Raw genomic sequence first — 72089 nt, 5'->3', positions numbered from 1 at the left:
TGAACATATAAAGATGGGCGGTTAGATTGCATAAATAAAAATATCCGATCTATCTATTTTTTTAGTATGAGATACAGATTTCTTTTTCAAATAAGTAGTAATATATACAAATTAAACCCCAATCATTGACCGGAATCTGTTACTTGCATTATGTTGATTTGTCTTTTGGTCTTTATCGCAGAGACACCAATGTCTTGTTTACCTGCCCTGAGTAAATGCCTTCCCCTGAAAGCCTGTTCTGCACAAATAATCAAATCCAAAATTGGTCAGGATAAACTTTCATATTATATAATTGTGATAGGCATGCATGGAATGAAACGCATGAACACACCAACAGATAAAGTCAGATAAAAGGCGAAGGGAGAGATATGGCCCTTCACCTAACAAATAAATCCAGTGTGTCAGAGAAAGAGAAGGACAGACCAATCTCCATGATTGGAAATGAATTGAATTTGGTTGGTTCAATCCCAGAGATCCAGGGCCTTGTAAATTTCATACAGAGGGGGATGGGCTAGTAGTACAGATAGGCCGTACAACAACCTAGAGACACAATTGACATATCTGGAAGCTTGAAGAATTGTGTGTGCCACTGCCATGTGAATAGAATGAGACATCTTACCCTCCTCCTCTCTCATGGCTCATCTCTTTCTAATTGTATTGCAACCCTTCGCACTTGACAATGAAACCAACTGGTTAGCCAAATTATTTGGGACTCGGTTTCAACATGGTCCTACTTTAGTTATCCATACACATATGGCCATATGAAAAAGAAAGAACAATAATCAAATTATTCAGACCCCATCTATTTTTGTCATGAATGTATAAGGTACAAGTCTAGTCTATAGGGTATACCCTAGAACATTTTCTCTATTATTTTAGCTAGCCCAACAGGTCAATTTCGTACATCGGTTCATATTTACCATAAGGTGGGAGTAGCGTGATAAATTGCTACAAAGACTTTGTGAAAAACTCATAGTCTATCTTTTCTAATATGTACAACTATAAACTGTTCGCACCATTTTTGATGGTCAGAGGAAAGGAAGCGTTCTGACATGATCTTCCGGTACAGGTCAATCTCTAAGCCTAGAAAGCATTTGAGGAACCGTATGATCTCTATTAAAAAAAAAAGTTTACTTTTAGATTGGTGGTTACCCGTCTAGAAGTGAGTAGTTAGTTTATGAAAATAAAAACTTTTCTGATTAATTATTTATTTAAGTTTTGATTTTTTATTTCAATTAGAAAGATTTATAAAATTATTTAATATTTTAGAGATATAAAAACAAAAAATTCAATTATGGTAAGCAAGAACCCTCTTCTTTTAAATATAATATTGATGATCTGCAGGTGATTATAGGTGTTTGATTCTGTAACTTCTAATCTTTGTTATCAATGAAGTTCATTTCGATAAAAAAAAAAAAAAAAAAAAGAACTAGAGAGGGGGTTCCAGAGATATTTCTATTAAGAGCAATAGGAGAAATCACCCTTACTAAACATAATTTTTCCCCAATTAATTTGCCTCGTCAACCTAAACCCTAAGGCCATGTTTGTTTCCCGGAAAATTGGCATTGGAAAGGAAACACTTTCCTTTCCTGTGTTTGGGATAGCCATTGGAAGGGAAAGTGTTTCCCAAATGAAGGGAAAAAGTGGAGGAAATTCATTCCCTCCCCACCCCCCCCTCCGGATTCACTTTCCCATGGGAAAGGAAATTGATTCCTTTCCTTTCCACCAACCAAACATAGCCTAAATTCATAATTTCTTGTAGTGAGGGATGAAATCAATCCACGATAAAACAGGTTGGCCTCGTATCGATGAGCGAATGAGTGGGCAAGAATGTTCCTTAGTACTCAAAGATCGATGAGCTATGCGATTATATTGATCCCGATGTTACAATCCCAATCGACATGACTAGTCACTTGCTGTAGCAACATGTACGCATTACTAAATCAACACTTAGATCAGTTGATAGCAAAACCAGTTCCCAAGACAAATTGGTTGATGGGGCTTTTCAATCAACTAAGAAAAACACATTCATTGACAGCAAAAAAATAATGGCCTGCCTATCACTTACGAAGTCTACCATCCCTATCCAGTATCCCAACTACCAGATCTCAGCAAGAGAGATAATGTTCTTCAAGTCTTTCAACTCAAATCTATAGACTGTCATGTACCAAATAGAAACAATGAACCTTAGAGCCTAGGTTGAGCAACTATCAATGAACTGGACCATCTATTATTTGGTTAAAGAAAAAGAAAAAACTTTTATACATGCATTATTAATTTGTTCATGTGGAAAATTCTTAGTTCCATATACATTGATAGAATTCGGTACATTATTAGTAGTATGAGTGCACATCATTCATTCATTCAATAAGAATTATTCATCGATATTAATTATTACTCATATTTCTAGCTATGCAATTAAAAAAGGGCTAGCATGTCTTAGTTGAAACTTGAAACCAACCCTGGTCGAATAACTGCTACAGCGTGTTTGTTATTCATTTCAGAACCCTTGATTTATTTAGTTTTTTTTTCATTACATCAATACGAGCAAGAATTACATTATGAGCAGGACCCAATTGACCCTCAATTTCTTCTTCTTTTTTGACCTTAAGACCCTACCCTTCTCAATTCAATTTGGACCTAGCTGTATGATTGGGGTTTGATACCCTTGTGTTACATCACCTTGACTACTGACTTGGAATGTGTATAAACTCCTTTTTTCCAAACTTCCCCCAACTGCCTAGAAATGGTGAAAGCTAAGTTTTGATCTCATAACATGTGAAAAGGCTATGACCAAAAACATGTGAAAAGGCTAACATTGGTTTAGAAGACAAACTATATATGGATGATGTATGCTGTGATGCATATTGGAGTTGCGTTAGGAATTGTATACATCGAAGAAAACCATAATTATATAAGATACTTTGAATGGTCAAATTACACGCATAATGTGAAGTATTAGCATAAGATTGAATCTGAGAGAGACATGCAGGCCAATGAAGATACGTCCAGGAAGCCAAAAGCAGTAGGGTTTTGAAATCAAACTGATCGATTTGTTTCTGTGCTTAAACATATGCTGTTCAAGGTCAACAAGGAATCTGTATAATCAACTAATAATGTGTATTGTAGGGAAGGTAGTATCTGTGGAGGAAGATTAATTATTTTGTTTTATATATATATATATATATATATATATATATATATATATATAAAGTGGTTTATTGGCTTTCAATAAGGTTATGACAAGAAAAATAGACTGGCAAACTGAAACACGTACTAGCTAAGCAGCTAGTATGGAGAGTCTCTGAAAGCGATTCGGAAAAGTATTGAGAATTCAAATCTTTATAGTATCTTTCTTTTTCCTCTATTAAGAACAATAGCATATTTTCTTGACCATCTTGTGCAAGTGTGATAATTAAGTTCGATGCATGGTCCAGTACTCTTGTGGCTTCTGCTGATCTTAAATTTGTACCACTAGGTTGAGACTTTCAATGGCTTCAGTAAGATGTGAAAATGTACACATTCATAACTCATCTCTCGCATGCTATGACTAAACCCGGCCCTAACCTTATAAACAAGCAAAGATGCTTTCTAAGACATTTTCCAGGTGGAAAGTGGAAATTGTAATATTGTATATATTTTATCATCATGCATTCAGCAAAAATTATTCGATAAAATATCTCGAAAAGTATTTTATTCTACTAACAAATATACATTTCGAACTCATCACTATCTATATTCATGCTGCTAAGAAAAAGGGATATTGTGATTATTGTCTAATTGCTAACGCAGGATTCCACTGACCTCTATAAAAGTTAAGGTGACCTCTCAACCAAGGAATGGATCACACTGTTGACTATTAAAACTTTACTAAATATTATTTATCAAAATGGACTATAGGGATCAATGACTGACTTAATTAAATATCCAATCATCGAAAAAAAAAAACTTAAACTAAATATCCTGGTGGTTATTCAAGTAGGTAAAGTACTCGTTAAAGTAGAAGGAAAAAGTCATTTTCGAAAGACGAAGACTACTTATTAGATACAATTAGAATCAAATAATGGATTTGATGCTTCATCCAAGAGTGGTATCAATCCTAAAGAAATGTCATATGTCATGTGTTGTAATAATGGTATGCGACGTACTGTGTTTCTGGATTTAAATTTTAGGTTAACATTACATCAGATTGACCGCTGAGACTAATGGAAAGCTCCTGTTTTGGATTCAACTATATAAACTAGAACATATAGGGTATCATCTGAGGCCAATGCCATTGAGAAATAATTAGGACTGCTTCCCCTATAATTCATTTTCTAAAGTTTTACTGATATCTAGAGTTTGACGGCCGGCAAGTCGGCAACATCAATGACTAGCTCCCTCAGTTAGCACTCAGCAGTCTTGGATTTATATAGTTGTATATTTAGTTTCCCATTTGGAATAAATGTTATTGTAACTCCTTGAGTTGACAACTGAGCTTGTATTTGAGATGGAATAATGTTCTCATTGATATGGAAAAATTATATACAAATTAGTTTCTCATACAACAAATAAATCTCTACAAATTAGAGATACAAGAAAGATACAAAATATTACAATATTAATTACAAAATGTTTTGAACACTCCCTCTCAAGTTGGAGAGTGAATGTCAAGTACTCCCAACTTGTACAACAAGGCTTTGAATTCGTCTTAATTTGCCTAAAGCCCTTGTGAATATGTATGCTAATTGCTGTAAAGAACCAACATATCGGGTACCATTCAATATCTTGTCTCGCATAACAATGTGAAGTGTTTTCTCATGAAAAAGTGGGTTTGCGGCTATGTGTAGAGCTGCTTGATTGTCATAATGTAAAATGGTAGGTATGGTAATGGGCATATGCGAATTAGCAAACAAATATGCAACCAAGTGAGTTCACAATATGTATCAGCCATTGCTCTACCCTTGGCTTCGGCACTAGACAATGAGATCGTCTTATTGTCTTTTGGTACGCGATCGATGAGATCAAAAAATCTCATAAGAAAACACGATATCTAGTGGTAGACCGATGAGTAATAGGACAACCCGCCCAATCTGGAACGTAAAAGCAAACCTTGGCCAGGAGAGGATATCAAGTATCTGACAACTCGAAGTGCATCAGTCATGTGAGGTTGACACGGCTCATGCATGAATATACTAAGAACATGAACAGAATAGATAATCTGGTGATTATAAGGTATATGAGCCGTCTAACCAAACGTTTATATGCAACCGGATCCTTAAGTAGTAGCTCACCTTTATTTGATAAGCTAGGTTTCTTTCATGAGAAAATCAACTGGCTTTGCACCTAAAAAACCAGTGTCCTTGATAATCTCTACACAATACTTGTGTTGAAATATATAAATGCCTTTTTTTTAACGAGCAATCTCAATTCCAAGGAAGTATTTAAGGTCACCCAGATCTTTGATGCGAAAACAAGTATGAAGAAATTGTTTGAGAGCTTTGATGAAGTTCAGGTTGTTCCAAATAATGAGGACATCATTAATATAAATTAATGATGTTGTAAGAGAATTACCAACCTTGGATAAAAGAGAGTAGTCAGCCTTTGATTGAGTGAATTCAATGGCAAGAATTGCTTCTATAAACTTGGCAAACCATTGACGAGAAGCTTGCTTCAAACCATATAGGGGTTTGTTAAGGTGACACATAATTCCCTCTTGTCACCAAATACCTGGAGGAGGAGACATGTACAATTCTTCATGCAAAACACCATTAAGAAAAACATTATTAACGTCAAGCTTGTGAAGAGACCAGCCTTAACAGATATCGACAGCAAGGAGGTAGCGAACAGTAATCATCTTTGTTGTGGGTAAAAAAGTATCATGGTAATCAATCCTAATAGCTTGAGTAAAGCCCTTGGAAACAAGGAGAGCTTTATAGCTCTCAATGGAACCATCAACATTATATTGAATTTGATATACTCACTTGTAAGCAATAAGACGTTTGCCAAGAGGAAGAGGGACGAGTGTCCAAGTGTTGGTGGCAGTGGGAGCGGCAAGTTCATCTTCCATTACTTATTGCCATTTAGGATCAAAGGCTACATCTGCATAAGAAAAGGGCTCCTCAACCCTATTAATGTAAGTAACAGAAGAAAGATGGGAAGATGAGTACCGTTGATAAGAGATGAAGTTACAAAAAGGGTAACTTGTACTTGGTGGAGGACTTGACTGAGGAGATGATAGATGGTATGATGGTAGAATCGCCTGCTAACAGATATAATCACGGAGATGAACATTGGGTTCATGAAAGTGCTGGGATGGGCAGAGAGCGAGATCATGGATAGGAATGGGAATAGGATTAGGGTTTGGAGAGAGATTGGGGTTAGGATTTGGTGCAGGTGTAGGCTAAGGAGGTGGTAGGTTAGGTTGGGTTGGTATACGCGCTAGTGCATTGAGTCATGCAGGGGCAGGCCTGGAGGCGCGTACAGGTTCGTCGATTTACGCAAGGTTAGGTGATAGGAGGATTTTTATGCGACGTTTTAATAATTATTTCCTCATATTTTTCTTAGTTATTTCCTTTACTTAATCATTTTTAATTTAGTTTCTATTTTCTAGGTACATTAGAATAAATGACAAGGAAATGAGCTGAAATGAAGAAATTAAGTTTTCCTAGTCCGACTAGGAATCCCAGTCAACACAGGAATCCTAATGAGGCTAGGAAACTTGAAGGCATTAGGAGACCACATGGCTTGAAGATGACGTGGGAGATATTATGGGAGGTTAAATCTGATTTTTGCATGGGAAATGATGGAGATAATGTGAAAATCAAAGAGAGAATCAAGGAGATTACGTTGAGAAAATCTTGGGAGAGTTTCATGGGATTGTGCAACAAGAAAAGGCTCAAAACAAGTCCAGATTCATCCCTCAATTTCCTCAAGATATGTTGGCCGAAATTAAGGAATTAAAATCTGCAGTTTTAATGTGAAAATCAAGAGAAAATCAAGGGGAGGATGTTAAGGATAAAGCCATGGAAAGGTTTAAGGGAGAAAAGGTTCAAAATGCGTCCAGATCCATTGTCTAGGTTCATGCCTAGATATTTGGCCGAAAATTGTGAATAAAATCAGATTAAATCATGGGAAAATCAGCAACAAAATATTAGGGATTGATTTTGGAGCTTTTTGATTGGTTGAGTGACATGGCAGAGCTGACGTGGCATTAATTCATTGGTTGGAGCTATGTGGTGCAACCAAAAAATTCCTTAGAAATTAAATTCATAAGCCTTGCCTTCCCCTATATATACCCTCCTCTCTAGACGTTTTACAAGAACATGACACACTTTCATTCAGAAAAATCCTCCATAACGTCATAAGCTCTCTCTCTCTCTCCATTCTCTAGTTGCAAAGTTCTGCATTTTCAAGCAAGGAGAGGAAGAAGAGGAAGGAGCCGTGAAGATCATATCCTCCATCATCCACCTTGAAGGCTTGCTTCCAAGATTCAAGATCCAACCATCAAGCTCTCCATCTCCATCTCCACTCACGGTGTAATTCATTCTTTTTCCTTGTAATCTTTTGATTTCCTTGTTTGATTTCGTATGGATTTGTTTCTAGTTAACAATAACGTTTAGGGCAAAGTTTAAGCCTAATTTCTATGCTTAAATAAAGTTTTCAAATTCCATAATTGTGATTCTAAGTTGCTTATGTGAGTTTGTTCGATTGAATTTGCTTGACAGAAAACTTTTATATGTTTATCTTATTTGGGTCGACACTTATAGGATTTGCATGTAATTGGTGCTAGATTTAGGTAAATGATTCACCTAATAGTTTTGTGAACCTAAATCACAAGTAGTAAAGGCTTTGCACAAAGGTCGAATTCAATTGAAGATGATTGCAAATAGGTGAACTTATTCATAACTAGGTTGTGTACTTAAGTTGATAACCTTTCTCTATGCTTCTTGCGTTGAACATGTTTTGATTAGCTAGCTTTCTAGACTATGATTGCATGTTTAATAGGATTGTTCTAGGTGTCACTTTGGTTAATTAGTAAAGGAAAGTAAAATATGGGAAATCATTTGCGTCGAATGTTTCACATGATCAAGTTTTTTCTCATAACTTAGATGATCAATTATAGGGTTTGAATTGAGTTTAATCATATGGAATTGGTTTTGATCTTTGTTTCTTACGTTTCATTCTTGTACATGTGTTTTTACATTTTCTTCATTTTGTTTAGTTTAATTTTCGAAACCATAATTCTTGAACCCCCCTTTTATTTTGTTATTTGTATATATTATTTTTGTAAATTTTTACTTTATACTTTAATTCTTTACTTGTTTTTGCAATTACAGGTGTACTCTCAATCCCCGGATTAGAACGATCTCTACTTATTCTATACTGACAACTACATTTTGCAGGGTTAAATTGCGCGCTTGCCTTTAGCGTATCATTAGGCATCGGTGTGGCGGGGTGTGCTTGGTCGGGTTCGAAGGTATTAGCTGGAACAAGTGTGAGTGTAGGAAGACCAGAAGATGACGCATGCGTATTGGGTAAAGGAAGAATAGAATAAGACACAGGTGCGTTAGTATGAAGGCGCGATGGAGCCAGCGACTGAGTAGTAAGAGACGCAACCATCAAGCGCTAACAGAGGCGTGTCACTACAAGAGAAAATAGCAAAAGCCAGGAATTTTGTTGTGACAACCCAAAATTAATCGCAAAAGCTTGGCAAATATGAGGAAATTTCAGTTGTCGCACATGATCCCATTGGCAACAACCAATTTGTCGCATAAAGTAGGAATTTGTAAGAAATTGATAGTTGTCGCCCATATGAAATTATGCAACACCCAATTCCTCGCAAAATGTTAATTAGGCGACAATTTCTACCAATTGTCGGTTAATGTTTCTGTGACAACTTTAACTTCCTCGCAAAAGATTAATTAGGCGACGACTTCTGTGAATTGTTGCTTAATGTTTATGTGACAACTAGATTTTTGTCACTGAAGACTGATTTAGTGACCACTTATGTGAGTTGTCGGTTAATAATTATATGACAACCTTACCTTCCTCGCTGAAAATCAATTTGGCGACAACTTTATCGAGTTGTCACTTAATGTTTATGTGACAATTTCAATTTCCTCACTGAAAACTAATTAAGCGACGACTTCTACTAATTGTCGGTTAATGTTTATGTGACAACTTCAATTTTCTCGTAAAAGACCAATTAAGCAACGACTTTTACAGGTTGTCGCTTGATGACTATGTGATAACCTGAACTTCCTCACTGAAAACCAACTAGGCGACAACTTCTACGAGTTGTCGGTTAATGTTAATATGACAACTTTAATTTGCTCACAAAAGACCAATTAGGCAACGAGCTCAATGGGTTGTCGCTTAATGTTTATGTGACAACTTGAAATTCATCGCTAAAAACCAATTAGGCGATGACTTTTATCAATGGTCGATTAATGTTTATGTGACAACTTTAATTTTCTTGCAAACGACCAATTAAGTGACAACTTGTACAGGTTGTCGCTCAATATTTGTGTGACAACTTGAACTTCCTCGCTGAAAATCAATTAGAGAATGACTGGTATGTGTTGTCGGTTAATACTTCGGTGATAACCTCTCACAAAAAAACAATTAGCGAAGACTTCTACAGATTGTTACTTAATGATTATGTGGCAGATTTGGGTGAGGCGGAATTCTTTTAAGGTGAATCTGGGTGAGGTGAAACCTCTCAAAGCGGATTTGGGTGAGACGAAATCTCCTCAATGCGAATATGGGTGAAATGAAACCTCTCAAAGAGCATTTGGGTGAGGCAAAATCTCCTCAAGGTGAATCTGGGTTAGGTGAAACCTCTCAAAGCGGATTTAGGTGACGTGAAATCTCCTTCAGGCAAATCTGAGTGAGGTAAAACCTCTCAAGGCGGATTAGGGTAAGGCAAAATTCCCTCAAGGTGAATCTGTGTAAGTAGAAATCCTTGCAAGATAAACATGGGTGAGGAATAATCCCCTCAAGGGGAAAATTTGGGTGAAGAAAATTCCCCTTGAGGCAATCTCAGTAAAGAGAAATCTCTTCAAGGCAAATCTAAGTGAGGTTAATAAATTAAATATTTCAAAAGAAAATTCTTTTCCAAAATATTTTCAATATATCCCTGTATAAACTGATATTTTAATTCTTTGTATGAAGTAAAGAAAATGGTTTATGCATTAATTCAAAAAAAAAAAAAATTATCTTGACGGCAAGTCAAACAAGTTGGCTAATTCCATTCATCACCCATCTCTTCCCCATAAATATACGTATAGCCAGACACAGCTTTGTGTCTCTGTTGATGAACATCCCCTTGGCCACCATAATTCAAAGCTATGCTCTACAATCTCAATTATCTTATCATTGAACCAGCTAGCAGCTAGCAGAACAGCCAATTATATTGACCCTCATTGACGATTACAAAGGAATAGGTTTATTTCCTCAAGGAAAAAAAGAAAAAAGAAAAAAAAAAGAAGAAGAAGAAGAATGTGTCCGAGATTTAGATTAGCTCTGGGAATAGGTTTTGCATAAAGAAATCTATTTTAGGATTACAAAGGAATAGGTTTATTCCCTTAAGAATTAAAAAAAAAAAAAAAAAAAAGAAAGAAAGAAGAAGAAGGAATGTGCCTGAGATTTAGATTAGCTATGGGAATAGGTTTTGCATAAAGAAACCTATTTCTCAAAGGAAATGAATAGATTTATTCCCTTCAGGATAAAAAAGAAAAAAAAAAAAGGGATGTGTATGAGATTTAGATTAGATTAGATCTGAGAATACATTTTGCATAAAGAAACCTATTTCACAAAGGAAAAGGAATGTTGGCCCGACCTGGAATTCTCTTAGCCGAGAAAGAAAAATAAATTAATATAAAAAACGAAAACAAGAAGAAGAAGAAAAATCAATTAACTTTGAGCTTAGAGTTTGATTGTTTGTTTCTTCTCACGGTTGCAGTCCCATATCTCAATCAACCTCTTCGATCTGTCAAAAATTCAGTGAGGAGCAGGCAGAGCTTATTGAGAATTTGGCCCAACGAGAATGGATAGGGAGTGGATTCAGTGGGGTTCAGATATAAATTATTGGTTTACTAATGAGTTTAAAGAAGGGGTTAACTCTTTTCTTGAGGTTGCAAAGCATCATGTGAATGCGAATAATCAGATCTCATGTCCGTGTATGAAGTGCCAATAACACAAATTCACACCCTTTAACCGTGGTCAAGATCCATTTATTGAAAAATGGCATGGTTACAACATATAACCCATGGATATATCACGGAGAACTGAATGAAGTGCAGAGTCAAACTATTCCGAATAGCCCAGTTGCATCTGAACACAATACATGTATTTTTGATATGATGAACGATCTTTTTCCAATGGGTAATGCACATGTAACGGGTGATGGAGATGATATAGGGGAGGATGAGGACGACGATATAGATGATACATCAGGAAATCAAGATACCCAAGGGGCTTATGATACTATCGGTGTTCATAATGAAGATAAACACTTGTGTGTCTCACAATTTGTTATATGCGAGGAACCAAATGCGTCGCATATTGAAAAAGCGACAACTGTATAATTTCGTCGCTTTTGACAATCAGTAAAACACATTAGGCGATAACTGGTTGCGACACCAGCAGTTGGCGGACGCAACTTCACCACTCTGGGCAGGCGGAACACCCGGTTCAGACGGTTGATGGCGGCCACAGTCATCGGCCCTCCCGCCTCATCAACTGCGGTACGGTCACTTAAAAACCAGGTGGACTCTATTTCTTAGCCGCCAGCCTCTTCCCCGTCAGCAGAACCGCTAGCGGCGCTATTGCTCGCTAGCCTCTCCTCGCGCCTATTACGAGCGGCAACATCCTCCCTCACCCTAGAGCTCTCTGGATGCCCGGCACAATTGCTACTTCCCAAGGTATGGTCTATAGCGGCTCAATATCTAGCAGAGCGGACAGTGAGGTTCATGCATGGGCAGACGGACGCAATGAGTCAATAAATATCCTATCCGCCACGTTCAGCGACACGTCAGACCCGGAATCCTCACTGCTTGAGATCTTTAAGACGCTAGCCATCACAAACCCTAAAACCCAAACAGTCAGTTCCAACAAGATCTACACTATCCCTATGTCAGATTGTAGCCAAGAACATCAAGAACACCCTTACCCAGAAAACCCAGAAAGTGCCAAAACAAGAACAATACGCACAAGCTTAAACCCAGATTCAACCATCTAGCAAAGCTAGAAACCTCAACCTCCTGTCAAACATCTAAACTCATCCCTAAACATCATTCTACACCCTCAGAACACACCGGGGAGGGACATAAATCACTCCAAATACCAAAAACAGAAACTGACAGAAGCAAACAAACAAAAAACCCAGAAGAACAGAGACGAGAGTCAGGCTACCAACCTTAAAGATGGAAACTCTGGTGCGCTTGAGGGTGCTCGTCTTCGCTTCAAGAGGTCTTCGTCCTCTAAAGATTGATAACTTCACGGAATTGCAGAATCTGCTTCTCGGATCTCAAAGTGAAGCTTGAAGACAACGATGTTAATCCAAAGTGCAAAGTGTTAAACAACTAAGTTTCCCTCTCTTTTATGTCAACATCAAGCCAATCTAAGCCGTCCGCTGAAAAACGACATCGCACGACAGCCGTACACGTGCCCCACAATCGCACTTACTCTCCGAATTAACCGAGGAGTCACCTCTGTTACAAAATCAATAATTACTCGCATTAATGGCGAGAAGGCGGGCGTGCTGCGGGGACGTTGTTCCACACGCTAACCCAATACTTGTCGACCACGTGTCTGACGCCATTAGACGAAGCGTTTAGCTGAAGTAACCATTAAAAAAGAAGACCACCAATCGTAGAGGATCTCCGCTAGCGGAACTTCTCCCTTTTCATCTTGCAAGAGAAAGTCTCCACTAGCGGAACTTCTCCCCTTTCATCTTGCCTGTGGAAGTCTCCGTTAGACTCAACCGTGCTAGCGGAACTTCTCGCTTTTCATCTTGCAGGAGGAAGTCTCCGCTAGACGCAACTCCGCTAGCGGAACTTCTCCCTTTTCATCTTACAGGAGGAAGTCTCCGCTAGACGCAACTCTGCTAGCAGAACTTCTCCCTTTTCATCTTGCCTGTGGAAGTCTCTGCTAGACGCAACCGCGCTAGCGAAACTTCTCGCTTTTCATCTTGCAGGAGGAAGTCTCCGCTAGACGCAACTCCACTAGCGGAACTTCTCCCTTTTCATCTTACAGGAGGAAGTCTCCGCTAGACACAACTCCGCTAGCGGAACTTCTCCCTTTCCATCTTGCCTGTGGAAGTCTTCGCTAGACGCAACCGCGCTAGCGGAATTTCTCGCTCTTCATCTGGCAAGAGGAAGTCTCCACTAGACGCAACTCCGCTAGCGGAACTTCTCCCTTTTCATCTTGCAAGTGGAAGTCTCCGCTAGCGGAACCTCTCCCTTTTCATCTTGCAAGTGGAAGTCCCCGCAAGACACAACACCGCTAGCGGAACTTGTCCTTTCATCTTGCAAGCGCGACAATCTCCACTGAGCGCAACACCGCTCACTGGGCTACCACCAGGTAGGTCCCCGCGACATTGTTTGCCGGCCACTGTCGGCGAAAGGACTTCCGGCGATTCCCGAGGCAACGCCTCATGCTGACAACGACCGCCACATGGCGTTACAATCAACCTAAGTCCCTCCAAGACACGAGGACACGTTAACAGTCTATGACGGCTCTGATCAGGCACGTTGACCCCCGCCACTCGGCTACCAAAGTTGGGGCTCGCTACCCAACACCCTCTGATCAGTGCAGCTCCCCTCAACAAACAATATACCGACCAAACGGAGGTCTATCTTAGCCGGGGAGTGGGGGACTCCCTGGGGGCCTAGCAGGGGCCCACCCGAAAGGGCATAAAGCGTTTGCTCAGTAAGTCCATGGTTGACAACGCACTGACTCTAATTATGCTCTTGCAAGTCTAGCGGAAACAACGCTTCAAACCGCTAGGCAACTCCCCAACCAAGATTGATCTCCTTGACTGGGGACTAGGGGGACTTGTAATTACATGAGTATTTGCAAGCATAATTAGCTATAATGAGCCACGCTCATGATTTCGCCAGCGGTACCAACTACCTCCAACTGTGTGACCTACGGAAACACAGCCAAGCATGGTACCGCCCGAGCCCCGGCTCACCCCCAGATCACCGCTGACGCGCCGCCACGTGCCGCGCCAAGATAGCATCAGAAGCTCTAGAAGCTGGGAACTGAAGCAATATCAGTCCCACATCGAAAACATGGAAGAGCTCGGCCTCTTCCCCACCTATAAAAGGTTCTCTCCTCTCTCCTCATTAATTACGCATTTTACTACTTACCTACTGTTATTCTGTCAACACAAATACATTGACTAACTTAGACATCAGAGAAGAGAAGACCGCCCAGCGCGGTCTCCCTCTGACGCCGCTTTGTATTTTACTTGACAGGTAGCGGAAGTATCTATCACATTATAAGTATCGGTCCGCCCATTGGACCAGCGTTAACCAAGATTTAGCCACCGCTGAATCTTAGACATTAACAAGGTTTTTGTTTTTTGTATTTTTTCGTCTTTTGAGTTTGATTTTGATTTTACTTTTGAGGTATTATGATCTTAGTAATGAACACGACTTAACTCTGACACTAGTTTTATGATGAAGAGACCACATGCATGCACTAGATAACATGATTATCTCTCTAAAAATGATCTTCAAAGGTATATACCAAATAGCATTGTTTGATACTGAATTTCAATAGCTTTATTTGCTAATAAACCTCAATAGCATTGTGTCATTGTTTGTTACTAAACTTCAATGATATTGTTTCGTATTGAATGTCAATAACATTATTTTATGGATAAAATTCAGTTTAGTACCCTGTGGTTTGGTAGTAACATCATGTCAGTCCCTGCTCTTTCAATTTGATCAGCAACACCCCTGTGCTTTCAATTTCAATCAGCCGTGCCCAAATTTTACTGTTCCGTCCAAATTTTACTTTGTCAATCCAGTCAAAGTTAACATTCAAATTGGACGGAACAGTAAAATTTGGGCACGGTTGATTGAAATTGAAAGCACAGGGGTGTTGCTGATCAAATTGAAAGAGCAGGGACTGACATGATGTTACCCCCAAACCATAGGGTACTAAACTGAAATTTATCCTTATTTTATATTAGCATCATTACCTATTGACTGTGAAAAACATTATATTTGTATCACTTGTTATTACCTAATTTTATAACCAATTGGATGTTAATATTATGTGTAATACATGCATATTTTCTATGACTGTCACTAACAATTTTATAATTTTTATTGACTATCAATTATGTGATTGACATTACTAGTTAATTAATAAGAGAAAACAATTATTTCTTTGTTTTGAATTGCATTTTGAGATAAGTAACTCGATAGGATTATTGCTATTGACCCTCAATAGCATCATTGCTATTAACACTCAATAGCATGCCAATAACATTATCGACTATCATTTGCATATTTGTTATTAGTGACAATTGAGTAATTCTGTTTTTGCAGAGTTTCCCGTATGAGATTATTTGCAAGGATTTAAAGAGACTTATTTATTCAGGAGGACAATTTTTTATGACTAAATTTATTGTTGAGGTTCAATAACATGGTGATACTCACTACTAAAGAAGTTTTACCTATGAAATGTGGCTGTGTTGTAATGCTTCTTTGGTTGTCATATTTGGAAAATTTGTAATTATTGTGAGTTAGACTTGTGAGTAATTTGTAATAGTTTACTAACTATATGGAGTTGCTAAAATCTGATTGTTTGCTAAGAAGAATATGCTTGTGTGACTTTTATATGTCATTCAACTATGGGCCAAATAGTTATAAAAGTTGTTGTGAAGTTGTAAATATTACTGTTATACAGTAGTATTGCATAGAAAAGTAGCATTTCATTTTGATCGATTTATTTTATTAGCTTATTACTTTTGGTAAAAATCACTTAGCTGAGGTTGATGAATAATTTTTTCAAGGGGATTTATAGTTGAGTTTTTCTATTGAAACCTCCAAATTTATTCACTTGACCTCCTTACTTTTTACACTCCTATCAAATTTTCAAATACTAAATTTACTCACTAAACCTCACTCAAGTTCCTGAAATAACCTCACTCATATAATTTGCAAACAAACTATTAATTACATATTCATTCCTTAACTAGATTACATAAATCTCTTATCTAATAAAAAAGAAACTCAAACACAAGGGGGCTTTAAAAATTAATTTCTAATAAAAAAGAATTGTTTTTTCTTTTTGTACTTTTTTTCTCTTGTAGATGTGCAAAAAAAAATGAAGAGTAATTTTTCTTAATGTTTAATTATTTTCTCTATTTTTTATACCTCACGGTTAATTATTTAATAGTTTTTTAGATTTTTTTTACTGCTAGCTCTTTTTTTTTTTTTTTGTAAATATAATGAATAGATTGGGATTTAGGTCATAAAATGATTTCTTTTGTTATCCCTCACCAATATGCGTTCAACATATATGATGATAGGAATTTTTATGTCACATGATCTTGATTATAGTTTTAATTCTTATTAAATATATATAAATGCTTTAATGAGTATGTAGTGAAATTGAAAAATGAAAATAGATAAGGAAAATAATAAAGAATGCAATATAATATTATTGAATTAGAAAGTCTAGAGAAATTAAATATAATATTTTTTTGGGTATAATTATTGTCCTTAATAGTCATTTTATAAGAGGTTATATATGTCATTTAATAATTCATAATAGAGTGAGGTCAACTGAGCAGATTTTGAGGTCCCAATAGAAACACTCTTTATAGTTTTATTAATCATATCAAATGGACTATAATCTTTAGCTTGGTTTTGAGAGTAATGAATGAGAATGGAAAATTATTGAGTGAAAGAAATGAGATTGGAAAATGATTGAGCGAAAATAATGAGACACTGTTAGGAAATTTAATTGGGCCAAGATAATTCTGAATATCTTATTTCTTATGTTTGATAGGATATGAATGTTCAGTGGCAAATTTCATAATTTTATGAAACTTTAATGTTTATTCTAGAAAGCTCTGTTAATTAATGGTCCGCACGGAACAAATCCTAATGTCATTGCGCATGGTTCTTGGACCAGCGGACTTTACCTTATTGGTCATTATCCCAAAAAAGAAAAAGGCAATACGTAATAGGCAAGATCAAGGAAGAATAATAATATATACACCCCGGCAAAAAATCGTAATATCGTATTCGTTTAGAAGAAAAACAAAAATTGCGCTTTCATTATGGTCTTACTGAACAAAATCACTTAAATACGTTCGTATTGCCGGAAAAGCCAAAAGGTCAACAGGTCAGGTTTTACTACAATTACTTGAAATGCGTTTGGATAACATCCTTTTTCGATTGGGTATGGCTTCGACTATTCCTGAAGCCCGCCAATTAGAGAGAGAGAGAGAGAGAGAGAGAGAGAGAGAGAGAGAGAGAGAGAGAGAGAGAGAGAGAGAGAGAGGACTAAATTCAGTTTAGTCCCTCGAACTTTAGGGCTAAAATCAGTTTGGTCGCTGACCTTTGTTTTTAATCATGATGGTCCCTGTACTTCCAAATTACATCAACTTAGTCCAAAATTTGACTTTGACTAAAAACATGACGTCATACGCTGATGTGGAACCGACATGGGGTCCCACTTTGTAAATTTTAAACTCCCACGAAGGGTAAAATAGACATTTCTAATTTAATCTAATTTTTTTTCCTTTTTACCAATTTTTTTTTTCTAATCTTTCATGATCAAACCATGCACCTGCCTGCCAAATCGGAGATACAAAACACTACCACAAGCAGAAAGAGCCGAAACCAATGTCACTGAATTCAGATTTTCAACTCTACATGCTCTCATTTTCTTAAACACATCCAACATCACCATTGGAACCCCATTATGCAAAAGCCCTGTTATAAAAGCATTATAGCTCACCACATTCTTGACAGGCATATGTTTAAACAACTTTGCTGTAGAAACCAACTTCCCACAGCTCTAATACATACTCACAGCTGAGGTAGCAACATAAACATCACTTTCAACCCCGAGCTTCACCACCACACAATCCATTCCCATCCCATGCTTCGCATTGTCACATGCTGAACACACACTAGCTATAGTAACCGAATTCAACCCGTGCCCTCCAAAAACAACGCTCTTGAACACCTTTAAAGCCTCTCTGCAATGTTCGTTGTGCAACAACCCGGAAATCACAGTGTTTACTGGAACCAAGTTTCGGTGAGGCATTTTGTCGAACACCTTGAGTTTATCGTCCATGAGGTTGAGCTTCATGGAAGCGTTCGTGAGAGCGGTAGCTGCGTAGACGTCGGAGAAGAACCAGGTTTTGAGGAGATGGGTGTGGACCATTTAGACTTGAAGGGTTGATCGGAGCTTGGCACAAGCTTTGAGAATAGGAGGAAATGTGAATTTGTGAGGGGGGAAAGAAGCGGAGTGGTCTTGGCATAGGGTCTCAGATGCTATAGGACCTCCTATGAATGCCCACCAAGAATCAAGCTTCACATCAAACGCCGTCTTCTCTTTCTTCTCCTCCGCCTTCCCAATGCCGCATTGCTTCCCTTATTGGCTCCCTGGAGCCGGTCGATTCTCATCCCCGACATCACATCATCATTGTCGGCTTCATCCCCAATTCCACTCTCAAGACCTTCGTCAGGTCTGAGACCTCAAGCAGAGTAAGCCCTGATCTCATCCGTGATCGCTGAGACCTTCTAGGTGGGGCTGGTCTTTTCTCCAGCGCATCAGTGGTGTAACTGGCGGCAGAATGGGAGGAGACATAGGATCTTGATTGGAGATTAGGGTTCTGGAGGAGAATTTTGAATTGGGAAGAAGAAGAAATCGGAGTAGGAAGAGGGTCGGAAGAAAGGAAGAAGACGAAAGGGAATAGAATCGGGGAAAGGAAGAAAGAAAAAGAAAAAAAAAAAATCTGAAGGAGTAGGGGCAGTTTGGACTTTTCTTCTAAACTGAGGGTCAAAGTCTGAAAAGTGAGACCCTATGTCGGTTCCACATCAGTGTATGACGTCATGTTTCGAGTCAAAGTCAAATTTTGGACTAGGTTGATGTAATTTGGAAGTGCAAAGACCATCGTGATTAAAAAAAAAAAAAAGTCAAGGACCAAACTGATTTTAACCTTAAAGTTCGAGGGACTAAACTGAATTTAACCCTAAAGTTGGAGGGACTAAACTGAATTTAGTCTATATATATATATATATATATATATATATATATTCCTCTTTTGAATTCAATCAAGAAATCAATAATATAAATTAAAGTCAACACATTAAATTTGCTAATTTTACATCAATAAGATTGCAATAATTTAAGATTACAATTAATATATTGATTTTTACTCTTTATTATGCAAAAGACAAAATTTCACAAACAGTACACCAAATAAAGGCCACTAATAATTTTTATACATAAACTTTTAAACCGATCATTTTGGTATACGAAATCTGAAATCCGACCCACTATCCATACACGACGTTAATGACACCGTTAACTCTATGTCATTTTTCATTTATCAAGGGGTAATTTAGTACTCTCTCACTCTAACTCTTCTTTTTGGTCAAAAAAAAAAGAAAAAAAAAAGATCTTCTCTCTCTGACTCTCTCTCTCTCCACACACCCAAACCCAGAAAACTCTCCGGCGACCACCGCATCTCCTCCACCTTCCAAATCCACACGCATCAAACTCAATCCCACTTCTAATTCCACCACAACCCATTCCACTTCATTCGAACAAGACTCATCAATCTCTCTCCTTCTTTCCCCAATCTCATCTCTTCTAATCCACTTCAAATTTAGGGGTTTAATTAGGGTTTCCACCTTTCAAATCCTGCTTCCAATTCATGGCTCCTAGAAAGAAACCCAATTCTTCTTCTTCCACCGCTTCGTCTCGGAAATCGAACTTGAAAGCTCAGCCTCAGCCTTCCAAGTTCAATACACCCAGAACTCTCAAAACCTCCAAACCACCGCCTCTTCCGCTCCTCACAACCCTAAGCCCCCAATCCCCGACTCTTCCACCACTCTTCTTCAGCTACTCCACATATCTCCTCCCCACTCCATTCAAATGGTCTTTCTCCGCCACCAAACACCAACACCTTCTCACACCTGAACCAGCCTCCTATCCTGCAACCCTCCATTCTCCTTGTTTATGTAAAGCCACATCTCATTGTCGGTCCCTCCCGTGCTATCACCACCGACGAAGACGCGGTTCAAGTCGGCGTACTCGTTTAGCCATTGATCCGGCCTGGTTCCGTTCGCATGGGTGGCAACCCATTGGAGAGAGGCCCAGGAGTCCTCGTAGCAAGTGGGTATGGGCCGAGTCGGGAAGAGGCTGCAGTCGACGGATACCGGGATGACGTCGACGGTAGAGCAGATGGTGGAGACATAGTTGTGGTAGGTGGAGGAGAAGGCGGACAGCGTAAGATATGGGTGAGTGAGAGAGAGAGAGAGAAATAGATGGGTGGCCAGAGCAAGAGAGAGGGAGAGACCAATTTACCCCTCAAATTATCTCAGATGGCAAAGGTTCTCACGGCGTCATTAACGTCGTGTATGGATAGTGGGTCGGGTTTCAGATTTCATGTACCAAAATGATCGGTTTAGAAGTTTATGTATAAAAATTATTAGTGGGGCCTTTATTTGGTGTACTGTTTGTGAAATTTTCCCTATGCAAAATATAGTAATTAAAGGTAGGAATAAAAAAATTTAGGTGTTGAGTTAGCAAAATAAAAAAGGAAATAAATTTAATGTGGTAGCTGAGTCATAGGATCACAATTAATAAAAAAATTCATCCGGACTACGATCAATACAGGATGTGAGTTTTGGACTTAGATTAAATGAACTAAAGAAAAATTTTCTTGTCTTGTCGAGGTTTTAATTGAAAAGAAAAAATGCTCTTTAAGGTGACGAGGCTGCAAGATAGTTGATGAGACTTTGATGCATTGAAGTTTGGTTGTAAAAGGGTCTAGCTAGGGTACGTGTTTTGAGTTTGCACTGTACATGATAAATTGATAATGTTGCTTGCACTCGTGCTTGGGGTGGGTGCAAGAAAAATGAGGGTTATTTTAGTTTTGTGTGATACATCGATTTGTAGTCAGTATAGATAAGCAATTTGTTCGTTTAATTTCCTTGTTGAACTCAAAATACATAAAGAGAGAAGATCCCTAGTAATCATATATAAACAGTTATCAAATGCTACCTAAGGCAACCTAGAAGAGAGAAAATGCTTCGACCATATACGGTTTAGAGACATTCTCTATCTTATACCAGTAAATGATCGACTAACAAATTTCCTCCCTAAAAAATATGATAAAAGTATATACTTGTAAACCCGGAAAAAGAGATCGATGATTGATGTCTAGCTAGCTAGCCTGAGTATTTGCTTGAAAACTGCTAATACATCCATTTGTACCTAGCCAGCGCTCTATGATATATATTACTTTAGTTGAATATATATCTTACGACTTTACCTGCTTGGCATGACCATTGTTTCATCCTGTAATTAATGAAAGTCATACTATTCTTACTTTGCAGATTCAATTACAATTATTCTTCTTGTTCCAAATAGCAAGCTGCATGTATATATATAACCAGAACCATAGAATTGCATGAAAACTATGCAACTTAGGACCTTTTTTCGTTCTCTTTCTTTATCTCCAAGTCTCCTATTAGTGTCTGGAATGAAGAATTAGAATACGCTAGCATAGATCAATTGTTTCTGATAGTGATAGATCGAAAAGCAGCCCAAACTTTAGACTTCGGTATTTTCACAGTCAAAAGGCACTTTGTCCACAATTCCACATGTCTTAGCATGCATGACCTTCTTTAATTAGCCGGCTAAACATGATTAGCTAATTTAATAGTGTGAATAATAACAAAGCAGGGTCCAAGATATTCTGCTTTTTCACCTTTTTGTTTGTTAATAGTATTTTCTAGGTCCATCCATTGGAATATTCTACAGGGCAATTCTAGAACCAGAACAATATGCATGTCTTATATTGGAGAATGTTGGATTCATCAGCCTGCTAAATCAGAAAAAGAGCTAGAATAAAGGGTTCCATAACGAGCACGTAGTTAACAATATATGAATCAATTTGTTATTGTCATTAAAATTAACAGAGCATGATGACTTGAATGTAGTTGTCAATTATTGAATAAATCAATGTGGTAGTGGTAGATGATATCTACCTAATTAATTAAGGTAGGGATGTTTTGTTTTGCTTTCTTCTCAGTTTGAGATATATATATATATATATATATATATATATATATATATATATATAAGTTTCTGCATGTAGGTAAGAATTGACCGTGAGAGCTAGGGTTCAAGTAAAATCTGGCCTTCGCTTAGCTAAACAGTCAAGTTAAAAACTCAAAAAATGTGTCAAATTTGACAATGAAGTCGAAGTAGTATAAACTGATTGAGTCTCCTATGATATCATTCATGACAACTCTGCATATATCATTAGCATTTAGCAGGAATAATTCTAAGTCATTACCAAACAAAAGAAAAATAAAGTTTCTCAGTACTCTGCATTATATGTTAGTTAAGTCGTACATTAACAAAGAAATTAAAACATTATACCTAAACCCTAATTAGAAGCAGCCTTATCAATCTTTCCCGGCCGGTTCATGATGTACTAATTCGATCTAGTGTTTAAAATAGTGCACCTTGACGCGTAAGGCATGCGAGGCTTTACCAAAAATCCAAAATGCCTTAGGCTACCTCTAAAAGGCTTTTTTTCTCTCTCTCTCTCTTCACATGAAGATTAGAACAAGTTTTATATTTATTGCATAGTAATATATGTTTATATGCTTCAAAGTAGGTATAAACATCGTTGTAGAACTCTATATCTAAGGAGAAGTTGATATAGCACACTATATCCCTAGCCTAAAAGATAATGTGTGAAAAGTTTATGCCTCAAAAGCATCTTAAGGCTTAAAAAACGCCTTGCCTAACGCATTCGCCTTTTAAAACACTGACTAATTCACAATTTGTTTTCCCTTTTCACCTCGTTCTCCTATCATTGCAATTTTCTATGATCCGTTCATCTGAAACAAGCTTGGGAATTTCTCCCGGTCCATCACCTCATTCACTCGCACCATTTTAATTAGGTGGTTGGTAATAGCAAGCATTTTAATTATGGTAACAACCTACAATAACTTTATTCAATGTTGTATGTCTCAAATTCAATATACTTATAAAAATAAAAAAAAAATAAAAAAAACAATGAATCTTTCATTATACTCAAATAGGGATATTCGTAACAGTCGGAATGAAATTCAAAATTTTCTGATCTAGCTTATCGATGGATTCCTTGAGGTCGTGTTACTAGTGTATATATATATATATATGACATAGTCCGGCCACTGACTATATATCAGCGCCTTCTACCTTCTTCATAGGCTATACTCCATCAACTTGAATCTGCAGTGTTGTTGCTTTTATCAATTTATTATTTATATGCTCAAAATAAAACTTGGCAAATTTTAAGGAAAATTTCACAAACAGTACATTAAATAAAGGCCACTAATAATTTTTATACATAAACTTCTAAACCGATCTTTTTGGTACACGAAATCTGAAACCCGACCCACTATCCATACACGACATTAATGACGCCGTGAGAACCTCTGTCACCTGGGATAATTTGAGGGGTAAATTGGTCTCTCCCTCTCTCTTGCTCTGGCCACCCATCTATTTATCTCTCTCTCTTACTCTGGCCACCTCTCTCTTTCTCTCTCTCTCTCTCACTCACCCATATCTTACGCTGTCCGCCTTCTCCTCCACCTACCACAACTACGTCTCCACCATCTGCTTTACCGTCGACGTCATCCCGGTCTCCGTCGAGTGCAGCCTCTTCCCGACCCGGCCCATACCCACTTGCTATAAGGACTCCTGGGCCTCTCTCCAATGGGTCGCCACCCATGCGAACGGAACCAGGCCAGATCAATGGCTAAACGAGTACGCCGACTTGAACCGCGTCTTTGTCGGCGGCAATAGCACGGGAGGGACCGACAATGAGATGTGGCTTTACATAAACAAGGAGAATGGAGGGTTGCAGGATAGGAGACCGGTTCAGGTGTGAGAAGGTGTTGGTGTTTGGTGGCGGAGAAAGACCATTTGAATGGAGTGGGGAGGAGATATGTGGAGGAGCTGAAGAAGAGTGGTGGAAGAGTCGGGGATTGGGGGCTTAGGGTTGTGAGGAGCGGAAGAGGCGGTGGTTTGGGGGTTTTGAGAGTTCTGGGTGTATTGAACTTGGAAGGTTGAGGTTGAGCTTTCGAGTTCGATTTCCGAGACGAAGCGGTGGAAGAAGAAGAATTGGGTTTCTTTCTAGGAGCCATGAATTGGAAGCAGGATTTGAAAGGTGGAAACCCTAATTAAACCCCCAAATTTGAAGTGGATTAGAAGAGATGAGATTGGGGAAAGAAGGAGAGACATTGATGAGTCTTGTTCGAATGAAGTGGAATGGGTTGTGGTGGAATTCGAAGTGAGATTGAGTTTGATGTGTGTGGATTTGGAAGGTGGAGGAGATGCGGTGGTCGCCAGAGAGTTTTCTGGGTTTGGGTGTGTGGAGAGAGAGAGAGTCAGAGAGAGAAGATCATTTTTTTTTTTTTTTTTTTTTTGACCAAAAAGAAGAATTAGAGTGAGAGAGTACTAAATTACCCCTTGATAAATGAAAAATGACATAGAGTTAACGGCGTTATTAACGTCGTGTATGGATAGTGGGTCGGATTTCAGATTTCGTGTACCAAAATGATGGGTTTAGAAGTTTATGTATAAAAATTATTAGTGGCCTTTATTTGGTATACTGTTTGTGAAATTTTCCCTAAATTTTATCAATCTTATCGAAGCATTGATACCATGTAAATGTAACGCCCTAAAATTGATTCATCATGTCACACCATCTTCATCTTTAAAATTTTAACACAATCATTGCTCTTATGAAGTCCTGATTAGGTCCTTATCTCTAGACACAGAACCCACGAATAACGAATTTGTTTGTGTATTCATCATATGACATTATAAGCACATTTGTTTAACTGTCTCAGTAACTGGACTATAATATCACTAGACCAAATGATACTTTCCAAATTATTATTTTATGTATCAGCGCGTAACACTCGGAGGAAAACTCTGAATCCAGTAAGAAAATTTGGGCTTAAAACCAGAGCCATTCTATTGTCCAAATTAGGATTGGCCCCAACATTAGCCCAGACTTAGAAAGACAAGACATGTTAGCCCAGAGTTGGAAAGACAAGACACGAACCTCTGTGTCTGGTTTCTTGTTCGTGATTTGTTGAAACCTCGTCACCCTCGCTGTTAGGTTTCCTTTGCCACTGTCTCTGTGGAGGGTCGCAATGCTGCGATTTGATATCTGAAACCGCAAAACAAAAACAAAGATGGCATTTTGGTGCAGCAGACTCACCCAATCTAAGCTCAGGCAATTAGCCCATCACTCCAAGACCATTCCTTATGCTTCTTCTCTGCTTAACCCCACTGCTTCCAAGCCATGCGTTTCAGACAACCCATTGATCTCTCACCCTGATTTTATTTTTGCCAGTAAAGTTAGGTTCTTTGCTGCCCCAGTTCAGGTAAAATCACTTGGGAAATCAAATACTTCATGTATTTCTGTAAAGGGCACTTTTTTTTCTTTCTTTGTTTTTTTGGTGTTGAATTTTTGTTTATCTTTTATTTCGTTGATTGGTTTGGTATATTAGGAACACAGAGAGCTTAAAGTAGAGTAACTAAGCACAAAGTCTGAAGATTTTGTGAACTTTCATTGGCGTTTTGCAAGTTTGAATTGGGTCTGTGGTGGTTTTGGTAATGCTGATTGGTGTGCAGTTTTACTTAGTGTGTTGTTGAATTTTAGGCAAATGCAAATGCAAAGAAGACAGAGCAGGGCACGAGTGGTCCGCGGTTGAATGAGCATATCAGAGCCAATGTTGTTAGGCTTGTTATGGGCGAAGGTATTGTATTTTCTTTCTGTGAGTCGGTGTTGTTATGTGTATTGAAGGTTATGAAGCTTTAATCCATGATGACACTATATTAGATTATTAGGTACCTGGGAAAGTGATCGTTTCAATGTAAACATGACTAGTTTTAGGTTTTATGCTAATGCTGTTAAGTGTTACGTTTAGGCTGCATGAATAAATTTTCGAAGAAAAAAACAATAGCAAGTACGAGAAGGAAAAAGAGTATTAACCAGGTTTCTGGTCATTGATAGAGGAAAACTAAGAAGCACAAACTACACATTGTAATTTTATTTATCATACTCCAACTAATTACAACCAGTCATTGTGATTTGGTGGTTTTAAGCTGCATACTCATAGGGAGTGAATGAGAGATTTAAGTTACTGTAAAACAGATAGATGCTATGGTAGGCAGAACTTGGGGACTTAGGGCTATAGGATCAAAGCCTAAAGGAGAAATAATATAAAATAGAACGCCTCATTTTGTCTTTGTAAAACCGGTGGTTTTAAGAGAATGATGAGCTGTATTTGGGTGTTAAACTTTAGGAGTGTAGTGAACCTCTTTTAGATGTCATTCTAATTTATTTATATATGCAGAACATTTTATCATCTCAAAGAGTGAAGCTCTGGAACGTGCCAGGAATCTTGAGCTTGATTTAGTCGAGGTAAACTTTTTTAGTCATGTGACCATGCCATTTTGCCTTAAAACAATGATTGATGTTATTCTCTATTCTTCATGAAAACTAAGAGAGAGGCTTTATGTCATGTCAGTTTTTCCTTCATCTGTGCTATGATATTCTTAGTATAGTTAACCTTTTAGTTGTGATGAATATTTGAATGGTTAACTAGTTAATTTCCCTGAGTTAATATTCTTTGCAGATTGAAAATTTTACTCAATTTATTTTGTTCTATATTTCACAGGTTCAGGGCACAGCTAATCCTCCTGTTTGTAAAATCATGGATTACCATAAAGAGAAGTATAAAAAAGAAACAAGGGAGAAAGAGCAGATTAAAATCAAGGTAGGGTATAACTTGTATTTGTTCTTTGGGTTTGGTGCTGTTAGATGTGAAAAGAAATATAGAAAAAATCAATTCCAGGTAGAATGAATCTCTCTCTCTCAAATTATTTAAACTAATGCTTCATTTTCAAGATGTAAATCTTTTATGAGTTGTCCAAATTATCAAAATAAAATTCAATTCATTGTGTTCACTAACACATGACTCAATAATAATGCAACTCGTAAATATGACCTAGTTTGGCCAATAGATTGATGTTACATTAGAAATCTAAGAAAGTTTGGGAATCAATTCAAATAATTTTATCTGGTATATACTTGGATGTTATTATAGCAAATCAACGACGTGAAGAGCCGTGCATGCTTATTTATACTTCTCTTGCTTCTAGCTTAAGCTCCCATATTTCTCATAGGTATAATATTTGCATGGCTAATGTTGTTCTAATCAAATTTCTAATATATGCAGTCTAAGGAAGTTAAGACTTTGCGTGCAGATACTAAGGAAGTCAAGTTTTCTCCAAAGACTGTAAGTTCTTTGAAATGCTCTGTTCTTGATTTCACTCTACCATTGATTGGTACACCTTGAAGCCTTTCTCGATATTTCAGATTAAGGGAAAAGAAAAATGCTTGGTTCTTATTTCATGTAAGGAGTTACTCTCCTTACTAGTTAATCACAGTTCAATACTTGTCTTTTTCTTTTCTTCTCATTTGGATTTCCTCCTCATAAGTCCGCACATGTCAAATGTGATTGGCTTGTAAATAGGACTTTTCCGTACTTTTAAAAGTGAAGCATTGTTGAACGGAAAACAAGTTGTTAAGGAGAGAATTTCTACAAACAGAGACTAAGATGTTGAAATGGAAAATGGTCAAGAAATCAAAATTTAGTGTAGGGTTAGACTATTTTGTTCTCTTCACTTACTCAGAAGATTACTGTCATGCCCTTGCTATGTGGATGTGGTACATTAGCATTCTTTTATTATGGCTTTTCTGGAAACTTTAGTTTTTGATTTAGTGTTTCCTTTATTCTATTTGCTTAGTTCTCTCCCTTTTCCACCACCTTCCTCATGTTTAATTTTTTAATAGTTATCCAAGAAAAATTTATTATAGTTAAATTGATATATTGCTAGTTGTACTGTAACTCGAATTTGAACTTAAACTCAATGTCTTTTATCTATTTATTATTTCTTTGGACTGTTTGTAAATTGAACTTGTGCTTTGTTAGGATTTAGGAGATGATAGGAAAAGTGCACCCAATAAAAACCCTTTTTATTTTATTACGATTCTTCTGTATCTTATAAGTGTAAATTAAGAACTAAGTAGCTGCTTTTACTTTTTCTCTTGTATGTTGCGGTGCCAGTAATCACCTTCGGGGATATATGATATATCGGTATGTGTGTAATCTTGCTGTAGATTTCTCAATCTTTTGATTTCCTCTCTCTGGATGAATATGCTGATCATTATTGATATCCATCTAGTGATTTCATGATTTGAAATAGATAGGGCAGTCTGATTTTACAACATATGTACTGCTACTGATTTCAGGAGGCAAAGGATCTCAAGATGAAAGCAGACATGGTGAAGAGATTTATGGACAAGGGTTACCGGGTGAAGGTATTTTTCTATTTCGTTGAAGCGTTCTATTAATCAAGGGAATCATGAGCATTACTATTGCTCATAAGTTCATGTTGGCATGAAACTTTAGTGTTTTCGTTGGTAAAGGCATATTTACCTATCCCTCTCTTCTTTTTGTACCTTTGTCTTGTTCTTAGACTTTTATGCACGTTTTCTCTTGAAAATTAATACAAATAGCCACCTTTTTATGTTACATTTCCATCGAGCAACCTCAAAATAATCAAGATTGCCATCACATCTAATAATCTGCTATCATGTTATTCTCAATTTCTTGAATACCTTGTACTTCAAGTCCAAACTATTATAAACCGTTACTATCTTTAATCTTTAGAACTTGAAGTTGCAACCGTTTTTGCCTGTGCACTATGGAGTTGTGGGTACTATCTGCCACTGCTGTTTAACATTAAGTAGGATTCATGCAGATCTAAGTTCGTAATATTATGAATGCAATAATTCTGATGGTTCTGTAGTCTTATGTTAAGGATTACTCAACTTATTATCGCTAAACATAGTTTCTGTTTTCTCCTTCTCCAATCACATGGATGACATTTCAGAAATTTCTTTATATTTGTTTTGTTTTGGTGGTGGTGGGGTGTTTTTTTTTTTTGGGGGGGGGGGGGGGGGGTTTGGTTGGGTTCTGGTCTGTGCTAGATGATAATTATGCACCACTCGCTCCGCTGGCAGGAGTTTGAGTGACCTATTGCCATCTGGAGATATTAGTGTTTCGATACATGGATCTCATATTTGCTCCTAGCTACTGGCTTCTATTCAGGTTATCGCCAGTGTTGATGATAGAGAATGACTGCTATTTCTGTTGATTGTAAACTTGAGGTGTAGGGCGGGGTTTGTTTTGTTTAAGCATCATTATACAAAGAGCCTCTGAAGGACCTTATATAAGGAACTTGGCAAAGGTCAAAAAAAAAAAAAACAAATTGAAAATTAAGAATTGTCAATCGACCTTTATTCGTTTGAAGTTTGGTTAGTTGGTTTTGAAGATTTATTTACACTGGGTCAATGGACTAGGTGCACTTGTAGGTGGACCTGGCTTTTTGCGCACTATGTTAGAGGTTTGCCTTATTCCTCTTTCAGCTTAGCCTCTTTTAGGCTTTTAGCTAATTGTAAGAATTACAGTTCACAAAAACTTTTAACTTCCTGCCAGTTGGAGTTTAGTAGTGCTACTTTAGGTTTAGGTTCATTTCGAGTACTTTAGTATTAGAATTGCCTTGTTAGATCCCAAAAGCTGCTAAACCTGAGCCATAATGGATTCAATCAAATCCTAGAACATGGTGACTGTTGCATAGGTACCAATATACCAGTAACTATCATTCAGTTACAAGAATAGATGAGGTTTTGAAGTAGCTGAAATTTATTAAACAAAAATACATATGACAGCTTAAGGTTGAAGACAAGTTCACCTTTTTCCTTCTTTAGTGTCCATTTTGTCATTGCACCTCTCACATTTTAACCAGTCCTTATCTAAAAGGGTAGTACTTCTGTTGACCAATTTGGAATATTATTGAAATATTCTTATTCGAAAGATCCCTTATAAGGAAATTGAAAAAATACATCATAAGCTAACCAAGAACGTAGTACTGTTATTTGTTCTTTAATTGACAATAGTGATTTTTAGACCTGTACTTATTCATAAAAAAATACAGATGCATTCATGTACTTATTTATTCATTAATCTACTTAGTTGCTTTGTTTCCTATATGCATGCTTCCTCTTATATTCATGGGAAGAGTTGAGTTGTTTTGCCACCTACAGTTGTTGTATGAATCTATTCACAGAATCCTTCAGAGGCTTTAATGGGAGTTCACTATCAATTGGCTAATTCTGTTCCATGAATATGAAACAGTGTACTGCCTCGGATTCTGAGGGTCGGGACTTGGGAGCAGTTTTCTCTCGTCTCATTGCGCTGGTATGGACAGATGTTCTTTTGTCACTGTTTTGAATGTCCATGTCATCAGTATGAGTTTTCCTTTTCTCCAACTAAGATGTAATCCATTTACAGATAGAAGACACAGCGTATATTGAATGTGAACCTACGGTAGGAAGAGGAAAAGAGTCATTCATAATGGTCAGGCATGTGAAGTTTGGCCCACCAAAGAGTGGTGGGAAAAAAACAAAGGCTGAAAACAAAAAAAGCCCTGAGAAGGGTAGTGGTGATGGTATTGGGGTTACTACCAGAGCAGACACAGTTCCACTTCCTCCACAAGAATCTTCTGGTGTGGCTGAAAATAGGTACAGAAATACTGAGGTTTCACCAACAAGAGAAATGGATAGTAAGAGAGAAACTCCCAATAACAGAGAAATCCCAATTTCACATTTCTCACCATCAATGAGAGAGCAGCATATTCCATATCAAAGGAGAGAAGCACCTACAAACGTGCACTTCTCATCGCCAACAAGAGAAACCAACAGAGCTGCTCCATCGGCATTTAGAAACTCTGCTCAGCTTCCTAACAGTATTCCCAAGCAAGAACCATCTAATCCTAATCCTCCCCGTTCTGCAGGACTCAAGCAAGAACCATCTAGTCCTAATCCTCCTCGTTCTCGTCCTCCAGGACTTGGTTATGGGATATTTAGCACCCCAACTGGTAATGGTTCCGCAAAACAAGGTGTGTCGGAAAGGTTTCCGGCAAATCCAAACTCACCAAGTTCAAGGCCTTATAGTAGCCAAAGACCAGGAACAGACATTGGTAAGGATGGACGGGGGTTGGGGAATCTTTGGTAGAGAGCGCTCTAAAACACTAGCCGGCCAAACTAAAGATGCAGACATATTATAATGCATGTTTAGACGATTATTTGGAGAAATATCTTGCTGTATGTGCCAATAATTATTTGTCACTGTTAATCCTGAGAGTTGTGCCCCTTTTGAAAATTGCATCTTTATGCCTTTAGTATGCAAGGGGTCTAATGAGATTTTGATCTGTCTCTGTATAGTATTTTTGACTTCATTCAGTAGGCGGTTTACAGTGATTTTTACTGGAACGACATATATAAAAAGACTGCGTGCTAGTTTTACATTATTAAATAATTCTTGGCGTTATATTGGTTTCATGGTTTGCAATTATAGGGCACATCAAGATCGACTGTACTGGACCAAAACTTCTTGTTCTTCAGAACACCCGCAGATCCTACCGTTGATTCATGGAGGTACGGAGAGTCGGAATAAAAAAAATGCAAGTTTGATTCTACAAAAGAATATAGCATGTCAAGAATGCAAAGTTTGATTCTAGAAAAGAACACAGCATATGAAGTTTAAATATCAGGAATGGGGCTCTAACAAGGACCAAAACGTAGATTCAATGAGACTGATTAATTTTTCGATCACATTTCGGTAAAGTTTAGATCTTCGTGAGTAGATTTTTTATGTAAATTTTCAGCTAAATTGAAAACCGTTAAAGTGTTCATAATCGTGATTTATCATTTTGAACATGAAAAGTTCAGGTTGGATAGATTTTTTGTTTTTGTTTTGAAAAGCAGGTTGGATAGATTTAGTTTATCCAATAATTTGATCTAGTGTGGTACATAAACAATTAGCAACTTGGGAGAGAATTTTCAGAAGTGATTTACTCATGAAGACCTGAACATTTAACAGTTGATTTACCGAGATGTGATCAAATTTATTTATTTATTTATTTAAATACAGTGTACAAATAATCCTATACTAACAAAAAATCAACTCCAGGGTAATGAGTGCTGCCTTGAAGAAGGTTTTGATATAATTATGGAACCACACAATTTAACTTGGATATGGGGGTTGATTTAATTTATTTTACTCGTATCCACCATAATTTTTCTTTGTTTTTGAGTTTATGAGTGGCTAGGTGTATGTAAGTGACAAAACTTATTCTGATGGGTCACTACGTGACTAGTTTATTTTATTGTAATGCTCAATAAAGTTATCGTTCAAACTCACAAAAAAAAAATGCAAATCTCTTTTTGTAATGAGTGTGTAAAGAGCTTAATCACAACATTATGGGTTTTAGATTCGTATATTATTATTATTATTTTTCCTTATAGAATCCAATGTCTGTGGTTTTACAAGTCCATGATATCATATGCTTTATCAACCCCAAATTTTAATTTTAAATTTTGAAATTGTACCTCCGATGAGTCCAAGATGCACCGACACATAACTAAAAGGCAAAATTATTACCCTACTCTATCAATTGTGTTTTTCACCTAACATTACTTTTTTTTATTTATTAAAAAAGAAATTGATGAAAAATGTCCCATAAAATCAATGCATCAAACATTAAAGAATTCAGGACTAAAATGAGTATTTGTGCCATTTGATTTTGTGATCCTATGTTCCATGTCTTTTTTTTATTGTTTTTTCGATGACAGAAAATAAATACCAGAATTACAAAACAAAACCACGCCTAACACCCCCTCCCACCTGATTCAAATGAAACGCGGGGGACACAACAAGGGGTAAACAGAAAAATGAAGCAGCATTATTTTGAGATGTATGAGCCAATGATGCCAATTGGTCGGCTACGAAATTTGCCTCCCGATATATATGCTGGAACACAATGTATCCAAATTGTTGAGATAGCTTCTAATATCCTATATCAAAATCTGAATTCGCCATGGCACCATGGCACCTTGCACCTTCCTTGGATACAATCAATAAGCAACTTGGAATAACCTTTGACTAAAATATTATTATGCTGATGAAGTAATGTTTTATGTAAACTATCCCGTAAGGCAGTTGCTTCAGCCACCAGAGCATTCGTGATTCCTAACTTCTTATTAGCAGCAAATAGAGGACCAATTTGCATTTCTAATGACAAAAGCAATCGTGGCATAACCATTATGAACAGAGCCATCAAAATTAAGTTTAACCTAATTTGTATTAGGATGTTGCCATTTGATATGATAGTATCTATCTCTTCTAAAAAGAATCAAATGATTTCACTCTTGCCCCCTACGATGACTCGAACTCAGGACCTAGATCATAGGTAGTGGGCGCTCTAACCACCGAGCTAACACAACTTCGTCATTAAAATTGACGAGAAATATTATTCCAATACATATTATGAATGAACTTAATTATCAACTGTGAGGGACCAATCTAAAGAGCTTATTTGATCTTCTGGAATTACTGAGAATAAAGGAAAAGGTAGAATGGCCATAACCAACTATCCATCACATTCCTTGAGTAAGAATATTCCTGGCATCTAAAATTCCTTTCCAACGTTACATGTGTTTTGAAGATGGTCATATGAAGCACAAAAGACTCGAGCATCTTTTAACATACTAGGCCAATAAAAATCACTTTTTCAAAACTTTCAGTGCAAATTTCTTAGTTCCAAAGTCAAGTGGACTCCACATGCAGAAGATTGACGTGAGGTTAGTATAGATTGAAATGCATATTCAGGTACGCATCTTCTTATCATCTGATTCAGAGAATGCTTCCAAACACGGTATTTAGTGGTTCTGACAAGTTTGTCCATTTGAGAACATATGAGATCTTTTAGAATCGATTAATGATGACTACAAGCCGAGGATTATAAACCTGCAATGAAAAGAGCTGCTCATCAGCTGGTACGCTCTCACGCAAGGGAAGCAGGTCTTTCTTTGCATTGGAGCTATGCACAAGTTTGCTAGATGATGCGCAGCCACATTTTTTCTACCTTTTTTGTCCTTGATTTTGAGGTCAAATTCCAGAAGATCGATGCTTCTACGTATAAGTCGCGAATTTGCATCCTTCTTTATAAGAAGGTATTTCAGTGCTGCACATAGTCAGAAAAGATAATCACTGTAGTGCTTATAAGATGATAACGAAATTTATCTCAAATAAAAATCACAACTAAAAGCTCATTCTATGTGAGTTGAGGAATTCGACTGTGCGTCGTTGGTAGTCCTCGATACTTAATAGATGATGTGTGACATCTTGTTCACATTTAGGCTAAATTAGCAACTATAATTACATAAATTGTTTGTCTATGTTTCAATTGTGAAATTTCCATGACTACACTATAGTTGACCTGAGCAAAATAAAACAAACACACAAATTTCAACAATAAGAGAAGGAAGACCTGAATGTTAACTCCAAAATCAGGTCTCCTTCCTACTTGACCAAAATCCTTTAAAGCTGAACAGGATAAAGATAAACCGCAATTAACCCCAAAATCAAGTCTCTTGGCTGCTTTATTTCTGATGATCAAACAGTTACTCTTCGCTCTCTCTCTCTCTTAGTGTCGATCAGAACGGAACTGCACGCTCTCCTCTCTCTCAACGTTATCAAAGAAAATGAATTCCTTTCACACACACACACACTCTCTCTACCTCTATGTGAAGCGAAGCAGAAAGACACGAGTGTTTTGATACGGTAGACAGGTGTCGAGCAATAGAGATGAAGCAAGGACAAAATCGTCTTTTCATCCATAACCGGCTCAACTGGAGCCGCCACTGTTCACAAGCTGATGAACAGTGCCTTGACAAAATAGTATATAGTAAATATGCTCCCACCTCGTAATTTGATGCTTCGCACATCAAGTTAAATAGAAAACCCCAATATTGTGACATGATAAGTGGAACCTTAGACAACAGCTCCTTTTGCTTGTTGGACACTTGGACATGCCCCCCACACACTCCTACTTGAAGTCGAAGAATGCATCCTCTCGCAGCAGTAGTGTAAAATAATTTTTCGAATATGGAGAAGTATCTAAAAAGAAAAGGGATTTTGTCCATTTACCCCATTTCTAGGGATTTTTTTTCCACTTACCCCATTAAGTTTTTTTAATTCTCTCTTACCCAATACACTCTAAGGGAGTCTTCCCTAATACCTTTTTTTTTGTTTTTAATTTTTTTTTAATACCATTTTACCCTCACTCCCTTGTTACTTAGAGAGAGAGAGAGAGAAAAAATAGAAGAGAGAGAAACCATGGGAGACTTCGCCGGAGCCCGTCACCGGCCGCCGGAATCCGGTCACCGGCCGCCGGATTCCGGTCACCGTTCGCCGGATTCCGGCCAACTTTCGCCGGATTCCGGCCAACTTTCGCCGGATTCCGGTCACCGGTCGCCGGATTTCGGTCACCTACTGCCGCCCACCGGAATTTGCTGAAAATCTCACCGGAAAGTTTTTTTGCCCCCAATAGACATCTATTGCCCCCTAGTAGATGGGCAATAAACCTCTATTGCCCCCCAATAGACGTCTATTGCCCCCTAATAGACGTCTATTACCCTCCAATAGACGACTATCAGCCATGTATTGCCCCCAATAGACGACCATCAGCCATGTATTGCCCCCCAATAGACGTCTATTACCCCCCAATAGGACTTTCAGTTGCTAAAATGAGAACTAATCTCCAAAAATTTAGACAAATAAAACTTTGATTACAGAAAAAAACAAGGAGATTACATAAATTCAAAACGTCTATTGCCCCCCAATAGCCGTCTATTGCCCTCCAATAGATGTGTAATAGACGTCAATTAGAGAGCAATAGACATTCAAAACGTCTATTGCCCCTCAATAGACGTCTATTGCCCCCCAATACAACTTTCGATCGCCGGAATGAAAACTAATTTTTCTACATTAAACAAATAAAACTTCTATTGCCTCCCAATAGACGTCTATTGGGAGGCAATAGACCAACAACTCAGCCATTTTTGTTAAATTTGCATTATCATCATCAATGTACCATTCGTGCAAAACAAACCTCCATGTACCATTAACTCTTTCTAATTATGACAAGAAACACCCAGTTTAGTTCTAGATTATATCACCAATGTCAACATAGTTGAGGCATATCCGATAGTGCTACAGCAGATGTGGCGAAGTTCCAATCAACATTATTATAATGAACTACTACCACTAAATGCATTGCTCTTTTAAAATTTGATTCGTCAGATGGAGAGAACTTGGTCAATGCTTCCCATGATAGATACACAGAGCCCAGGCTCTGCCCAATCATAGTCAATCTAGGGTACGTTGCTTCCTCGATCCATTTCCGCTTGTACAGATAGACCACCTAATCAATTGGATTAGGTATCAATGGAAATTGAATTAGGGATATTGATAGAGTATGAAAGAGAGCACTGTACCTTTGGTGGGTGAAGTAGTTTGACTCCAAAGAGATCGACGGCTCGGGAAGTGAGTGAATCAGGGGAGGAGTCGTGGTCACCGGTGAAGACGACGCAGTCAAGGTTGGGGTTTTCATCCTGGATGGCTTTGACGGCGCACTAGAGCACTCTCTTGCTCCGCCGCCGTCGTTGGTGTAGGGGTGGAAGAATGCGACGGCAGTTGTTTCCGGCGGTGGAAGAGAGAGAGCGTTGCCGGAGTGAAGAGAGAGATCTGAGAGAGCGCTGCCGGAGTGAAGAGAGAGAGGGAGGAAAGAGAAGATGCATCATGCGGCTGGAGAGAGGAGTTGAGTGGCAATGCTGTAGTTTGTTAATTAAGTTGAGGGTAAAGTTATCATTTTACTTTAAATGGGGTTACTGGGAATAAAAATCTGTTGCTGGGGTAAGTGGGATAACTTTGGTTTATTTTGGGGCTTTTGGTCAAAGACCCAAAAGAAAAGGATAAAAAGGTGAAAAGTCTAAAAACTCAGGGCTCCAGACCCGGTTAACACAAACCAACCCATCCGGGTCGGGCTGGGTGATGTATATGACGTGGCGCCCAAATTGATAGCCTGCACTTTTTGCCCTAGTGCGCGAGAGAGAGAAGGAGGAGAAGAAAGAGTGATACCGTAATTGAAATCCGCTTTAGCTTCTCGAATTCACTGAGCTCTGCTTTCCTTCGGCTCATCGCTGCTTCTACTCGCGCCGGAGGTAAAAATTCAAGCTCGCAGTAAAACCCTAACACTGTGTATTTGGGTTATTTATCAATTTTTGGAAGCATGGATTATTGTTGCTGCGGTGTTGCACTGTTGATAGCAATTCGCCTGTGGTTTGCTATTTAGGGATGGATTTGTTGCTTTGCTTCTGTTTCACTCTCATTTGTATGGTTTTCAAATCGATAATGGATTTGAACTCCGGTGAAGTAAATTCTAGTAAAGAACTAAGAATCTGTATCGCTTTCGTAATTTTTTTTTAAAGAAAGAAAGAAAGGATGTTGTGTTTGGCGTGTGGTATTCTCTGTCTAAACTACTCTTTTCCTTTGGCTTACTTTCGGCAGCAAAATGCAGCTGCAAATCAAAACTGTGGTTAAGCTTATTTATTTATTGATTTACTTTTGTATATAGGTGCAGGTATCAGCGGGATTGAAGTTTATATCTCTGAGGTCTGTAAAAGAAAGGTCTGATGGATTTCGATGAGTATGACTATTTAGAGAAAACAGTTGAAAATCCTGAACCTCTGACATCAAAGGACAATGCAAATGGTGGGGAGGAAACTTTGAAGTCTGGAGAAAAAGGCCGCAGCCGAAGTTCAAAGCATAAGAGTGATGATAAAGATCATGACGGGGAGCGTCGCTCAAAGCGTTCAAAATCTGGAGATGAGTCGCATGACCATGATCGGCAAAGAGAGAGGGGATCTTCTCGCCACCGTTCACAGTCCAGAGATAGAGAAAGGGACCGTCACAGGAGTAGTCGGGAACACAGAGATAGGGAGGATAGAGAAAAGGAGGAAAGAAATGGCAAGGAGAGAGATAGGAACAGGGACAGAGAACAGGATCGTGATCGAGACAGGGATAGGAGAGAGCGTGACCGCGATACTGACCGCGACAGGGAGAAGGAGAAGGAGAAGGAGAAGGAGAAGGAGAAGGATCGGTCACGTCGAAGCAGGAGTCATTCAGAAAGGCATAGAAGTGATCGGGATGAAAGAGAGAAAAGCCGTGACATAGAGCATACAGGAAGGGAGAAGGAGAAAGATCTACGGGAGCGGGAGAAAGAAAGCAGGTATTCCTTACTCCTTGTAGCTGTTAGATTTTTTTTGTAGACTTCGTAATCTATTTTACTTTTAATTTTATTTTTATCAATGGTCCACATGAGATTAATAGTGCATAAGAATAGATAAGTGAACCTCATTATATCTGCAAGCCAGCAAACTTGGTTGATCAGTCTAGTTCTTGTTTGGCTTTCTTGCTTTTTGTGCTGCTTGTTATTTTTCTACTTCAACAGGGACTGGTTAAATTAATTGTACTTCTAGAGTAACAACATTGTCTCCTCATTGTATCATGCTTTGTGTTGGGGAGGAAGCATATGCTACGCATACTTATAGTAGAGGTTGATCATTGTGCAAGCTTTCCCTTTGTCCTAATAAATCTAAACAGTTGTTCTGATGGGAGAGATTTTTTGGCCCCTTTTTGTTGGTAAGAGGTAGGGAGACTTATGTTTAGTTCTCCATTTTAAAGGTACAGTTGGTGCTCTACTGCATTAATTCCCATCTGATTTTGAGAATTTCTATGGATTTCCCATTTCTAGCACTGATTTTGAAAGGAGGAGGTCCTAGGAGTCTTTTACAAAAATGGATCCTAAAGAGCTGTAGGATACTGTAGTTTTAGCAGTTAAAGAGGATTTTTAATTTGTGGAGAGAGGTTCTTTTGGGGTGGCAAGTGTATGTATGCCGAAAGAATAGCTATTAGGATAATCGGTCGTGAGTCGCGCGCTTCTGGAATGTCTTTGGAACAATGCGAGTAAAATATGCATTTTAAGTTTTTCAACTATGCTTCTTGCACCAGGCACTTTCCAAACATTTTCAAGGCTTGAAGAGCCTTGTACCAAGAGCCATTGTTCAGGATCTTTTTCTGTTTTTTAGCAATTTCTGTTATTAGCATCTTCCAAACCTTCTGTGACATCATTACCGCCGTCCATTATTGTTTTTTTTTCCCGGTTAATTAGGTCGAAAGTCATGTTATCCTTGAGGCACTAGCTTTGATGTATCATGTTTATGTATATATGTATTGTAAACTACAGAAATGCTTGCTCCTTTTGTATAAGAGCAATTCATCTTTACAAGCCAATCACAATTTGACAGATATTGACTTTCAAGGGGAATTGGTTATTAGGATGAAGGATAGAGTAATGGACACATGTTGTGCTGATTTGCTAAAAGGATGAATAACTTCTTATATGTAAGGAGCCAAGCCTTTTTCATAATTTATATATTGTAAATGCTAGTAGATTTTTTTGTTTTTTTGTTTTTTCTATGAGTGAGACATTGTGGGTTGAGTAGATATTGGAACCTCTGACAGGCATTTGTTAGTTTCTTTTCCCTCCAGGCATTTTGGTGTCAATATGGCAATTTCAGAGAAAGGTTGGCTAGCTAGGGTTAGGATCTTTAGCTTGAATTTCAAGTGATTTTATTTTTACCTTGAACTCTGGAACTGTAAAGCTGGTGAACCACTTTAATTTTTAGTGTTGATAGGGATAGGGAGCTTGTGAAAAAGTTATCTGAAAACTAAAAACAAAGAATCCTACATTATAGGAACAGTTGTTGATGGAGACTTTGTGTTAAAAATCAGACGCGTGACCAATTGTATTTTGGCAACTCACTTTGTTTGTAAGCACTAAACTCACTTGACGAGGATCAATTTGTGTACTTGTTTCTGTACTGGATGTGGAAATGCATTCATTTTAAAGATGTACTAAACTCACTGGATTGTTGTTATTATTAGTATTATATCCTGCAGTGTCTACTGCTTCCTCAAAGTATTAACTTTTTCTTGCACAATGGGGTTTCATGCCATTGTTTAAATAAAATCTCAGTTAGTCGTGCTTAAGCTTCATAAGTTACTTCTGCTATTTAATAGCCTTAGAAATTCTGAATATTGAACCCTAGATTCTCGGAACTCGCAGATATACTAGAGCAGTCTTCAGATGGTCTTTCTGGCAATTGGGCCAGGTACAGCTCGGTCATGGGTCTTAAATGTTTCTTCTAAACTTTCAGGCTTCTATTTAGAAGCTTGCAATGCAAGAGTGAGGGTTCATATTGGAGATTTTGACCGCGGTGGTGATGTCATGTTATGCTTTTTGTTATCCTCCCCCTCTGAAGTCAGTTGCTTAATTATATTTATTCTGTTGCAGAAATGCTGGTGAGGGAGTGATGGGCTTTGCTTAGAGAAGCAGCTCATCTTCTGATGCTTGTGGGAAGGGTTACAAGATTGGCTATTAATTTTTCACAGGATATATTATATGTATAATTTTAGTATGTGTGATTGCTTGCCTTTAGCATTTAGGTTATAGATGACGTCTGCAATCCTTGGAAGTTGATTTTAGTGATCACTGGATCTAAAGGGACTTATGTGGTTTTCCTTGTAAGCTTAGGTACCTGCCATTGTGTCCGTATACGTACAAACCTGCATAAATCCTGAGATAATTACATCCTTGTGTGTATGTAAGTGTATAACTTTATGTCTTTTTATTCCTGTATCGAGAAACTAGTGCAAATTGCTTGTCTTGGATGCTTTTGGTCCATAAATTGTGTTTTATTTTCCAAGCTTTCTCATTTAGACTTATAGTTAAAAACACTTGATCATATTAATATCATCTTTTTTTATTTTTTTTACTGACTTTTCAAGTAGATACTAGGCTGTGTTTCAGTTTCTAGGGGTAAAGTTATTCTATTTGTTTATGATTTTTTCACTGGAATAAAAGCTCTAACATGTTCCAGATAATTGCAACTAGGTCCTTTGATACTGCCATACATACAACTTGATGGTGCTGTTTCATTTAACATTATATTGTTTATAGAAGGTACAAAATCCATTTTTAATTAATGCATTACGAACTTTCATGCGATATTTTTCTCCACGTTGTTTCTACTTCAAATTTTAAGGTGACAAGGGCTGTTAACTTCTTCATCTACATAATTTGGTAATTTTATGCTAAGTATGTGTAGTTCCCTGCAGAATTATGGTGCATGGGTTCAGCCTTTATTAATTCTACAGAAAGATTGTCTGCCAATTTGGAATTATTATTTTATTCGTTTTGGATCCAAGGATATACTACTTTTAATTCTTGCATATTCTGTTGCGACATGTTATTGTCGTTTGTTCATATTTTGCAATATAATAGAACTTTTTTTGTCAATTTTCTCTTTCTGTGTTGCAGAAGATATAAAGAAAAAAAGGAAGAAGTGACAGAACCAGAGGCTGATCCTGAAAGAGATCAGAGGACAGTATTTGCTTATCAGGTCAGAGCAAGTATTTTTGTGTTTCGGTTTTATTTTGTTCTCATGACTTCTCTATTTCTCAGGTTTTTAATTTTGGATTTTTGGTGAACAACTTTGGCAGATTTGTCTGAAGGCAGACGAAAGAGATGTATATGATTTCTTCTCACGAGCCGGCAAGGTTGATACATTGGTCATTAATTTTTATGATGTTTAATTAAAAAAGATGGACTGTTGATTTGACAGACTTATATTGTGTTCCTTTTTTTTTTTTTCATGTCAGTTTAAGAGTTTCAAGTTCTGTGACAAATACAGTTTGATCTATACATGCTTGAAGGGTGTAGTGGATCACCCTGGCTCTATCTGATTGAATGTGTATCTTCTGTTATATTCTGGAGGCATCTTATCTCTTATATTGGCTATTAGTCCAGTATTTTCTTCAACTAAAGCAAATGCTGAAAAGCTAAAACCTCTTGATTTTTCTCTTTGCATTTAAAGTGGCTGTAAAGAAATAGATTCTAGTAAATCATATGGCCAGCCGACGGGATGTTTGCGATCTGTTTTTGTCCTGATTTGGTTAGCATTTTTACTGCATAAAACTATGGAAGATAGTTTTCCTCAAAGTAGCAAACCTTGGCCAAATGCTTCCTGTTTCTTGCAAAATTTTTGACAACCATAAGTTGGGAACTTATGAGAATTTTATATGTACCTTTCAGATAATCTAGTCAGTATAGGGAGTTTTCTGATTAGAGTATCTATCTCAATTAGAAATTGAGATTGGGTGTCTTATATGTCTGTCTCTTTATGTTTGTGTCTCTTATTCTACTTTTCCTAATAATTGTTGGTCTATTTTTATCAGAATCTTTCTAATATTTTATTTTTCCAGGTCCGCGATGTACGTCTCATTATGGATCGTAACTCAAGACGGTCCAAGGGAGTTGGGTAGGTTTTTTTTAGTTTTTAATATTTTATTCTGTCTTGGATTCTTGGTGACAAAAGCTTTGAGTGTTTTTTATTTTATTTTTATATTTTATATTTTTATTTTTTTTATTAGAAGACTCACTTCAAAAATCACACATTGGTAGGGCTAATAAGAATTAAGAGTCTGACAGTGGCCAAGTTATTTAGTTGTTTACAGTTGTCTGGTGTTGAGTGTTGACTAGAAACTAATGAATCCATTAAGGTGAAAATTATGCTGTTGTTTTTATTGTTCAGTTAATTTTGGAATTTGGTTTCAAAATGCCTTCCACTTCTTCTCATCTCGAGGGCTATATCGCCCTTGTTCTTAGATTTTGTGCTGCAATAAGAGAATCATCACATTATTTAAAAGTTTAAGTTGTTCCTTTGTACCAACTATAGTGCATATTAAATAGGATTTTCCAACTTGTCGAGACAAACTAATGTAAGGATAGCCTTGCAGTTATATCATACTAATATCTTGCTTTGACTCAAGAGTATTGGTGTCTGGTTTGTAGGTATATCGAGTTCTATGATGCGATGTCAGTACCTATGGCTATTGCACTCTCTGGTCAACCACTTCGAGGTCAACCAGTGATGGTGAAGCCATCAGAGGCTGAGAAGAATCTGGTTCAGTCAACTTCTGTGGTTACTGGAGCTGGTGGGATGATAGGTCCATATTCTGGTGGAGCTAGACGGCTGTATGTTGGCAATCTACACACCAACATAAAAGAAGATGATCTACGCCAGGTGAATAATTCTCTAAAATTGTTCTAATTTTGGCATTCCAAGTCTTAGATGAGAGGGAAAAAAAAAACAGGAGTTGTGTTTTGAGCACTTTTGTTTATATTCCTAAAGAAACTCTCCTATTGTTGATAAACTTCTCATTTTGACTTTTTTAGTCGACCTTTAATTGTGATACTTATGTATGCAGGTTTTTGGAGCATTTGGTGCTGTAGAACTGGTTCAGTTGCCTCTTGACGAAACTAACAACTGCAAAGGTTTTGGATTTGTTCAGGTGCGTTCTCCAACTCAAGTGGATTACATGTATATATGAAAGTGCATTCAAGAATTGAGTCAATAAGAACTGAGCCAATTGAACCCAGTAATCCACTAGGAAGTATTAAATTTAAAACATTTAAACTTAAAGGGCAACGGCTTAGAAATCTTGATAAGGATGGATGTTTCTATTTTTGTATGTGCCTATAAGATCCATTCAAATGTTCCTATCATGCTTGGTAAGATTCCTTGTAATTGTATTGTCTAAATAAACTGATTGAGGTAGTTATGTTCCTGCAGTTTCAACGGCTTGAAGATGCTAGAAATGCACTGAGTTTGAATGGCCAATTGGAGATTGCTGGTCGAGTAATTAAGGTAAGTGCAATTTATTATAATGTGATTGGACTTTCTTCTCCAAAAGCCAGTTGAATTTGTATATTCTAGTTCATGAATTAGGCCATGTCTGTATTTCTTCAACATTCTGCTCAAAGTTTTTATTGATAGGATATGATGTTCGGTATGTTTGTTCTTGTTGCCAAATTAGTGATGCTTTGGTATAGGAGAATAGTGCAACCCATCAGATGCATTTTGCCATATGGAATCAGCTGGATTTTTGTTGGTGTTCATATTTTCTATAGGGATGTCAGTGTTGGGTAGCATTTTTCTATAGAGATGTTCGTATTGGGTAGCATGTATTCTATGTGGAAACTTTAGATAGAATTCCGACGTAAGATCCACTATACGGATAATATGTTAAGTGGTCAGCTTATTATAAAATTCCGGTGTAAAATTCTTTTGTTCTTCTGTTTTGAATTGTCTATATCTGCCGTACTGTTGTAATGATGTGGCAGTTTACTGCTACCATCATGAAATTTACTTGGTGGATCAGAGTTGCCACTTGGACCAATTGTTTAGACTCAGCTTTTCAAAAGCTGTTGGATTGCTACATAGTGGTGTATTCTTGTGCTTCCTAAAATTAAGATTATGTTTAAAATCTTGCATACATATTCTGGATTTTTTTTGTTGTGCTAGAGCATATATTTTGAAGCTTAATCTGCCAGTTTTGCAATTTCATCTAGGTATCAGCTGTGACTGACCAGGCTGGAATGCAAGATGTTGGAGCAAATGCTGGTGATTTTGATGACGATGAAGGTGGTGGCTTGGTAAGATCTATTTTTCCTCTTTGGTTAAAATTCACAGGCTGAGATGATTGCTTAGAACTGGTTGCTCTCCTAATAAATGTCTAGAGAGTAATTGTTGCATGTGTAAAGGCTTCTGCTATATTGCTTTTAAGATGTCATTATATTTGATGCTAATGGCACCTCTACTTCATTTTTTGATAAGGAAACAATGTTATTGATACTTCATTGGTTCAATCTGCTTAGTACTTTATGTGGTTGTTATCATCTTAGTTACTTGAGAAGATATATTTCCTTGTTATAAATGATTAGAGTTCATTATCCAGAGAAATAAAACGTGATAAATTAGTTTAGATTGGCGTCTCGTTTACTCTGTCAACTTTTAATCATTGATATAAAGAATCTCTGTTGTGATTTTATTTGCAAGTCAGTAATGAAAGTAGAGATAGAGAATACAGCACAGCATGCATTCTTGTAGCCTGTTTACTGGGCTCAGACTCATCCCCTCCCCCTTTGGTTTAACTAGTAAGAAGTACATTTTCTCTCAAAACATTTTGGAAAGGAGATGACTTTACTAGTTTTTTAAGCCCACCACTTAGCCCTCCCTTAATAACTTTTTTAGTTGACCCAGTTGCTTTGACTAGTAGGAAATGCACAATACTCTTCTGGCAGTGCAGACATCAGCACTGCAAATCCAAAGGGTAGTGGTTTGTTGTATAAAGAGATGGATTTACCAAAACACTGAACTAAGTTTCTGCACTGCATTATAATTTTTGGTTGATCTGCAATATAACTGACTTAATCTGCTAATAATATTACAGTCATTGAATGCCCGGTCACGAGCAATTCTTATGCAGAAACTGGATCGTAGTGGCAGTGGATCAAGGTTTGTCTTTTCTAATTCTTGTATTTTTAATTGTTTTGGTTGGGCTTAAATTTTGTTGTCTATGCAGTCTTGCTGTCAATAGCACTGGTCTACCAGTGGCACTTCCAGCGGCACCAATCCTGGGAGCTGCACCAGGAGTTTCTTCTCTTGGTACTCCCATGGCCTCTGTTCCTGGTCTTGCTGGACTTGGTGTTCCGGGTCTTCAAATTCCTACAGCTACTGTTCCTTCTGTAGATACAATTGGTGTTCCAAGCGAATGTTTACTGTTGACAAATATGTTTGATCCTAAAGAAATTGAGGTTTGTGGTGGATGCCCTCAATAAGAATTCATTATTTTGATTCCATTAGTGGTTGTATCATATAATTGTTGGTTCCCTGTTTGAGCAGGCTGAACCAGATATTGATGTGGACATTAAAGAAGATGTTCAGGAGGAATGTTCAAAATACGGGAAGCTGAAACATATTTTTGTTGATAAGTAAGTTCTGTTTGCATTAATGCTCGTGTCCTTTTTCCTGTTTTAGAGTTTTATGTTTGACTCTCATTATATGTTTAATGAGCAGGAATACCGCTGGTTTTGTGTACTTGAGATTTGAGAACACACAAGCTGCAATAAATGCTCGACAAGTTCTCCATGGAAGATGGTTTGCTGGGAAGATGATCACAGCGACTTTCATGGTAATTACATGTTATTACGGCTGTTTATAGATTGTTGCTATTGCCCCATATTCTCTCTGATAAAAATGACTTCATTCATGCAGTTGCCTCAGACCTATGAGACTAAATTCCCTGAGAGCCGGTAGGATTATGCACATTGGGAATGTGAGAAAGGCAGCTGGTATGCCTTTTAGGTCCAATTTTCAGACGAGGGATGGGGATTTAATTGTCCTCGTGGCAGTGTAGCAAGAAAGAATGTCATGTTGAGATGTACATCACTTGGAAATTTTCAGTCAGTGCAATGTGAAAGTATGGATACTGTTTGTAGACTAATTTATGCTCCCATTTGTGTCAAATTTTTGAGTTTTTCAATTATGAATGGGTGTTGCTAGATTTTATCGACTCCTCGACGACTCTTAAGGGACATCCAATAAATGTTCAGGCTGTTTGGAAAAAGGTTTTACAAGCGTATTCTGGGCCTCACTCTTCAAGCGGTTTTGTATGAACAAATTGAAGCATGAGGACACTCAATGCCCAAAATGATGTGGTTTCGTCTCTGACACTCGAAAGAAATTCATGTAGTCTGATCATTTGTGATCTTTTGAGGGCTTGTTCATGCATCATCAATCTCGTGGTAAAATATTTCTTGTCTTTCATTTGAACTGGAATGGAACACAAACGTAAACGAATTTAGTGTCATTGGTATAAGACACTGTTTTTGTTTCCTAGTTCTTATTTCATCACTGATGTTGTTTCCTAATTCTTATTTCATCGCTGATGTAAGACTGCGTTTTCGTTTCCTAATTCTTATTTCATCGCTGATGTAAGTCACTGCCTTTTGGTTTGTTAATCTATTAAGCAGTTGTAAAGTACGTATAGAACTGAAACTATCTAACGTTGAAATTTGGAAATTGTCGCCAACAGGAAGCTTGAAAGGCAAACAGGTAGATAACAATTTTTAGAGCATCTTTGGCAGACTATCAATCTCGTTATCTTGGCTATTTTCGACAGCATGCTTTACTTTTTATCAACATTAGCAGCTGCACTAGACTCCTTAGTGGCTCTCTAAATATAGAGAGTGAAATAATGTTCTCTATTATTTTTGTTAATTTAAAATATTCATTTTAAGTCATTCTATTATAAATACATTTAAGTTATTTTTTAATCATTTTATAAATAATATAAATTCAAATCTAGTTAAAATAGAGAAAACTGATGCATACATATTTTTAAAATGGCTAACTAAAAGGGTTCTTGACCCAAAGCTCCAAAATCAGTTAAAATTGTCCCACTTACCTCAACAACAAAGTTTTATTCCCACTAACCCAATTTGAAGCAAAATAACAATTTTACCCTAACCTAATTAATAAATTACAATTTATTCCTACTTACCTCATCTCTCCTCCTCTGATTTGGTTTCTCTCTCTCTCTTCTCGTTGAAGTCGATGTCAATTGGCCACCGTCCTCCTATCATTCCGAGACCGGCTTCATACTCACCTGTAACCAGCACCGCCATTGCAGCCCGTGTCTCCCAGGTCTCCGCCTCACCACTACGACAACGTTAGGCTGCTCTGAATTGAATTCCGGCAACCTCAGGCATTCGGTCGCGCTTTGTGCCTGTGTCGAGGGGGCTCTGGGCTGGAGGTCCCAAAGGACGTTAGCAACCGGTGCTCATTGCCTCCTCTCTCTCACCTCTCTCTCTCTCTCTCTCTCTCTCACCCTCGTCGTCAGATTCAATTGGAAGCATTCAATTTTGGGGGGCAATAGATGTCTATTGGGAGGTAACAGAAGTCTATTTGGGGCAATAAACATTTCCAGCGACCTATGAGATCCCCGACCACCTCTTTGGGGACCTCCGGTGAGGTTTTCAGAGAAGTCCTGTTGGTGGCGGCTGGCAACCGAATTCTAGTGACTGGAATGGCAAAGTCTCCTATGGTTACTCTCTATCTCTAAGAAATAGTCTAAAAAAAAAAAAAAACTTTGAAAGATTGCCTTAGAGTGTTTTGAATAAGGGGGAATTAAAAATACTTAATAGGGTAAGTGGGAAAAAAATCCCTAGAAATGGGCTAAATTGACAAAATGCCTAACTAAAATGACTTTGTAGCTAATTTGGTTAAAATTTAACTGAAAAAAAAAGCTAATAGCTAATATTGCTAAATGATGGAGGAAGCAGTCAATTTCATCGGTTTGAGTGATATAAGAACAACAAGAACAGTCAACACGAATAGTGTCTGAGAGTGTTTCGTCATCCCTATCGTCATGTAATTATCACCACTTAGACTTAAATACCCTATGAATCCAGAGCTGTTAGATATCTGCATCTTCCTATTCTGTTTCACTTCACTGCTTCTGTTTCCATGAACAGCTCTAGAACCTTTATTCAGAGATAACCGAAAACCATGCAACAAGTAGAGGACGTTGTGATTGTGGGAGCTGGAATTTCTGGCCTCACAACCGCCCTGGGACTTCACAGGTACTCTTTCTTTCTTTCTTTTATCTCACAGACATAGTCAAGCTCACACTGTGCATGTCTGTGTTTAGTAATATGAACCCGAAATACATGTTAATGTACATATACCTAAAGTGAAGTTGAACTTTTGTTGCAGGCTGGGCATTAGGAGCTTAGTGCTGGAATCGTTTGATACCTTGAGGATAACAGGGTTTGCACTCGGAATATGGACTAATGCGTGGAGGGCTTTAGATGCCATTGGTGTTGGTGATCATTTACGGCAGCAACATCACACTGTTGTTGGGTAATTTTGACTCATTGGTTACTTTAAAGTCCTATCATGCAGTCAAGCTTTCAATATGAGCAAGTTAATTAAAGGATGAGTGTCTGTTTCAAACTTTCAATACATAATATGCCGTCCTTTTTAATACATTACATTTTCGAATTTTGAAGCCGATAACATTTGGAATGAGATATAGCCTATTGTTCGATAAGTTAGTAAGATTACTAAGATGTTATTTCGTGTAAAAAAGCAAATGGTTCATAGGCGTAGATATAGAATCTGTTATCAACCCAAATCCACAAATTGCCTCCACAAAATTGAAGAATATATTGAGATTGCAGTTCTGGGTTCTTCTAATATATGAACATTTGGCTTTGAACAATACTGCAGTCAAGAGTAGACAATGACTCTTTATTTGTGAGATTTATTTATACTTAAATTTACAAGCGCGTGTGAAACTAATTGCATAGTGTTGAATTCAGGAATGTGGTTTTCTCGAGAATTTCAGGGCTTCAGATGTTTAAGGTGTCATATAAGGCGAAAGGAAAACAGTAAGTCTACTAGCAGTCTAGGAGCCTCACTATATAGCTGATATTCCTCTATTTACATCTCATTTTCTTACTTTTAAACTGCAGATATTTCTTGTTCTGCTTTTTACCTCTTCAAAATCACTTATAACAAGTCACTTAACGATTAGAAGTGCTAAACAAAATAACTGTTCCTACCTTTGGTGATGCCTGATCCAATTGTTCTCTAGATAATATTAATCTGTTTCTGTTTAATTGATTTTGTTCATACACTCTCTGTATTTTAACATTCAGTTTAAGCATCCTCTGATCATTTAGAGTATAAACTAAATGATTTGCAGTGGAGACCATGAAGTGCGTTGTGTGAAAAGGAAGTTGCTGTTGGAAGCCCTTGCAAGTGAACTTCCTAGCGGCACCATTAGGTTCTCTTCAAAGGTTGTTTCCATTGAGGAATCAGGCTACTTTAAGCTGGTGCATCTTGCTGACGGAACCATCCTCAAAGCCAAGGTATAATAACATTGCCTTTTTATCTCTATCTCTCCTGTTCTTAAAACCATGACTAGTGTTATTAATGTACTGTGCTCAAAACGCAACTCTATTCCTCTGTTTCCTTCCCAAATTTGACAACTGCTTTTGGGGTTCTTACATTTGACCAGTGCAGTTGAGCATTCTATAGTACCAGAGCAACCATAAACATATATGCAAAAAAAAATTTCCAGTTAAACATCTTTTGACTGAAACATCATTTGGTCCCTCAAATCCTGAAGTTGAACAATCTTCCCAGAGTAAACATAATCATTACATGACTCCCTGGCTCATTGGCCAGAAAGCATGGATCCTAGACTCCTCTCTTCGTACACTCTCAACACTACTGTTTTGGTTATGATCTTCCCTAATTAGTTTGGTTCCCAAGCATAGTTTCATGACAAGTATGCAATTAAGATTTCTGTTGATGATCATCATTGCTCGGCACTATATATTCTTAACTGGACCATCTTTTGATGTAAAACAACACCATCTTCATTGTATGAGCATAATCATATCTACTGGTTTGAGTTATTGCTTATAATGTCAACACTATGACTGAATAGGTTTTGGTTGGATGTGATGGAGTAAACTCAGTGGTTGCAAAATGGCTGGGTTTCAAGCCGCCGGTCTTTACAGGAAGATCTGCCATTCGAGGTTGTGCTGAGTTCAAGAGCAGCCATGAGTTTGATCCCATGTTAATGCAGTACCTTGGGAATGGTGTTAGATCTGGTACCGTTCCTTGTGATGATAAAAATGTTTACTGGTTCTTCAGTTGGTCTCCCTCCAGCCAAGGTAAGCCTTTCACACAAGTTTTGGGGATTATTTGCTTTCATTCACACTGCTCCTGAACCTCAAGTTTCCAGTACTAGTAATCTTACAGGCCTTTTCTTCATTGCTTTAAAAATGGTGTTCATCTCTCAATCTCATAACAGATAACAAACAAAAATAATAAATGGTTTCATAGTGTTTTACCCTGACAACTTCCGAAACCTTTTGAATGTACGTAACATCCATATTATGTAGTTACCTAAAGCAGTATGTGTGGATTTCATTTTTTGTCTATACTTGCATGTCTTGTAGAGAAAGAGCTAGAAGGAAACCCAGCTCAGTTGAAGCAATATATGTTAAGCAAGCTCGGGAAGGTATCAGATGAAGTAAGGGCTGTTGTGGAAAACACTAATTTGGATGCTTTTATATCCTCTCCCTTGAGATATGGGCATCCTTGGGAGCTTCTTTGGGGAAATATTAGCAAAGGTACTGTATGTGTAGCTGGAGACGCGCTCCACCCCATGACCCCAGACATTGCACAAGGCGGCTGTGCTGCATTAGAGGACGGTGTTGTATTAGCAAGGTGTCTTGGTGAGGCCTTGTTGAAGAATCGGAGGCAAGAAATTAGAAATGAAGGTGAACAAGGAAAAGAGGAATATAAAATGATTGAAAGAGGGTTGAATAAGTATGCCAGTGAGAGGAAATGGAGAAGTTTTGATCTTATTAGTGCAGCTTATGTGGTTGGTTTTATACAGGAGGCTCATGGAAAAATAATGACTTTCTTGAGGAACAAGTTTTTTACTCCAATCCTGGCTGGGTTGCTGTTGAAGAAGGCTGATTATGATTGTGGTAAGCTCAGAAGCTCTTAACTGCAATGAGCAAATGATACATCCTCTGTTCAATAATGATCAAAATTGGAAGTATTCTTATATATCTGTCATATTTGTAATTCTAATAGTCTTATGTAATATGAAGAATAAATAACTATTGAAGTGGGTTTCTGTATAAAATCAAAACTTGTATTATCTCTTATTAAGTGGAAGAGTTTAGGAACTTTAGAACTCAATGTCGTTTGTCAGCTTCTTAACGGAGGTTTTGGAAGGAGACTAACGGAAATGACCTATTGGTCCAAAATTTGAGAGTACAAGGACTAAACGTGTGAAATTAGAAGGCCAGGGACTGAAGTGTTTTTTGGTCGAAAGCTCAAGGACTAAACAGTATTTAGTCCAATATTTAATATTAGGCCATCATATACAAAGACTAGTACATACACAACTATTTTTCAGCACATAATGCAAGGGAAATTTGTGGACATATCCAACCATCATGTGGCCCAGTTAAATATTAGGATTAAATACTATTTACTCCCTATACTTATAAGGTTTCATCGTTTCAGTCCCTGACTTTCGAATTTCACTTAAAAAGTCTCTGAACTCTCAATTTTCTTCCAATTGGTCCCTGCCGTCAAAATTTTCTGTTAAATTTGCCAAAAATGTCTATTATGCCCTCACTTTTATTTATTTATTTTTAAATTTATTTTTCTCTCTCTTTTATTTCTTTTTTTCATTTCACCTCTTGAAGGTGTGTGGATTGGAACCATCTTGATGAGGAGATGAACAAAAGGATGCGAGAAAGCCGGAAGAAGAAGAGGTAAAAAAAGAAAAAAAATAAAGAAAATAAAAAAATAAAGGAAGAGAAATTTTTTTTTGAAGTAATTGAGGGTATAATAGACTTTTTTAGGGGAAGATAACAGAGTTTTTGACGGCAGGGACTAATTAGGAGGAAATTGGGAGTTCAAGGACTTTTTAGGTGAAATTCAAATGTCAGGGACTGAAACGATGAAACCTTATAAGTATAGGGAGTAAGCAGTATTTAACCCTAAATATTAATGGTTTTGGTTGATGTATCGACAAAGTGATCACATGTTACACTATTGTCCGCAAGAAAACGATGGTTTTGCTAAACTCTCACCCAGATCATGAAATTGAGGGTTCACCACTCAGATTATCCCATAAAGTCTATAAGATTTGATAATACTGGAGAGTTTACATCGAAGTCTTTCGATGATTATTGCATATCCCTTGGGATTGATGTTGAACACATAGTTCCTTATGTTCACACCCAAGATGGACTCGCAAATAGAATCTTGGTAATGTGCACCAAGCTTCTAGTTTTTGCGTGGGGCTATGCAATCTTGCATGCAGCTATGTTAGTCCCGTTGAGGCTCACTGCTACCAACCTTACTCTGCGTTACAGCTGGTGACTGGGTACGAACCTCATGTTTTGCACTTACGCGCATTTGGGTATGCAGTCCTCATGCCAATTGTGCCGTCACAACGTACAAAGTTGGGTCTTCAACAAAGGATGAGCATACATGTCGATTATGAGTCCCATCCATTATGTGCTCTTTAGAGCCCTTGACAGGCGATCTCTTTACCGCTAGATTCGCGGATTGTTACTTTGATGAGACAGTTTTCCCGCCGTTAGGGGGAGATAAGAAAGTCACCGTTCCTGATGAACGGCGTGAATTAACATGGAATGTTCCCACAATGTCTCATCTTGATCCCCAAACCGCACGAAAATAGTGAAGTGCGGACAATTCTAGATCTATAGAGTATAGAATACAATATGCCAGCCACTTTCTCTGATCTAGCAAAAGTGACGAGATCATATATACCTGCTGCAAATGTGCCTGCAAGGATAGACGTCCATATAGGATGTGTCGTCCCAGATGGACGAGGTACGACCATGGCGGCTAACCAGTTATATGTCCCTGCCCAGAAGCGAGGTAGACAATTAGGTTCGAAGGATTCTTATCCCTGGAAGAGGGTAAACTTGGCACAAATGAATCCTCTTAACATCGCAATCTCAAACTGATCCATCTCATGAGATAAATTCGGATTATGGGTCTATCCTAGAAGAGAGGATGTTGGGGGACGCTCCAACACTTGAACCCACTCAAGAGAATAGAGAAATCTCGGTAAATTTAGTGAGATTTGGAATCGGGTTGAGATTATCATCGATGATATATTAGTATTTGCGGTGGCCACTGAAACTATAATATGCGATGACCTCGAACCTTGCTTAGTTGATCAATATCAATGAAAAGACGACTGGCTAAAAAAGGAAATAAGCAATCTAGGTCGAATTAGATTCCTTGACAAAGAGAAAGGTGTTTGGACCTGTTGTTCCTACACATCCCCATGTTAAACTCATAGAATTTAAATGGGTATTTGTAAGGAAGTATAATGAGAAAAACGAGATTGTGATACACAAGGTTCGTCTAGTGGCACAAGAATTTTCTCAACGCCCTGTGATTGATTACGAGGAGGCGTATTCTTCCGTAATGGACGCAATAACATTCCACTACCTTTTCAGTTTGGTAGTTTCCGAAAAACTGAATATGCAGCTTATGAATGTGATCACAGCTTATCTCTATAGGGATCACAATACAAAAATATACATGAAAGTTCCTAAAGGGCTTATGATACCCGATGCAAATAGTTCTAGACCACGGAACACGATCTCCATTAGTTTTGAGGCGTTCACTTTATAGATTGAAAAAATCTAGATGGAGATCGTATAACTGTCTAAGTGAATATTTGATCAGGATGGGATATGTAAATAATAAGCTATGCCCATGCGTGTTTATTAAGGAAACAAGTTTCTGGTTTGCAATTGTGCAGTCTATGTCAAAGACATGAATTTGATTGATATTCCTAAAGAAATCAAGGAAACCGCAAAGCACCTGAAGTCAAAATTTGAGATGAAAGACCTTGGGAGAACAAAACTGAGCACAGTGCAGATGAAATTTTAGTTCATCAACCAAATTACATCCAGAAGATGTTAAGACGCTTTAATGAGGATAAAAGCAAGCACACCCATGGCTGTCTGAAGTCTAGAGAGAACCGTATCGTCTTGCAGATGATAACGAAGAGATATTGGTGCCAGAAGTCCCATATCTAAGTGCAATAGGTGCATTATTGTACTTGGCTCAATGCCCTAGACAGGACATCTCATTCGATGTGAACTTGTTAGCTAGATATAGCTTTGTGCCAACACGCCGCCACTAGAATGGCATAAAAGACATTTTTCGCTACCTTAGAGGTACAGAGGAGATGAGCTTATTCTATCCCTACGCATCAAGGAATGGATCAAACTCCCTTGATCCTCAGAATGATGCTCGCCTTGATGGATATGCTGATATAGACTATCTATCAGACCCGCACAAGGCACGTTCCCAAACTGGTTATGTCTTTACCATTGGGAATACTGTAATTTCTTGGAGGTCTACGAAATAGACACTTGTTGCTACCTCTTTGAATCATGCTGAGATTCTAGCTCTTCACGAAGCAGTATGTGAATGTACATGGCTAAGAGCCATTACAAAGCATGTTCAAAGCACATGTGGACTGCATTCCACCATTGATGAACCAACCATTATCTACGAGGATAATGCTGCTTACATAGAGCAGATAAAGACGAGTTACATCAAAGGAGACAACACCAAACATATTGTACCGAAGTTCTCCTTCAATCAGCAACAACAGGAGCATCAGAAGATTGAAGTTAAGCATATTTGATCTGAAGACAATCGTGTAGACCTCTTCACCAAGTCACTACCAAAGTCTACATTCCAGAAGCATGTCCAAGGTATTGGTCTACATAAACTATCTGTATTACCTAACATGTAATTTTCAGGGGGAGTATCCTGAAGCATACTTATTTGACCATCGTGTACTCTTTTTGTCCTTCGTCCAGGGTTATTTTGTCCCACTGGGTTTTGTTACCTGGCAAGATTTTGACGAGGCACATCTTTAGCATGGTCACCCCACTTACTGCATCCAAAAGATGCTTTGATTCAACATATATATGCATTTGCTCATCTTTTCCCTTCGACCACGGGTTTCTCCCACTCGGTTTACCGGGCAAGGTTTTGGTGTAGCAACTCTAATGCATCCCTCTCATAGACATACTACCTACTTATGAACCTGATAAGAAGACTTCACCTATCTCTATTGTGATACGACTACTCCACATTCACGCGCGTTGTGCTCTTTTTCTCCTTCGACCAAGGTTGTTTTTTCCCACAGAGTTTTTATTACTTGGCAAGGTTTTGACGAGGCAACTTAAAAGCGTATGACAGGGGCAACACTATTGACATGGAATATCCAAGGGGAGTGTTGTAAATATTAATGTGGCTATTCATGTAACAGCAATTAGTGTTGCGTGATATACGCCAATTAAGATTGATTGGTGATTAACAGAATATAATTAGCGATTGATTGATTGTAATCAGACGAGTGATTGATGTAATCGCTAAATAGTAACCTTTTGTAAACCTGAGGTACTCCTATATAAACCTCATTGTGAGATGAATAGAATCACTTCATTTTCTCACGTCCCATTCTATGCGTCTAAACTCTCTCTCTCAATTTTTTGTTTTGTTTTACAACATATTCATATATATAAAACTCTTATATTACTGTTTCACTTGAGCTTCTGGGTTTCCAACCGTCCATTAGGTAGTTAAAGTCGCTTGTTTTCACGAGTAGTTGAAGCTGTTGTTGTGAGCATGGTTGGTAATCCAGAAGTTCTGGTGAAATAGTGGATGAGTGTTATAATATATATTTATTAGATAAATATCCCATTCATATGCATCCAAAATTTATTAGATACAGCATGAATCTGCATAACTGTATGCCCCCGTTGTAAGCCGGCCCTGTTATTCAACATCTCCACAGTAGTCATCTTAATTGTCACAGCAGGATATAAATACCCAATGAATTCATTGTTCTTGGATATGTCTTTGTATTGTGATTCACTTCTTTTTGTTGCCATTAACCAAGAGGTTAAAGCTTCAAAGAATAATAAAAACCATGGAAGTAATCGAAGATGTTGTGATTTTGGGAGCTGAAATTTCTGGCCTTACAACCTCCTTGTGACTTCACAGGTACTCTTTTCTATCTCAGACACAGTCATGCTCACACTGCATGTCTGTGACTGTAAAATACTAGTAGATGTTGATATGTTTTGTTTGCATTAGTGGTTGTGTGAGTTGTGTCCTTTTTCCGTTTTAGAGTTTTATGTCTGACTCTTGTTATTACACGTTTAATGAGCAGGAATACCGCTGGTTTTGTGTACTTAAGCTTTGAGAACACACAAGCTGCAATACATGATCGACAAGTTCTCCATGGAAGATGGTCTGCTGGGAAGATGATCACAGCCCACTTTCATGGTAATTACATGTTATCACGGCTGTTTATAGATTGTTGATATTGCTCCATATTATCTCAGTTACGCTTCAAGCGGTTTTACATAAACAAATTGAAGCATGAGGACACTCACAATGTCAAAATGATATGTGGTTTTGTCTCTTTGATACTTGAGAGAAATAGTTGGTCTGAAATGTCTGATCGTCATTCTCCGGGTAATATGTCTTTCCTATTTCATTTGAACTGTAACAAAACATTGACGTAAACAAATTTAATGTCACTGATGTAAGACACTGCGTTTTGGTTTCTTAATTCTTATTTCATCGCTGATGTAAGACGCCACTTTTTGGTTTCTTAATTCTTATTTTATTTTATCTAATAAGAATAGTACTGAAAATACCTTTTCTTTTAAAATAATAATATTAATAAAATACATTGCTGCTAACAAGAAGCTTGAATGGCAAACAGGTAGATAACAATGTTTAGATGCCCAACCTAGATGATGAGGCTTCCATAAATATATCCAAATATGGAGGCACCAACCTCTTTAAGTACTCCAAACTCCTCATCCTGTAGTTTATCAACCTGTCAGGAATTATGCCCTCAAAGATTAGTCAATCTCAAGAAAGGTACAGTGTTGGAAGCAGTCATCTTTGTTGGAATTTAGCTCTTTGCTTGATCGATCACTTGCACTCACACAATTTCATGATAGCAAAATATGATCACTATCATGATAGCAGATGAAGAGAGGCAGAGAGAATGAAGAAGTGGTGCTCACACTGTAGTTACAATTATTTCCTTAATCACTTAGCAATTGATTTGTGAGGCTTAGAACATCTCTCTAAGTCAACACCGAGGATGATCAGAGCCTTACATGTGGCATATAATTTGACCATACAGCATTCACTGCAGCAAATTAAACCTTTTTACTACGACAAACATTTAAAAGTGTAATTTTAATACTCCCCTTGCATGATACACCAAGTAAACCTCTGAGTTAGACAAACCTATCTTTAGGCAATGCCTTTGTGAAAATGTCAGCAGCATGTTCTTCAGTCCTACAGTAAAACACATCTATTTATTTTGCTTGAACTGCATCTCTGATGAAGTGGTATCTCCTTGCAATGTGCTTTGTTCTGTTATGAAACACTGGATTCTTTGTCATTGCTATTGATGACATGTTGTCACAAAATTAAGGAGTAGCTGCTAGCTGCGGTTAACCGAAATCTTCAAGAACAAATCTCAGCCAAATTACCTGAGAAATTGCTTCTGCTGCACTAAGATACTCAGCCTCTGTGGTGGACAATGAAACACTCTATTGCTTGATTGAAGCCCATGAAAACATTTCTGAGCCAAATGTAAAGGCATATAACAGATGTGCTCTTCATATCATATACACTTCCTCCCCAATTACTGTCACAAAAATCAATTAACTTTGGCTCTTGCTCTTTCTCATATTTGATTCCAAAATCAAGTCCCTTGAATATATTGAGAACTCGATCTCTTTGTTGTTCCATAGTGAATTTGAATTGGATTGTGCATGAACCTTGACAACAAACTAGTAGCATACTTGATGTTTGGTCTTGTTATGGTTATGTATAGCAGACTTTCGACTAAGCTTCTGTATATGCTTGCATTTGCAGCTTCACTTCCATCTTCTTTGGAAAGTTTTTTATTCACAATCAAAGGTGTCACATGTGACTTACTCCTTTTCATGCCAAATTTTTCAATAAGAGTCTGAGCATACTTCTTTTGAGAAATACAGATGCTGCCATCTTTTGACTAAAACCAATACCTAGAAAATGATGTAACAGACCTAAATTTGTCATCTCATACTTTCTCATCATCTCTTTCTTGAAATTTGAGATCATTGTGTCACAACTTTCAGTAAAAACCAAATCATCCACATAAATTGAAACAATAAGGATGTCAGATTTATCTTCAGTTTTTATGTACAGTGGCTTCACTCGGGCTTCTTTCAAAACGATTACTAACGAAGTAAGAGTCGTTCTCTCCATACCAGGCTCTAGGTACTTGCTTCAACCCATACAAAGCCTTCTTCAGCTCGTACACTTTCATTTCATTTTTCTTTTCTCAACAAAGCCTTTTGACTTATCAACATAGACATCTTCATCTAAAACTCCATTTAAGAAAGCTGACTTGACATCTAGTTGGTGTAATAACCAACCTTTTTAAGCTGCCAATTCGATTAAGATCCGAATTGTGTCTAGTCTTGCCACTGGTGCAAAAGTTTCATGGGAATCTACTCCAGGTTGCTGTGAGTAGCCTTTTCCAACTAGCCTTGCTTTGTTCTTCAGAACTGAGCCATCTGGATTCAGCGTTGCCATGTAAATCCACTTCATATCTCTGACATCTTCGTCGTTAGGTCAGTCAACTAATTCCCATGTCGAATTCTTCTCGATCACTACTATTTCATCTTTTATAGCTGACTGCCAAGCCTTATCCTTCACTGCTTCTTCAAATTTTTCAGGTTCCACCACACAAAATTTGCATGATGCTTACACATCACTAAGTCTTCTTACCCTCACAGGAGTTGAACTTGGAGTAGAAGGTTGTGAATGTGTTGAAAGAGGACTTGCAGCTTGTAGAGATTGAGCTATTGGGGATTGTTGAGCTGTGGGGATTTCCACCGCGGGGATTTCTTCTTCTTCTTCTTGTTCTTCATCTATTGCATCATTGTCAACTGATGAAATTGTATAGTACTGCACTAAATTGGTTTTCCAATCCTAAGATGCCTTTCCATTAAAAACAACATCTCTTGAAATGACAGACTTTTCTGTCTTCAATTTAAACAGTTTATAGCCTTTAGTATGGCTACTGTATCCCACAAAGATACATCTTTCACTTGCAACCAAATACCTTCAAGTGGTTAACTGATGGTTTTCTTCCACCATAAGCTTCAAATAGAGAGTCAAGTTTTCCACTGCTTTTGTAGGGCTCCTATTCATCAGGAATACTGCTGTGTTCACAGTTTTCTCCCCATAAAGTACATTGCATCTTCTTCTCATGCAACATTTCGACAATAGTCTTTTTTTTTTTTTTCTCTCAGCTACACCATTTTGTTGCGGTGTATAAGCAGCTGTGAGTTGCATTTCAAGTGCCATATCTTCATAGAACTTGTCAAACTCATGTGAGTTATACTCACCACCGTGGTCACTTCTTAGTTTCTTGATCTGTAGGTCACTTTGCTTCTCTATCATCATTTTGAATTTCTTGAACACATTGAATACCTCTGATTTGTGCCTCAGGAAATATAACCAAATCATTCTTGAATAGTCATCCATAAAGATCAGAAAGTACTTGTTGCTGGCATGAGTTGTTATCTGCATAGGACCACAAACATCAGAGTGGATGAGCTCCAAAGGTTTGGATGCCCTCCATGCCTTCTCCTTTGAAAGAATTCTCTGTGTTGTTTTCCAATTGCACAACCATCACATACTTCTCTAGTTTCTTGAATTGATGGTAGACCAAAGACCATATCTTGTTGCTGTAATTTCTTCAAGCTTTGAAAATTCAAATGACCAAGCCTCCTATGCCATAGCCATGATGATTCTATCACATCCACTTTCATTGCAATGGAAGTTGAATATTTCATAATGAGGGGAAAACTTTAGTTTCCTTGCATTCTCACTCTCGCAACAAGATTCTTGAAGTTCCTGTCTTCATATATACAAACTAGATTATCTCTAAAATTGACATATGAGCCATTCTCTATCATTTGATCAACACCCAAATGTTTTTAATCCAATCTTGGAACTAGCATCACTTATTTGATAAGCATCACTTATTTGATAAGACTTCTCCTCTTTCTTGTTTCAACTGCAAGAGTACCTTTACTACTTGCTCTAACCAATTCTCCATTCGATCCCCATCTTCACTCTTGAAGTCACGGAAGGATCAAAGTCAATTAGGATAGACTTGTTTGCTGTCATGTGGTTACTGCAACCGTTATCAATGTACCACACATTGTCATTCTGTTCAACAGTTGCTGCATGACAAGCATAAAAGAGTGTGCCATCACCTTCCACTTGTTCTAAATAATTGGCTTGTTGATTGTTGTTGAAGTTGCAGTTTTTTGTACATGCCCAAATCTTTCACACTTTGAGCATTTAGGCTTGCCTTTGAACCAACAGACACCACTATGGTACTTTTTACAAATCGTGCATTCTGGCAGAGAAGAACTACTACTGCAATCATTAGTCTTTATTGCGGTGTTAGTCTTTCCTTCCAATTTTTTGCCTTTCCCTTTCCAGTTCTTTTTAAACTTGGAAAAGCTACTTCTGTCTTGATAATAACTAGGCCTTATAAAAAAGCCCGCGGATCAAGTGGGCCGATGGAGGCCCGCCGGCCCTGAGGGCTAAAATCCCGGCTCGGCCAGTTAAAAAGCCCGCAAAAGTCCGCAAAAGTCCGCCTCGGTGGGTAGTGGGCCGGCCAGCAAAAAGCCCGCAAAAACCAGGCCCGGCCCTTAAAAGCCAGTAAAATATTATATATATATATATATATATATGTAGATATGTGTGTGTGTGTGTTTATAAATATATATAGGTATACACATATAGATATATATTTGTGTGTGTTATATATATATATGTGTGTGTGTGTGTGTGTGTTTATAAATATATATATATATACACACACACACACATATAGATATATATTTGTGTGTGTTTATATATATATATATGTGTGTGTGTGTGTGTGTGTGTGTGGGTGTGTGCGTTTATAAACATATATATGGAAGCTTGTAGAATCAGTGAGAAAAAATGGCTAGCTGGGCCTTCTGTTACTATCTTCTTCTTCTCCTTGAGCTTGCTATTCTTCTTTGCAATATGTGAAGCTTCCAAATGTATATATATAGAAAAGATATATATGCATTACCGCATAATAACTATATATATATATACATATATAGATATATGTGTGTGTGTGTGTGTGTTTATATATATATAGAGAGAGAGATATATATATATATATATATATAAATGTGTGTGTGTGTGTTTATATATATATGTATAGTGTGTGTGTGTGTATGTGGAAGTTCTTATATATACTTCTATATAAAATATGTGCATATATATATATATATATATATATATATATATTCTACATATCGGTTGACCAATTTGATCGGATTCGAAAATATGGTGAAATTGGCTAAATTTTTACCACACTTATAATTTATTGTAATAACTCATCCAACGGTCGGTTTTTCCACTTTCTTTGAATTGATAGAGGTTGCTCTTTGGAGTGTATGATATATAAATATAGGTTTATAAGAGCAAATACGTTTGACCTAGTTGATCGAATTCGAAACGAGAACCAAATTGGCTGGATTTTCTACAACCACCATAAAACATTACAATCTCTCCATCGAGCGGTTGGTTTCTCCGAATTCATTTTCCACTTCATGGTTTGTTTAGAATGAACCTAAACAATTTAAATGCAATGTATAAGTCATACAACTTTAGGAAGAAAATTGGTATAGGCCAATGTGTTTGTAATTAAAATTAATTTTTTTTATCTTATGTCCACGCACATCCATCGATAGAATATATACAAACACATATACAAAAAATAAGCACGTTTCGCGGTTGTCACGCAATCGATCAACCAAGAAAACATATAAGTGACTACGGTTGACCAATCCGATCGGATTCGAACATATGGTGAAATTGGCTAAATTTTTTACCACATTCATAATTTATTGTAATAAACTCATCCGACGGTCGGTTTTTCCATTTTCTTTGAATTGATAGGGGTTGCTCTTTGGAGTGTTTGATATATAAATATAGATTTATAAAAGTAACTACGTTTAACCTAGTTGATCGAATTCGAAACGAGAACCAAATTGGCTGGATTTTCTACAACCACCATAAAATATTACAATCTCTCCATCGAGCGGTTGGTTTCTCCGAATTCATTTTCCACTTCATGGTTGCTTTAGAATGAACCTAAACAATTTAAATGCAATATATAAGTCATACAACTTTACGAGGAAAATTGATATAGGCCATAAGGCCAATGTGTTTGTAATTAAAATTAATTTTTTTTATCTTATGTCCATGCACATCCATCGATGGAATATATACAAACACATATACAAAAAATAAGCACGTTTCGCGATTGTCATGCCATCAGTCAACCAATAAAACATATAAGTGACTACGGTTGACCAATCCGATCGGGTTCAAAACTATGGTGAAATTGACTAAATTTTTAACCACACGCATAATTTACTGTAATAATCACATCCAACGATCGGTTTTCCCATTTTCTTTGAATTTATAGAGATTTCTCTTTAGAGTGTATGATATATAAATATAGATTTATATTTAAATTATGTAAAATTATATATATGTTTTTAGAAAACTATCCGTCCGTTTTCTAATCCTACCGTTGGATCTGGAATGGATACCAGCTGTGAGACACTGAGACTAACTCACGTCTCACTAACACCTAAATGACCTAATGACCTAAACCTAAACTTCGTCCTAATATTTATCACTTTCTCAAGCCTCAGCTAGTCGCTCTTCTAGATGAAATCTCCATAGCTCCTCAGCCTCCTCTCGACCTAAACCTCCATAGCTCCATCGACTCACTTTCTCAGCCACGACTAAGAGTCTCAGATCGACCATCTCCATAGCTCCTCAGCCTCCTCTCGACCTAAACCTCCATAGCTCCATCGACTCACTTTCTCAACCACGACTCAGAGTCTCAGATTGACCATCTCTATAGCTCCTCAGCCTCCTCTTGACCTAAACCTCCATAGCTCCATCGACTCACTTTCTCAGCCATGACTCAGAGTCTCAGATAGACCACGGCTTCTTCTTCTTGTCGCAGATCGAGGTTGCCTCCAGCTCCAAGCTCCATCCCTCATCCTCTTCTCTCAGATCAACCACGGCCTCTTCCTCTTGCCTCAGATCGAGGTTGCCTCCAGCTCCAAGCTCCATCCCTCATCCTCTTCTCTCAGATTGACCACGGCCTCTTCCACATCCGATCAATTTCATCTCCGATTTCGGGTTCTACCAGGTCATTTTCGTTTCTCCTCAGTTTTAATTATTATTAGCTCCAGTTGCAGTTGGCTTTAGCAAAACATGTTTTCTGGTTTTTTAATTCTTTATTTAAATGGGTAGGTACCAAGATCAGTTGAATCCCATGAGTTATCAACCAATCTGCAGCCTTAAATTTTCAAGGTCAGTAAGTTGCAGTTTGCAGACTTGCAGTTTATGTGGAAAATAGTAATTGGATCCTTAACAATTCTTAGATGCTTTTACATACAAACTTTATCTGAAGTTAGACTATAGTGGGTAGTTTTAAAGCTTGAATTGGTTCATTTGAAACTTTGAGTTGCTTGCTTTTACTAAAACTTGCAGATACTTTGAGTTGCTTGCTTTTACTAAAACTTGCAGATTAGATATTTGTAATAAGCATGTTCAACTTTATGCCCAAGTAGAAATAAAACTAGAGTTTTGGTTATTCTGTGTAGTCCGTGCATTACAAATAAGTGGCTCATTTCAAGAATATTTTGCAGGGTTGTACCAATTATGCAGGGCTGCTGGCAGATTCTAAGTGTGAGCCTCAATGATACCAAGTCTGAATGGAAGACAATATGCCTAATTAGATAAACTCATATAAATTGTATTAATAATTTGCTTTCGTTCTAAGTTGTAAATTGGGACACTTTGTATTCTGTCTTTTTATTTCAGTACATTAAAACGGGCGTGGGGATGAGCCTCCTAGTTCGGCTAGGTTCCAAACCCCTTAAAACTTTAAAAGGAAAAAAATAGCATCCTTAATATGACCTGTGAGATGATCTAGATTCTAGAAGCAAGATATAGGATATCCACTTTAGCCCAAGACCTTATCAATTAGTTGCATGAGGTTGAGTAAAATTAGTTGTTGTGGACGACGCTAAATATTGCACAATAAAACTTGCATTATAGAACAGCCCAGCCTGGCCTGAAAAAAGGTGGGCTACCTGGCCAGGCCCGAAAAAGCCCGCAAGGCCCGCCTTATATGGACGGGCTTGGATCCGTTGATTTACAATGAAGCCCGACCCGTCACTATTTAAAAATTTAATTAGGCCCGGCCCGTTGACGAGGCCTAATAATAACCACTATGATTCTCTCTTGAACCAATGCTAAGAGATTGAAAAACACTCTATTTCGTTCTCAGCATGTAACTCTAATCTCTATTCAAAAGCTTTGAGAGATCCTTTAACAGCTTTTTCACTCAAGATCTCCATATCTTTTGTTTCTTCAATGATTGCAACTATCAATTCATACTTTTAAGATCTTTTCGATTAGTTCACCATAGGATTTCATTTGATTCACAACAAAACTGAGCCTAGAGAAATAATCTTGAACCAATTCATCCTTTTTCATTTAGGTATATTCAAAATCTCTTCTTAAAGACTGAAGTTTAACTTGTCTAACCTTTGTTTTACCTATGTATTCTTCTTGCAGTATTTCCCAAGCAGCGTTTGTTGTCTCCTCATTTGAGATGCGGGAAAAGATCTCATCGTTTACTGTACCTTGAATTACAGCGAGGGCTTTAGCATCCCTTTTGATGTTGCTTTTTAGAAACAATTTCTCTGGTGCGAGGAGAGTTGTTACGTCTTCAGGCACAACATAACCTTCTTCAACAAAACTGTAAAGATCATGGGAGATGAAAATTGTTCTCATCTTGATCATCCAAAAGTCGTAGTTCTCACCGTTGAAGATCGGAGTACGTATATCACCATTGCTACTTGTGTCAGCCATGATCTTGATCAAAGTGATTCTAGGGTTTCACTGATTGAAATCTCCCTAATTGAATCACAATACGGCCCAAACTCTTGGATCAGATTAGAGCTCTGATACCACGTTGGAATTTAGCTTTTTGCTTGATCGATCACTTGCACTCACACAATTTCACAACAGCAAAATATGATCACTGCGGTGATAGTAGATGAAGAGAGGCAGAGAGAATGAAGGAGTGGTGCTCACACTGTAGCTGCGACCTATTTCCTTAAGCATTTAGCTACTGATTTGTGAGGCTTAGAACATCTCTCTAAGTCAACACCAAAAATGATCTGAGCCATGCATGTGGCATATAATCTGATTATACAACATTCACTACAATAAAACATTATTTCGACTATAAACAATTAAGAGTGTAATTTTAATAATCTATATCGGTTTGACACTACTACAAAAATGGCCAAAGGACACCCTCCATTAAGGGTGCTCGTTGTTCACAAAGGCCATCAAAATTTTCATTAGCCACTATGCAGCCACACAAAGCTTGACAGTGGCCTTTGCTCCAGTTTGAAGAATAGGGCACCAATACGTTATCGGTGGGGAAACTTTTACCAAATTGACATGGTTGTTACACCACCCTTTCATGTTACTTTTTTTAGGTGCCACATCATCTTTTACACCATTTATGTCTTAAATTGGCTACTCTAAGAACGGTAGGAAACATGAGCCAAATAATTTTTTAAAAGGTGGTGCCATTTTTATTTTTTGCATTTTTGTCCATTTACCCTAATTCTAGGTTCATTTATCTGACTTACCCCATTAAGTTTTTTTAATTCCCTCTTACCCATAGACACTCTAATAAGGTCTTCCCTAATACCCAATTAAGTTTTTTTTGTTTTGATTTGTTTTTGTTTCTTTTTTAGACTATTTTACCCTCACCCCTTTGTTACATAGAGAGAGAGAGAGAGAGAGAGAGAGAGAGAGAGAGAGAGAGAAACTATTTTAGCCTCACCCCTTTGTCATTGGCCGCCGGAATCCGATGAAACGGCCGCCGCCCACTGGACTTTTCTGAAAACCTCACCGGAGGTCCCCAAAGAGGTCGTCAGAGATCTCATAGGTCGTCGGAAATATATATTGCCCCCAAATAGACCTATATTGCCACCTAATAAACCTCTATTGTCTTATTGGGGGCAATAAAAGTTTATGAAACCTCGCCGGAATTCCCCAAAGAGGTTGTCGGAGATCTTATATGGGGTCAGAGAGGTTTATTGTCCCCCTCAATAAATCTCTATTGCCCCTCAATAGAACTTTCAATCGTTGGAATGTGAACTAATCTCCCTAAAATTAGACAAATAAAACTTTGATTAAGAAAAAAAAAAGAGGAGATTAGATCAATTTAAAATATTTATTGTCCTCTAATAGACGTCTGTTGCGTCCAATCGACCTTTAACAGACCTCTATTGCTCCCCAATAGCCCTTTGTTGCCCCCGATAATTTTTTTTTTTTTTTTCGCTTTCCTTCTGGGCTTTAAATTTGATTTGGTCACTGGATGACTCAAAGTGACCAAGTATTTGATATGTATCTGATTCAAATGGTTACCATGGCCTTTACAAGAAAAGCTTCACAAAAAATTAAGTTTCTAAAACTCTCCCTCTCTCGTAAACAACCAAAACAAAAGAGACCAAAAATGGCTTCCACCAACCCAGTCAGTCAAAGGGGTTTAATTCTCCTCCTCCATCTCCCGATGACTCTTTTTCACACACACAGACCCATTTTGTTTTTTGGACTAAAGTTTCTAATACTATATTGTATAATTTGAAGGGAAATAATACCAGGTAGCAGCGAATTGGCAGTGGTGGGTGTCATCTTCAACTTCAGGTAAGCATTTCAACTCTTCTTAGCCATCCATCTTCAATTTGGACTGAATAAAACTAATATTGATTGATGGGTGTAGCGGTAAAAAGCCAGACTATCTTAGGGTGCAGAAAAACCAACCGACTTTGGCACTTTGATTGGTCCCAAAGGTTCAGGCCTTCACGATTAGATAATGATAACGACGTTGTCGTCTTCCTCAGTGCACTATGTATTTAATGGGATTACATGCAACGGGGAATTCTAACTGGTGGCTCTCAACGTGTTAGGTCTGCCTGTGTTCGGGAAGGTTGCGCTGGAGATTGGTCTTCTCACTAAGCTTGATCATGAACTTCACAATTGCCGTCGGCCAACCCTTGCACAATCGATGGCGCTACCTCGATTGGATCTACACCTTCACCTACGTATCACCTCCGTCAACGTCATCGTCGGCCTCGTCTCACCGTGGCCATCTAGACTAGAGACTGGAGTTGAAGGCTGTGTGGTGGCCGAGAGTGAGATAGAGAGAGACTCTGCGTCGTGACTGGAGAGAGAGGAGAGATAATGGCATGACAATGACTGTAGTTTATTAATTAGATTGAGGGCAAAATTGCTATTAACTTTAAATTGAGTCAGTGGGAATAAAAATATGTTGTTGGGATAAGAGCTAGTTTGGGATTGTTGTGACTTTAAAAAAAAAAAACTGTTGCTGCTGTGTTGTGAGAATTATCAGCCGTGAATTAAAACAGTTTCGTGTTTGGTAAATAATATTTTTAAAAGTGCTGTCAGTACATAAGACAACTGCAGAGTGTGTTTTGATTCACAGTAGCTTCTAAAAGCAACATCTGAGTTGCTTCAAAAATTTGTTGCCAGTGACCTATAATTTTCAATTAAAACTGTTTTTTATTTATTTACCAAACACAATAAAATCTAAAATTTTGAACAAAAGTTGATTTTTTTAAAAAGCGAATCAATCCCAAACGGGGCATAAGTGAGATAATTTTGGTCAATTTTGGTACTTTGGGTCAATGACCGTTATTTTTTTAATAAAAATGTCTCCACACTAAGAGCAAGTTCACCCGTTGGGTCACCAGGATAGGAAACTGTTCATTGCCACCCGTTGGGTCAGGGTCACCAGTCAATTACTGTTCATTGATTTTTTTTTTTTTTGGTTTTTTTTTTTGTAAATGAGAAATGTATGATGTAAATAAATTGTATTGATGAACATTTTGGAAATGCAACCAAATAAAATTTTATGGGTAGACAAATTACATGTCCACCGACACTTTCTTTTTTAAAACTCCACTGACACTTTTATCACATGTACACCACTGACAAAGTTTTTGAAAAGAGTGAAAATTTGAAAACTCCACTGACACTTTTATCACATGTACACCATTGATAATTTTTTTTTTGAAATGAGTGATAACCCACCGACACTTTTACCATATGTACACCACCGACAAGATTTTTGAAAAAAGTGAAAATTTGAAAACTCCACCGACACTTTTATCACATATACACCACCGACAATTTTTTTGAAATGAGTGATAACCCGCCGACACTTTTATCTGTATGAAAAATTTCAATAAATAGACATGATCTTTACATTACATACATACAATGTTGAGAATATACATCGCACATGGGAAAAATGGGACATTGCCTATGGGTTTATAAGGGTTTGGACCACTCCATCCATTGCCAATTGGTTTTGGATGTGAACCTCAGATTACTTTATCATGGTATCAGAGCCAGGTTACCCACATGTGCATGCCTACCGGCCACACGGGCTGCACGTCACCTAAAGTTGTCCACGTGTATGGCTTAAAAATTCGCCACACGTTGACAACTTTAGGTGACGTGGAGCCTGTGTGGCGGTTAGGCATGCATATGTGGGTAACCTGACTCTGATACCATGAAAGCTGAGCTATGAATCAAAGACAACGGAAGAAGAAGATGAGAGAGAGAGTGAGGGAAAAAACGTGAAAAATGAGATAACTACATTGTTACTGAGTTGGTTACAAACTACAGTTTTACATGGACTTATATATCAGCTTTTCTACAACCAAAATTACCAAAATACCCTAATATACTCCTAACACACACCATCCCAGCTTAACAAACCTTCACCAATTCTTCCATTGTCAATGCATACAGTCGATGCTCCCAATCATTCATGGAAAACCTCTCATCTCAGCTTTGGCAAGAAGTCATCTAAGGTCGACAACAGTAGGAGAGTGAAGGTATTCTGCTGAGTAAAGATCAACAATTCCTCATGTGAATTGCTAAAGGGCTGCGATGGAGGTGGATTTTTCCATCCGACAATACTCAGCACATTGATCTGCCCCAGCACCGTAAGCAAGCATTCGCAAGGAAGCTGTCATCTTCTGCTCCAGAAGTAGTCCGACTTTCTTGGCAGCATCTGACTTTTGAACAAAGTAACAATCATACTGGCAAAGGTCAGTAGATGTACGCTTGATGAGATTGAAACTCATCCTGTATCGTGTTCGGAACTCCCAATCTTTGAACACTGGTCGGTCGACAAAGTAGTCGGCCATCAAATTTTTGCCCCTTTCTTCTCTAAGTCTCTCCTCATTTGGTGCACGATCCGGATGAGAACCGCGCCCTCGGCGTTGGTTTTCATATTCTTCTGCAACTGCTGCGATCACAATGGCATTGGTGGCCATCATCTCTTCATTATCTTCATCCTGAGACAGTCGAATTTGATCTCATAACCTATTCATCGAAACGAGGGAAATTGAGGAAATATGTAATACTAGAGATATGAAAAAGGCGACAGGTTGGGCTGGAGAATATAGTGGTAGGAAACATATCTCCACTATCATCCTGGAAGCAGTCGCATCTTACGACACCTGGATTTGGCAGGCATTCTTTGGAATGGCCAGGGCATGCAACGACCTCAACGTCTTGGCAAAGTCTCCGTTGTTTGAAGAGCTTACCGCTGGTAGAACACCTCAGATTCAATTCCAAGTTAATAACATAATTCACAATTCAGGCTACTATCTCGTTGAAAGTATTTATCCTCGATGGGCGACTTTCTTGAAAACAGTTCGAAATCCTACACGCCCCAATAAAATCAAGTTTGCAAAGGCTTAAGAAGGGTATAGGAAGGATGTGGAAAAATGTTTTGGTATATTACAGTCACGCTTTGGTATTGTTAGAGGAACTGCTCGTAGGTGGCACAAAGAGAACCTTTGATACATCATGTTGATTTTTATTATATTACACAACATGATTGTCGAGGATAAACGACCTGAAGACAGCGATGATGAGTTGGAGTCAGATGATGAAGAGGATAACAATATGAGGCCTAGGATTGCTGAGGTAGGGGAGGGACCCACCGGTAGAGACTTTGATCTTGTTGGTAGAGATGGTCATAATATGAACGGATTCATGGACTGATACCAATAAATTAGATCTGAGCACAGTCACTCCAACCTTCAAGAAGATCTCATTAAGAACTTTTGGGAAGTTCAAGGCAACAGGCATGTCTAGATCTGCTATTTGTGTGTGTTTTCATTTAGTTTTTATGTTTTTAATTATGTTTTTTGGTTTTCATTTAGCTTTTATGCTTTTAATCATGTATGTGTGCTTTTCATTTGTAAGGGTATTATTGCTTGAGGACTTCCTTCCAATGTGCCCACATATTCAAATAAATTTTCATTTCATCAATCTAATATTACATAAGTGCAAAACAAAGCATTGGATTCATAACAATACAATTATTTAAAATATATAACTCTCTAATTTTCTTAATCCTCATCTTCATTAGGAATCCAATTTGTGTTTGAGAGGTCATCCATATGGTTGGGTTGGTGGATTCACCCAAAGAGAAAGGTGGGGAAAGGACTCCATCGGTGAATGGTAGTTGTGGGAAGCCATCGGTGAATAGTGATTGGGAAGCCATAGGGGAAAGGAGACTGTGGATAATATCTACCGGTGAATGGTGGTTGTGGGAAGCCACCGGGAAAAGGAGGTTGTGGATAATATCCACCGGTGAATGGTGCTTGTGTGAAGTTAGATCTGCGGGTTGCATCTTCATCTTCTTTCTCTGCAATTTTTTGTTTTTGTTTTATTTGCCGGTATTTTTTTTGGTTGGCGTCATCTTACTTGTGTCCATCTCCATAATTCACTCTTCCCTCTATTGAATTTTGAATGCCTCGTTTCGCATATCCATTTGCAAGCGTATATAATCTCGTTGTTGTTGGTCATGGAGATGTCGAACAAATTCCTCATCACGTTTCTCCTTGGCCGACAACATTGATGTTTGATTGATTGCTATAATCTCCACAGCAGATGTCAG

The 72089-nt window shown here is 37.8% G+C and overlaps 3 protein-coding genes and 1 long non-coding RNA gene across 9 annotated transcripts; 3 read left to right on the top strand and 1 right to left on the bottom strand.

The window, feature by feature from the left end:
* Positions 1-57: 57 nt before the first annotated feature.
* Positions 58-675, bottom strand: LOC121049785. Of its 2 annotated transcripts, none has more exons than XR_005801333.1 (2): positions 381-675; positions 58-238 (listed from the first exon to the last, which is right to left on the bottom strand). It is a non-coding gene; the product is annotated as an uncharacterized LOC121049785 (long non-coding RNA). The 2 variants fall into 2 exon arrangements; XR_005801334.1 differs by having other exon boundaries at positions 58-233.
* Positions 676-25304: 24629 nt separating this feature from the next.
* On the top strand, positions 25305-31611 carry LOC112173561 (translation initiation factor IF3-1, mitochondrial). Its single transcript, XM_024311210.2, has 8 exons — positions 25305-25652; positions 25931-26027; positions 26628-26695; positions 26952-27050; positions 27513-27572; positions 28589-28657; positions 30537-30599; positions 30693-31611. Exons 1-8 carry the CDS (start codon positions 25461-25463, stop codon positions 31413-31415), a joined length of 1371 nt encoding a protein of 456 aa, XP_024166978.1. The 5' UTR covers positions 25305-25460; the 3' UTR covers positions 31416-31611.
* A 5701-nt stretch (positions 31612-37312) lies between these two features.
* LOC112170095 (RNA-binding protein 39) lies at positions 37313-47145 on the top strand. 2 transcript variants are annotated; one of them, XM_024307246.2, is made up of 14 exons: positions 37313-37465; positions 37885-38532; positions 41686-41767; positions 41868-41924; positions 42630-42685; positions 43219-43450; positions 43635-43718; positions 44000-44074; positions 44779-44862; positions 45660-45724; positions 45792-46023; positions 46112-46200; positions 46286-46400; positions 46484-47145. In XM_024307246.2, exons 2-14 carry the CDS (start codon positions 37937-37939, stop codon positions 46523-46525), a joined length of 1809 nt encoding a protein of 602 aa, XP_024163014.1. In that variant the 5' UTR covers positions 37313-37465; positions 37885-37936; the 3' UTR covers positions 46526-47145. The 2 variants fall into 2 exon arrangements, with proteins under 2 accessions (XP_024163014.1, XP_024163013.1); XM_024307245.2 differs by having other exon boundaries at positions 37879-38532.
* A 1448-nt stretch (positions 47146-48593) lies between these two features.
* Positions 48594-51944, top strand: LOC112173358 (monooxygenase 3). 4 transcript variants are annotated; one of them, XM_040507654.1, is made up of 6 exons: positions 48594-48852; positions 48986-49132; positions 49582-49662; positions 49980-50145; positions 50730-50958; positions 51247-51944. In XM_040507654.1, exons 1-6 carry the CDS (start codon positions 48779-48781, stop codon positions 51801-51803), a joined length of 1254 nt encoding a protein of 417 aa, XP_040363588.1. In that variant the 5' UTR covers positions 48594-48778; the 3' UTR covers positions 51804-51944. The 4 variants fall into 4 exon arrangements, with proteins under 4 accessions (XP_040363588.1, XP_040363589.1, XP_040363590.1 ...); XM_040507655.1 differs by having other exon boundaries at positions 48596-48852; positions 49594-49662; positions 49983-50145; XM_024310972.2 differs by having other exon boundaries at positions 48598-48852; positions 49594-49662.
* Positions 51945-72089: the final 20145 nt, after the last annotated feature.

The sequence above is a fragment of the Rosa chinensis genome, chromosome 6, assembly GCF_002994745.2.
Source record: "Rosa chinensis cultivar Old Blush chromosome 6, RchiOBHm-V2, whole genome shotgun sequence".
Taxonomy (NCBI): Eukaryota; Viridiplantae; Streptophyta; class Magnoliopsida; order Rosales; family Rosaceae; genus Rosa; species Rosa chinensis.
The sequence above is the reverse complement of the archived record's forward strand: the minus strand, read 5'-3'. Positions and strand labels throughout refer to the sequence as shown.

Excerpts from the sequence above, each read along its gene's own strand:
- LOC112173561 (XM_024311210.2), top strand. The coding sequence starts at position 25,461 with ATGGCATTTTGGTGCAGCAGACTCACCCAATCTAAGCTCAGGCAATTA. Across the intron at positions 27,051-27,512 it reads AAGAGCAGATTAAAATCAAG|TCTAAGGAAGTTAAGACTTT; the intron begins GTAGGGTATAAC and ends TAATATATGCAG. Across the intron at positions 30,600-30,692 it reads TCTCTCGTCTCATTGCGCTG|ATAGAAGACACAGCGTATAT; the intron begins GTATGGACAGAT and ends ATCCATTTACAG.
- LOC112170095 (XM_024307246.2), top strand. The coding sequence starts at position 37,937 with ATGGATTTCGATGAGTATGACTATTTAGAGAAAACAGTTGAAAATCCT. Across the intron at positions 43,719-43,999 it reads AAGGTTTTGGATTTGTTCAG|TTTCAACGGCTTGAAGATGC; the intron begins GTGCGTTCTCCA and ends ATGTTCCTGCAG. Across the intron at positions 46,024-46,111 it reads TTGATCCTAAAGAAATTGAG|GCTGAACCAGATATTGATGT; the intron begins GTTTGTGGTGGA and ends CTGTTTGAGCAG.
- LOC112173358 (XM_040507654.1), top strand. The coding sequence starts at position 48,779 with ATGCAACAAGTAGAGGACGTTGTGATTGTGGGAGCTGGAATTTCTGGC. Across the intron at positions 49,663-49,979 it reads TATAAGGCGAAAGGAAAACA|TGGAGACCATGAAGTGCGTT; the intron begins GTAAGTCTACTA and ends AATGATTTGCAG. Across the intron at positions 50,959-51,246 it reads TTGGTCTCCCTCCAGCCAAG|AGAAAGAGCTAGAAGGAAAC; the intron begins GTAAGCCTTTCA and ends CATGTCTTGTAG.